The following is a 72,089-nucleotide window of genomic DNA, read 5'->3' on the forward strand; positions in this document are numbered from 1 at the left end:
CAAACCACATGTGTCACACTTGGTCACACTTTTGGCACATGGTTATATGGTAACCCTCATTGGCTCTTCTAGATCTAGGATGTTGATATGAGTCACATTTCTTATACCTTACTATGTGGCATGTTTCTATTAGCTCTTCTAAATCTAGGGCAATGACATTTTTAGAAGAAAAATTCAAAATTCAAATTGTAACTAGAGTTAGTAGTCTTAAGTACAAGTTAACCTAACCTAGGTTACATGTAACCATGATTAGCTTAACTTGCACTATAAGCTACCAAAATCTATAAATTGAATTCCTTCCCCCTTGGACACTTTTAGAGTGAATAAGAATTTGAGCTTCAAAATTCTCTCTTAAAAAGCTCTTTGCTCTCATCTTGGAGCATTTGTTAAGAAATTTCTCCTTCTAGCAAGTTTTTTTACCTCTTGCTTATTTTCCTAGAAGAGTGGCACATAATTCTATAGTTTCTTCCACCATTTTCATTTCAGCTTTGAAGCTTTGAGTTCCTGTAACGTAGTAGGTTAGGTGATTCAGTAGCCCAGAACGGGTCGTTCCCAAACTGGAACGGGCCGTTCCAAACTACTGAATTGGCCTAGAAATTGTAGTTGAGAACGGGCCGTTCTGGAGGGAGAACGGGCCGTTCCAAACCCCAAAACGGGCCGTTCCAGAGGGAGTACGGGCCATTCTGATTGGAGAACGGGCCGTTCTGGATGAGTCCCAGAACGGGCCGTTCTGATTTCAGAACGGGCCGTTCTGCATGTGATTTTTACACATGATGAAAGGGTGCAGAACGGGCCGTTCCGGATTCGGAACAGGCCGTTCTGGCCACTCCTGAACCTCTATAAATAGGTGTTGAGGGGGGGGGGGGAGAAAATGAAAACTTAGAGAGAAGTTTTAGAGAGAAGGACTCTGGGCCAGAAAAGCTTGCTTTTGAAAGATAAAGGTTCCCGGGTTGAGCTTCAGAAGGAAATTCCACTTCTTCTCAGCTCTTGGTAATGCTGAGCCAATCTTCAGGTAAGGGAAGTTAGATGGTAAAGTTGTTAGTTGTATGTGAGTTGAGAACTCATTTGGGTGCTTAGGTTGATTAGTATTGTTTGGGTATTTAAGTTGGTATGATTTATGGGCTGTAAATATGTAGTATGAGTTGTGTTATGCGAGGAAAATATTGTGTGTTGCTAATATATGATATTGTTGAAGCTAGTTGAAATTAAGTTGATAAAGTTGTTATATATATTATGTGTGGACATGTATATGTTGTGAAGTGCATGATGATAATATTTTTAAGTTGTTAGAAAAGAGTTGCATAGTTGTATAATTGAATAAGAAGTTGTATAATTACATGAAGATGCATGTTGAGTATAGAGTTGTATGTTGCTATAAAGTTGTATGTGGTGTCATGTGTTGAAAATATATTATTTTATGATGATTAAGTTGTAAATTATGAGTTGAGTTAATAAGCTGTTGAGTTGATTGTGTTGTTTAAAGTTGAAATGAGATGTTGTCTGGTATGTTGTTAAACAATTTGTGATGAGTTGTTGTGCTGATAAATTATGTTGTTCAAGTTGAATGTTGATTTAGATGATGAGTTGAAAAGTTGTATGTTGTTTAAGTTGTTAAGTTGATTAAGTTGTGATGATAAGTTGTTGATCACTAGGACTAGAGGAGATGTTTTCGAAGTTGCTCATCTCATTGTGCAGATTGAGATAGTTGTGGTGCTCTGAGAGCCCAATTTGTTGAAAACCCTCCTTGGGAAGTTGTCCCTTGGAGTGGACGTTGTGTTGTTCTCTTCTAGGACTTATTTGATCCCGTGTGTGGGCAAGGTCAAGGCACACGTGTATAAAGCGACCACGGTATAGGGGCCAGGCCGAGCTATACTGATTACAAGCGGCCAGATGTTGAGATACATAGTACTAAGGTGATAAGTTGAAAGTTTTTTTAAAGTTGAAAGTTGTTTTAAAGTTGAATCCCTTAGTACTGTGTGGGCGACATGGAAATAGTCGATCCATGTCATGGTTGAATGACCAACTTGAGTAAGGTATCTAGTTAGAGATGTAGTCTTTGACTAGGTACTGGAGGGTGTGTGGTACTTGGAGGACAGTGGGTGGGCTAACTCCACATGTGGATTGGTGAGGCTAGCTAAGGCCGTGGTAGGCTCATACCCAAACCCTTCTGTCCTGACAGTAGTACTGGACCTCTGAGTCTAAGTGGCACACCTGAGAAATCGCCTATTATTGTCTATACCTGGTTCTCTTCGGAGTTCCTAACGTTGTACTATACCTGACCTGGTTGAGATAGGTCAAACGTTGGATTCGGTAGGGTTTATGCCACTTAGACTACTCAATCTCAGTTGTTGGAGATCTTCGAGTTGAAATGCGTGACGACGCATAAGTTGTTGATGAGTTGATTTGTTGTTGATAAAAGTTGTATCTATGTTGTTATGTTGTTAATCTGTGATTGTGTTGTATGTTGTGATTGTGTTGTATGTTGATTCTGTTGAGGATGATGATAGTGTTGTTATGTTGTAAATTGTTTTAAACATGTATTTGTTGAGAGGTGTTGATATAGCGTTGATATGTGGAATTAAGTTAAAATGATGTTAAGATGTGTAATATATGTGTTGTTTATCTTTTGTATCAAATGTGAAGATGATTATATAGTTGTGTTTCTTATTTGATAATTATGAGCTGTTTATTGTCTCTAGCTTACCCTTGCGTGTTTCCATGTGGTTTGGACTGCGATGATCATACGTTGGTATGGGAGCAGGGTAAGGATATGCTGGGAGATAGCTACTAGAGGCCACAAGAGGTGCCTGGAGAGAGATATTTTTTTGTAAGCTACCTTATAGTAGCATATTTTGTTGTATATAATTGATTGTCGTTGGTTGCTTGATTATCAACTTGTATTGTAAATATTTTATTATACTATTTTAGTATATATATTTTCAGTAGTGTGTAATGTTGTGCGAAGTGTGACGATCATGGCGAGTCGTTACAATTCCATGAATGAAGATTGGAGTATCAATGAAGCTAGTTGAGAAGATACACCATGCTTATACTCATTAACTTCATTAGGTTATTTCTTAAAATTAAGGGATTTGAAGACAAATCATTAAAGAACATTTCCTAGAGTGTGTGTAGCAGTTGGAAGAGCTCTCATAGCTTCAAGATCAAGTTTCTTAATTTCTTCATCCATTTTCTTGTGCTCCATGTATATGTGTAGCTAATTTCACCCTTGTTGAGGTTTGATGTAACCATACCTATTCTCATGTGAACATTCTAAGTTATTAATGCTAGTTATTATTAAGTATTATTACCCTTTTCTTTGCTTAATACTTGTTATGATTTTGTCTCTCTTAACTTGATTTTCTGGGTTTAAAACAATTGAAAAATACTTGTGAACCTTTGAATTGAAATAAAGCAATTAATAGTGTTTACCTTAAAGTAAATATTAGTTACTCATAAACTTTTGTTCTTATTGTTAGGTTCTTGGTTAAGTTATGTAAGGAATTGTTAACTTAGTCAAGAAGATTAGACTCATAAGAAATTAAGGTTTGATTATATTTGTGAGTTGAATGATAATTTCTGAATTACAATTGGAATAAAGTTTGTTTTTAAACATAAGAAGATGGTTTGCTGATGTTAAACCCCAACATATTTTATTATTATGTTAATATCATTTTATGCATTTCAAATGTTCATAGAAATACTAAAAAGATTAGTGATTTGCACTTTGTTTATGCACTTCCTTTATTTTCACAATCAATCAAAGTTTCCATTCCCGATAATTTAAGATTTAATTGCATTTTTGATCCCTCAAGTATTGTAATTGTGCAATTTTAATCTTTAAGATTTTAATTGGGCAATTTTAGTCTCTAAAGGATTGCAATTGTGCAATTTTAGTCTCTCCCATTAAAAATTTAATAATTTTAATATATATATATACAAAAATATGAATATATTAATTAGAAATATACATATCTTATCTAATATATTTATATTTTTGTAAAACTATATTAATATATACTAAGTTATATTTATTAAATTATTAATTTATCTATAAATATACAAAAATATTATTGATATTAATTTATTAGCAATATTAAAATATTAACAATATATAAATTTTATTTATTTAGTAATAATAAATATATATCATTTGTTACATTAACAAAAATTATAACATACGTTAACTTAAATAAACAAATAATTGCATAATTTTAAAATATTATATATATATATATTAAAATTTTAAAATTATTAAGTTTTTAATAGGAGAGATTAAAATCGCACAATTATGATATTTGAGGGACTAAAATTGTTCAATTAAAAATTTAAGGACTAAAATTGCACAATTACAATCTTTAGGGACTAAAATTACTTAATTAAAATCTTAAGGATCAAAATTGCACAATTACAATACTTGAGGGATCAAAAATGCAATTAACCATAATTTAATTTAGTATAATTAGTGATTTGTACCATGTATTGCAAAAGTCCCTTGAAGATGATACTTATACTCATCATTGAACTACTTGTACGAATTGATATACTTGTCAGAAATATAACAGTAAACTTGTGAAAGAAAACATCATATCATCAAATATAAAAGTAAATAACTTTAAGCAATATATACAACTTAAATGACAAGTTAGTTTTACATTATTAAAACATAATAACAACTTAAACAACTGAGCAACTAAACAATTGATGTGTCGTTACACATAATTTATGGAGATCTCTTACAACTTAGTGAGCAGTCTAATTATCTTGACCTTACCAAACCACAAACATTAGTATAAAACTAGAAACAACTTCTAGCATGGTGACCAAATTTGATTTCTCAAGTTTTCTCAACTTCTAGAAAAGTTTAGTACTATTGTCAAGAATAGAACAACTTAGGTATAACTCTATCACGACCTTAACATGCATAATTAAGCCTATATAGAATTAGTTTGTTTACTATCCTCTAACACTCGAGGATAACTTATACCAACAAATTATGTAAAAGATACACCATATATAAGTTCCACAAAATAGAGCTCTCGTTTGGCAATGGGTAGGCTTGCTAAGCAACCAAAGCTCTTTAGAGCTTGTTGTTGGGTGAGTTAATCTCGCTCAATGTGAAAAAACTCTTTGTGGCTTTCGACGTTGGTTATACTCTAGCTCGTTGGGTGGCCAAAAGCTCACTTTGACCTCAACTTAAGCAACTCTAAATAACTTAACTCTCAAGGATACTTTGACCCTTAGAATTCTAAAAACAACTATATAACATCATAGATAACAACATATATCATATTATCATGTAATAAAGCATTAAAACACGCAATGTTACACATGACCCTATGGATTAGGGGTGAAAAAACGGACCAATCCGTCCCACATTGACCCACCACGCCACCAACCCATGAAAAATGGGGTGGGTAAGGTAAGTTGGCCCATTTTCTGAAAGTGGACTAAAAATCTTGGTCAGTCCCACTCAAGAGCAAGTTGTCTCACTAAAACTAAACCACAACACAATTAATAATAGTCTTTCAATAATAGGACTATATCATAATATAAAGTCTACAAAGTTCACTAGGTAAACATAACTGAAACTATAATGTCATAAAATGATAAAAATACAAATCACTATTTCATCTTTTACTTCAAGAAAATTAGATGCACCTTTGAAAGAAGTCTCCTCCACTTTTTTTAAAAATGAGAACCTTTGGGGTTGAATTTGGGAACCCTAACCTCCACACACATACACACACTATAAGTTACAAAAAAAAATATTTAAAACTAAAATGGGCTCATGAACCAATCTAACCCACCCCACCATTTGGCCTGACAGGTTGGCAAGTTGACATGCCTACCTTGCCTTACCAATTTGTTGCCTAGCCCACTTTGCAACCCTTATCATGGATAACACTATCATTGCTCAAGAGATTTCTCATCATATGAACATGAAGAAAGGTAAAACATGTTATCTATTATACAAAATTGACTTTCTAAAACCTATATGATAAGGTTGATTGGGGCATCCTTAAGCTTACTTTGATCAGGTTTGGTTTCCCCATAAAATTATTGACTTGATTATGAGTTGCATAACCATTTATTCTCTCTTTCTCTCTCACTCACTCACTCAAATGAAATAGTGAAATCCTTGATGGTTTCTCCCTAATAAGGGCATTGAGGTAAGGGGATCCAATGTGTCCTTGCCTTGTCATTCTTTATATGAAGAAATTTGCATTTTTATTCAAAAAAAAAAGTTCAAGCTGATTAGTGGAAACTTATGTCTCTTTTTAGCTCGGGACCCCAAGTTTCTCATTTTTTTTTATTGTTTGTTATTCACTAAAGCCACTACATTAGGCTTCCTTATTAAGTCCTCAATATGTTTTGTAGAGTTTCTGGTTTCAAAATTAATCTTTGGAAATTTAGATTCTTTACATCCATGTTTCCAGGGATAAGATTGAGGCTTTTAAATCTATCTTGGAGTTTGGTCTCACAAGTCGTATTGATAAATATCTTGATTTCCCTATTTTAACTAACAGAGTTAAGAAAAGGGACTTCAACTTTTTATTGATAAAATTCAAGAAAGATTGATTGGGTGTAAAAGCAAATTACACAATATGGAAAAGCCATTTTAGCAAAATCAATGTTGGAAGTTGTTCCTGCATACACCATGCAAAACATTTGAATTTTTAAAGGAGTATGTGATAATATTGATGCTCATTTTATATCCTTCCTTTGGAGATCTCCTTTGTTGGGTTGATTGGTAATGGTAACTAAACCAAAATCTTTAGGGGAATTAGGTTTGAGAAAAGCTTGGGATATCAATGTCTCTTTTTTGAGTTTGCATGTTCGGTCTCTTATGCATAATGAGGACAAACTTTAGGTTTGGCTTCTTGATGACAAATAACTTATGGCTTAAATATTCTTCACATGCACGCATTTTGGGGAGGTTCCTACACTTGGAATTCTATAATGAAAGCAAAAGATGTCCTTGAAGGTGGCTTCATTTATAGTACCAGTCACGGGGATGTTTCCTTTTGGTATGATAGGTGGATTCTTAAGGTCCTATTTGTCATGAGCTTCCTTTGTCAATTACCTAGTCGTGGATTTGAAGGTGAAAAATGTTTTTGTTAATGGAACTTGGTAGGTATTATTAGCTTCCATTATTTCTCATCAATTACATCAACTTTTGCAACATTTGTTTCTAAATGAGAATGTTGAGGGTGTTATGGCTTGGGGGCCTTCTAATGGTCGTGGTTACGATGCTAAATATGCGTCACAATGTCTTTCCATTGATGAGTCTACTCAAAATACCTGTTACAACTCCTACAATTGGTTGTGTGGTCTTTGAATATTTCAAAAAATATAAAATTCTTCTTTTGGCTCATTCTATTTGGAAGCATTCTTACTAATGACTTTCTTTATTTTCATCATTTTTCCTTCGACCCTTCTTATTACAGGTATGGTGTTCCTTAAGAAAAATTTCTTCATCTACTAAGAGATTATCTTTTTTCCTCCCAAATTTGGGACAAAAGGAGCTTTTCATCTATGTCGAATTTCATTCAAGATGATTTTAGGAAGTGAATCAAATTGTTTTCAATCGCAAAGGATGGTGCTATGTTTGCGACAATTAGTTGGAGTCTTTGAAAGTCAAGAAAAACATCAATTTTTTAGGACAACAAATGGACATTCTAGTTTACCAACAACTAGATCTATAAGCTTCATCAAGATATCATAAAAACTTTGGTTTCTTCTTCAGCTACTTGACAAAGTATTCACATCAAATGGCTCTTTCTCCCACAAGGGTTTGTCAAAATCAACATGGATAAGATCTCCTTCAAGAGTCTAGGAAATTTAGGCTTTGGAGTAGTTTTATAAGATGATTGTGGCTAGTGGATCAAAGTCTTTTCAAGAACTAGTGGCTATGCTATAAACATTTATGTTAAGTTGTATGCTATTTACCAAGGTTTAAAGAAAAATTAGGACCTTGGTTATAGGAACATCATTTGCAAAACTGACTCCATTTCTTTGATCTACCTCATCAATAATGCAATGCTTGTTTTTCATCTTCACCATTCTTTTCTTAGTTGTATCAAAGAATTGACTACTAGGGAATGGAACATTTCTTTTAGGCACGCATACAAAAAAGTCAAACAATGTGTAGATTGACTTGTAACACATGGAGCTTCATCAATTACTTTTTATCAAGTTTGAGACTCTTAAAACAAGATTTATTAAAATAAAATTAACACTTAATTATGTATACTTATTATGATAAAAAAGATTAACTTAATTATGGCGTATAACCTTAAATTAAAAGACAACAAACGGGTTTCATTATGGACAATTTCATTTTATTCTAATTTAACAAATCCAAATTTCAAATAATGAAACATACTAAAATTATATTACATTCCATCCTTTTTTTTGTTTAATAGGTATAATTTTTTCTCACTGGGTTAGTACAAAGGTAAAGTGATACCTCAAGTCGTGACTCTTTGCCCAAGTTAAGAATCGAACCCTAATCCTTGGTTAATGAGCACAAATGTCAAACAATTTGAATTAATACCTTTTGGTTATATTTCTTCATTTGTCATCACTTTCCATCAATCCAAATATCACCTTTAAGGTTAAGAAGTCATATGAAATTTTTTTCTTGAGAAAATAAATTGAAAAAGAAAAATGTAAACTAGAAATAATGGAGTTAAGGTGAATGTTGTGATGGACTATTAGTGCATATGGTATACGATAGACCTACTTAATATATTAGATATATTATGTTTTATTTAATTATTTTTTCTTGTATGTAGGTAATTTTTAAAAAATGTGAATTGACATGAATGCCTTTAATAAATAACATAAGAAATAAAAAATATATTATTAATTGTAAAACAAGTATTAACCATATGAGAACATAACATGTTGTTGTAGGTTTTTGGGAGATAAAAAATGAGAATGAAGATCATAAATGTTGCTCACTACAACCCTTTTATTTATTTTAAAAGTGTAAAAGGCATTTCTCACATAATCTATCTACCAAGTAGTTGGAGTGACCTTCCCCTCCATTGCTTTGATCAAATCATCAAAATAGCTTTCATGCACCATGGAATTTTTCTCTGCAAGGAAAACCAAATCTTAGGTCTAAGAATTGTGATATCCCTTTCTTGATTAACTTCTTCAAAGTGTTAACATTAGTGAGTACCGAATCGTATGGAAGATGTAAGGACATTGTCCTACAAGAGTGTGCAAATACCAGTTTGTATTTGCCCCTTTATGGCCTCTAATGCCCATCAAACTCTTTCTATTTGATTATGTACTAATCAAAGATAAACTAATTGACATAATTATTATGTCTAACACCGACGACACTTACCAAAACTACAACAAAGACATTAAAAAGTAAGTGTCAAACAATCTATTTTTCCCTTTCATTCAGCAACAAACTCTCGTGTACTCTTAGGTTTCCATCATATTTTATATCTTTCTTATTTCACTTCATACATCTAATACAACATCTGTTTTGCCACAATGTAATTATTTTAAAAAATTGGGTCAAAATTATTTAACCTCAAAATAAAAAATTAAAAAACTGATTTAAAATGTTGTAATTTGTAAACACTAAGCAATCATCTCGATCCTTGAATATTTTTAATATAAATCTAAGAACATCTTTAATGGGGACTACTTATAAGCAACCCCCACGTCACTGCTACATAGCTCTAGTCTACTTTATGGGTTACTTAAATTTTAGTAAAAAACAATTTTGCTAAAATTTAAATAACCTATAAAATAAACTAGAGTTAATATGACAATGATGTGACACAAAAATTGCTTATAAACAACCCCACCGGAGATGCTCTAATTGATATTATTAGCTTAACCACAATAAATCATGTGATGCAATGGTTGAAGCCAACAAAAAGCAACACAGACACAATCCAAAGTCCACCCAGTGGAAATGGGAAATAGATTCCCTGACTTTGGAGGGGGAAAGTTAGGGTAACTTTACACATTTAAACCATTGGATTTGTAATAGTAAATCAGATTGTGACACGTGTACATTTAAGTTAAAATATATTTTATACACGTGTCACAATCTGATCTATTATTACAAATCCAACGATCGAGATGTTTTAAGTTGATATGTCAAAGTCAGAATCCGTGGAAATGCCACTGCTATAACCCTTTACATTCTCGTTATTAAGAAAGTCATCCCTTCCCTTTTGAATTGGGATCACTCTCTCTCGTTTCGATTCATCGCTGCTCCACCATGGCAACACACGTAGCAGCAGCAACAACATTTCTGCTGCTTCTTCTTCTCCCTTTCTCCACCTCCGTCTCTCATTCTCACCGATCCGCCGCCGTCCACCTCTTCGCTCCTGCCTCCGCAAGGTCCACACAAAACCCTAATTAAACTCCCTCGCATTGCGATCCCTCACATTACGTTGTTTTTTCGCTGATTCCATTTAATTTTCTAAAAAACTTAAAAACGCCGCGTTTGGTTCTGATCCCAGGGTGAAAGGATTATTAGATTTATGTCGCTTTCTTCAGATTTTTATGCGTTCTGCGTAGCTTAAGTCAACTATTTGTCGCTCTTTGATCTGTTATCAGTTTAGAAGACGCGTACGAGGCGCTTAGAGTTTTTGAGATTCTTGGAATCGAAGAGAAGACTCATTCGAGCACCGCCACGTGTGAGAAAGTGTTGGAGAATCTAGGCTCGTCTTCCCCGCTCAAGGATTTGTTCTACGCCTTGAAAGTTAACAAAATATTAAAATGCAATGTTAACGGGGAGGGTTTCGAGGTACTTTTGTAATTGTGTTTTGTGTGGTCATTATCATCACCATCATTTGGTTGCAGTTTGAGTGTGACTGCTAATGAAATTTCTATCGGTGAGCTGAAAATTAATGCTAGTATTTATTTTATTATTATTTTTAATTTTGTATAGGATATTGCTTCAAGACTTAAAGCCAATGTGCATGATGCAAGTATTTTGCTTGACATATACTACTCAATTGGAGGTTTGGTTCTTATGAAGGTAATTCTCTAGCAGCTACTTTGCACGGCTTTTTTTTTTTTTTTTTAATTTTTTATTAGAGTCGTTTCGTTAGGGAATATTGGTTCGTTGATGAAGTTTATTCCTATTCATTCAATCTGTATGGTTTTTGAATATGCCTAATTTTCTAATGTTATTTTTCTTTAAATAGTGGACGTGAAACTTTTTTTTTTTTTTTTTTTTTTAATTTGTGACTTGTGGGTTGTAAATGTGGTATTTTATTGTTGTAACAAGAAAAAAATGATATTATATTGTGTTATGGTTCTTACCTACTTTTGAATGCTCCTTCTTCCTTGTACACAGGATCAGGATTCTAATGTTGATGTGCTTCTTGCTGATGTTGATGGGGTTTTTCAATCAATCAAGGTCTGTTCTGTTGTGTTCTCTATTAAATAAGATGGGAACTAGGTTTACTTCTTGGTAACTATTATTGTGGCCTCATCTGTTGTAGATGATAGGGGCTTCAGTATGAGAACCTCACTCTACTTATTAGTTCCCCCTGGCCTGTAACCCACATCAAATTAATGTTGTTGCAATTGCAATTCAAACTGAGATTTGCACATTTATTTTTTGTCCTTCATTGTTGGCAGGCTCTCAGTCAAAGTGATGGAAGATGGCGGTATAGTTCTGATAATCCAGAGTCCAGTACCTATGCTGCTGGTAATAATTTGCATGGAAATTTATTTTTCAGAATCACATGCAGTTCGTGTATCTTATGTCGAATGGGTTCATGCATCACGTGTTAAAATTCATTTAGTATTTACGGAAATTAGTATTTAGGAAGTGGTACTTATTTACCCTTACCCTTGGAATTAGTTCCCATTTCGCATAATGGAAGGACTGAATAAGAAACTGCCTTCATTATCTAGATTCTCTCGAAAATATTCTCTTCTTCATTTAGAAACTGTCTTAAATTTTCCCCTAAATCTAATACTTAAATTTCTCTCTTGTATGCCATTATGCTCAATATTTTTTTTGCTGAAGCTAGTTTCATGATATTCTTCGGAATATTGCAATAGCTGCATTTTATCTTTATCCATGCTAACAATTTAATCTCATCATATACTTCACAGGATTAGCACTTGAAGCTCTTGCTGGAGTAATCTCACTAGCATCTTCTGAAATTGATCAGTCTAAGGTAAAGTTCTGGATCCTTATATTGGTTGCCTGTTTTTTTAAAAGTTTGTAATAATATTCATACATTGTCCAGAAATTCATGCGTATGAAATTATTTGCATCATAATTCATAAATAGTTAGTATGTTATGGGACATATCATGAAACTGAAGTTAAACTTGCTAGTGTTGCTGCCTGCAATTAGCTGAATATCTATTTAAGCCTTTGTTATATGTTATTTTCTAGCTTTTGATGAATCTTGCTGACATAATTTGTCTCGGCACTTCTATCAGTATCTTATACTAGCTCCATATTGGCAGGTCAATATAGTGAAAAATGACATAGTAAAGCTTTTTGATGGCATTGAGAAATATGGTATCTGTAGCTTTGCTTTTACCTTATTCAAAATGATTGCTGTTAAATGTTTATTTTTAAATTTAGAACTCCCTAGCATGGGTTTTGCAGCCCTTGTGTCTGTTCATAGCATTTGTTCTTTGGTAAGTGGTAGATTCTAAATTTATCCTTATGTTTCATGTTTCATCAAACTTATCCCTATTTGTTCATAGCTCCATTCTTTATTCCTTATACTTCATCATATGGGACTTATGTGAACCTATTGTCATTTTTCAGACGATGAAACCTTTTATTTTGATGAGAAATTTGTTGGTGGAAATGAGCAACGTGGTTTTCTATCGACAACTTCTTCAGTTGTTAGAGGGGTTACTGCATTTGCTGCTGTAACTTCTGGAAAAATAAATGTATGTGGAATGTAAGGACATACTATTTAATTTTTTTCAATCTATTCATTTAATGTTAATGTTTTGGCTTTGCATTTTCCAGCTTCCAGAGGATAAAATATTGGGTTTGGCAAAATTTTTCCTGGGCGTTGGAATCCCAGGAGATGCCAAGGACTTCTTTAACCAAGTTGAGTCGTTAGCTTTTCTAGAGAGCAACAGGCAAGTGCTTTTCTAAGAACAATCTTATTTTAAATTGCAGCTTTATGGAGATATTTCCTTTTTTTTTTTGCCTGTTTCTTTGCTGATTACTTGACCTCATGATGTCCAGTGATAATATGTAATGTGGATTTCTTATTGTGGTGTAGGATTTCCATTCCATTGATATTGTCACTCCCTGAAACAGTTTATTCATTGACCAAGAAAGGCCAGCTTAAGGTATGTAAATGTAACTAAGTTAATGTGTCTAGAATCCTTATTTTGTTAGTCATAAATTTTTAATTAGTTTTTCGTAGAATTTGGGACATAATGAATTGTTGGTGGGGGTAATCCAAATGCCTATCATGTCATTTGACATTTTTGTCTGACAAAAGGAAAGTATGAAATAGTTGGTGAATGATGACCTAGTAGCTATTTGGCTGTAGACTTGTAGTCCATTTTGAGTCTCAGCTATCCTGTAAGTTATAGTTCTCTCCGCAATTCCTGCCATAATCTTCTTGTTGATGGTCTTAATCTCTGAAAAATTTACAAAAGCTGTTCACAGTTCTGAGATTAGGCATCTTTTGTCTTGATAGGACAGTACTTTTGCTATTATTAGCCCATGAATTTTCAAAAGTTTCTTTAAAGTGATTAACATGCTCTTGCATTCTGGTTGCATTATTCCCTATTTGTTGCTGCTTGTTTCTTCTGCATGCATTTCTACATTAATGTCTGCAGCAGAATCTGCTTCACTCAACCATACAACTTTACTTTCTGTTGTGGCCTCGTTGTTGTATTAGATTTGTGATTGTGTAATACTTTAACATTTTTACTCTACTTTTCATTACTGTTGGGAATATCTGACAAATTTCTATTACAAAATTAATTAGGTTAAGGTGAATACAGTGCTTGGTTCAGCTGTACCACCTTTAACTGTTAAGGTTGTCCGTGCTTTTAGTACTGGTGCAAAAGATTCTGCTATTATTGACAGCAAGGTGAGTGATGAGTCAATTATTTCTTCTGAGGGGTGAGGCTTTGGGAATATTTTTCCCCCTCTGATGCAATCATTTAGTTTCCTGTGTTTCTTTCTTATCTCTGGCACCTTCTATTTTGCATGACACAGGAACTCCAGTATGACCAAGAAAGTGGATTTCATTTCTTGGATGCTTTTCCAAAGAATGTGGATGTGGGAACATATGTGTTTGTTTTTGAGGTATTCCTGTTTGTTTAATTTAGTTATTTATTTTAAATTAAGTTACATCAAGGTATATTTGTATCTTTGTATATTGATAACATTTTACCCTATTTTTTAGATTGTGCTTCATGATTGTGGCAGTGAAAATGTTTATGCAACCGGAGGCCAAATTCATGTACCAATTTTTGTCACTGGAATTATTGAAGTCGGCAATGCAGAAATATCAGTTCTAAACAGTAATATTGGAAGTGCTGAAACCCAGAAAAAGTATGTTTCTATTTTTGTTTAATATCTTATTTGTAAGTTTCTTTGGTGATATTTAGGATACTTTTGTTTTGTGATCAGTATGTCAGTTGATTGTCATTCTATCGTGTTTGAAGTCTTAACTGAAATATGATTCATATTTCTGCTGCATTTCTACTTGTAACTCTTGTATGCTTTTGATTTATTTATTTATTTTTAATTTTCGACTTTCATTTATGCTTTACCTATCCAGGCTAGATTTGGCTGGAAATGACGTTGTTTCACTCTCAGCTAATCACCTACAGAAGTTGAAGTTGTCTTTCCAATTGACAACACCTCATGGTCAGGTTTTTAAGCCTCATCAGGTTTGCAGTTGCCTCTGCCCTCCTAGACCTTTCAAATGAATGTTATTTAAATGCTGTTTATTGAGGTTTTTGTTTTTCTGCAGGCATTTATCAAGTTGAGACATGAGACAAAGGTTGAACACGTCTTTGTGGTTGGAAATACTGGCAAGAAGTTTGAGATAATTCTTGTTAAGTATCTCTTATAATATTATTTCATTGTCTGGGTTTTTTGAGGTCTTTCCCTGAGTACTTGTTCAGTTTGTTACATTATATTATAAATAGCTATTATACTGTTGAATTCACATAATTAATCTCTATGGTATGTATATTTTCCGATATAAAGGAAGATTAAGAGATGAGCATTATCAAATGAAAAATTATTTACTGATTATACCATATTGCAACTTTAATCACTGGTAAGGAACAGCAAGATTCTTTTTATCTTTTAACTTGGAATTATTGACCTGCTTTAACACTGCTTTTGAGCTTGGCTGTAATACAATTGCTTATCATTTTTTGTTTTTCTTTTATATCAGGGAATACTATAACATTATTTTGATTCACATTTTCCTCCTATGGTTCTCTCTCTCTCTCTTGCTTTGCTTACATTGTTATTTTGACTTGTAGGATTTTCTTGGCCTGGTGGAGAAACTGTTTTATCTCTCGGGTAGATATGACATTGAGCTTACTGTTGGTGATGCTATGATGGTATTGCGCACTACCTCCCCATTATTAATTTCCCCTCTTCCCCCCTTCTCTCCCTATAGTCTACTGTGAATCTGAGTGAAAATACTGCGTTTCAGGAGAACTCTTTCTTACAGCTACTTGGCCATGTTGAATTAGATCTTCCAGAAGCACCTGAGAAAGCAGCCCACCCTCCACCACCTCCTGTTGACCCTTACTCAAGATATGGGCCCAAAGCAGAGATTACCCATATATTCAGGGCTCCTGAAAAGAGACCAGACCAAAAACTCTCTCTTGCTTTCTTGGGTTTAATCCTTTTGCCATTCATTGGCTTTTTGGTTGGGGTAAGTTTCATTATAATTCCCTCTAGAGAGTGGCACAAATCTACTTGTTCCTATTTAAGAGAAAAGGCACTGGAGATAATGAGAAAAATAAGTGAAATGGAAACAGAAAATGTGATGTGGTTATCTAGACATTTTACTTATTTTTATGGTAAATATGCTTTTATGATAGTAATCTGTATTAGTTTAGTCAACGATCACTTGAATGTGCAAAAGATGTATTTTTTGGAAATTGGGTGATATCAACTGAATAATTAGGACAAAACACTATTGGATAATATGAGTTGGATAATGGAGACCCAAATTGAGTGGTCTATCTCTCACTTTACCTCTGGAACTCTTTCTGATTGAGATATGTCCCTGATTTGGGAAATGGAGATGGTTTACGAAGGGAAAAGGGTCTTTACCTGCTTGGAACACTAAAAAATAGCATTTCAAATTTAGAGCAGTGTTTGCTTGAGTCATGACTTATCGAGGATAATTTTTTGTAAAAATTTATCATGCAAGATATGTCAGACGCTGCTTAAAACTAGACACTGCTTAAAACTTTCAAGACTTGCATAGTATCTATGAAATTAGGCTTCTATGGTGTCCTGGTCTGATCACTTAAGGTTGCTGACATTCAAGTTATTGTCAGTCTAGAGGCTTGGACTACATGTGCTAATAATATATGAGTTAATCATCTATACATTGTCGGTGTAAAAATTTTTTACACTGGCAACCAATTATATCTTTTAATTGTGCCATGTCATTGTTAAAAGTAAATGTATTTATAGTGACATGGCACAATTAAAAGATATAATTGGTTGCCAGTGTAAAAGAACTTTACACTGACAGTGTATAGGTAATTAACTCATAATATATAAGTATATTTACCTTGCTTCATATGTATTGAAAGATGGAGGGATTGTTTTGCCACTTGCATTCAGTGTTGGCACAGCAATGTTGTGTAGCTGCTTTATTTTCCTTTGACTTGGTCTTATCTTCCTTTATGTAGTCAATGGTTTTTATTTTCTCTTGTCATTCGCAGTTATTGCGTTTGGGGGTGAACCTAAAGAATTTCCCTGGTTCAACGGTCCCTGCTACATTTGCGATCCTTTTCCATGTTGGTATTGGCGCAGTTTTGTTACTTTATGTACTCTTCTGGTTGAAGGTATGTTCACTCATGTGGTGGTTTATTGATGCATGTTGAGTAAAAGTAATTTATTATTAATCAGAAGCGTTATCTCCCCCTGATAACATGCTTAACTGGCAGAGCTGGTGATGTTGATCCATAGCTGTTTTTGTTGGGTCACTGTTCATTTTCATTCCATTTATCTTCTGGCACGGCAATATTATCAGTTTGTTCCAACTTATTCCTCTGAAATATTAATCTCAATTTCGTTCGTGTGCAGCTGGACCTGTTCACTACACTCAAAACATTTGGTCTTTTGGGAGCTTTTCTGATGTTTGTGGGGCACAGAATCCTCTCTCATATCGCTTTGACATCAGCCAAGTTGAAATCTGCTTGAGTGTAACAACAAATAAATTTTATATTTTTAAAGAGACGGCGAGAATTTTAGTTTTTCCTTTAAAGGAATGGTACTAATCCAATTTTGTAGGACCGTTGTTGAATTATCTAATAACAAATTTAGAGAGCTCAATTGTGTATCCTTTAGAGAAGAAAATTCAATTATATCGGAAGAGAAAAGATTTAACTTAATCTGGGCTGATCCTGATGAACGTCAATGACAAATCGGTTATTTTAGCATATGCTACCTCCCCTTGGCGTTAGGGTAAGCTGCTAGTGTTTTTGGAGACTTTACGGTTCGTAATCCCCATCATGTCTAGCTCCCTACTTACCTTTTTCCGCATACACATTACATTTTGAAAAATGCTCCTTAAAGCGAGTTTGTTTCCAAAGTAAATTAGTAAAGGTGTATCGTATCTATTTTTAAATTTTAACGAGTAAAGGTCACAGTATGCTTGAAATTAAATCAAGGATTGATAAACTATAGTACTAGTGTGAATTTGATTTCCTTAATTTTAACTATTCACATTCAGTATATGAAGTTTATCAATTAAATTTCGCATCTCAAAATTTCATTTAATAATAGAATGCAAGAGGAGTGGTGTAGTATTGATTTGTAAAAATCTATAAAGGAAAAAGTATATAAAATAACTAAATTAAGAGCGACTCCCATTACATTGTTTACATTTTTCTTTTTTTGTTTATTTTATATATTTTCTCTTTGTTAATTTATACAAAATAATGTGTTACACATTTGTTGTTTCTATTAATTGTCAAATGAAAATTTGAAGAAACTTGATTTATTCCATGTGTACAAAGATAATAAGCATTGAACTTAAGTTTTAGTGTATCTATTTCAACTTCTCAATGCTAAGTTGACCATATATTGTTTTTGAAAATTGTTATTGGTATCAACTATTCAATAATTTTGTTGATGATTAATTTTAGTCAAAAAAATTTGTCTTATCACGTTTAATGAGATCTTTTCTTTTAATGTATTTTCAATTTATAAAATTTGAATTCAAGGTCTTATTTAAAAGGATTGAGTGCGATACTACATGAGTCAATTTTGATAAGCAAATTTCATTGGTTAAAGTAAGAAATATAATTTGAATTGTGAAATTAAGAGTATTAAATGTGAATAATTAAAACTAAATAATAATATTACAAATTATATAAATAAAAGTGTAAATAAGTCTCTAAAATATTGACTAGGTAAAGATACTCCCATATTGTGTTTGGGCCAAGTTGGTGCATGAGCATCTGATATAGGATGTGAACAGTTTTTCAATGTTCATGAAATACTATGTTTTAGATCAACAAACTATTGAGCAAAAAAAAAAAAGTTGATCAACAAACTAAAATGGATACTAAGTTAGCTATAGAAGTATGTGTAGATGTAATTATAGCTAAAAATAGAATAGAAAGAGGGGATTTTATTAATTTGTTTTTACCTTAATTACATTCTTCTCTTACCCCATTATAGAGATACATTTGTCCTTAAAATAAGTAACTATGAAAATAAGCATAAATAAAGGAAATAATGAAAGATTATAAAATAATATCAAATTTTCTAAGATATTCTTATTTACGGTACTTTCCATCAAATTGCTAAATAATGGACGTGAGCCGTACCAATAAGACCATTGTCCAACTTCTCTTTGAAGTATCTGTCTATTTCAATATGTTTGGTCTTGTCACGTTGGACTGGATCATAAGTAATGTTGATGACTGACTTGTCACAAAACAACTTCATAGATAACTTTATTTTATTTCTTAAGTTATCAAAAATAATCTTCATCCATAGCCCTTCACATAGACCTATGCCAAGGCTTGGAGTTTAGCATTTACATTAGATCGAGCAACTACATTCTGTTTCTTACTCCTTTAAGTCACCAAATTCCCTTCCCAATAACATGCAATATCTAGAACTAAATCTCCTATGTATGACTGGCCCTGCATAATTTGCCTTAGTATATATCTCCATATACATGATGTCTCCTCTTTTGAATAGTAATCATTTCCCTGAACTTGACTTCAAGTATTGTAGGATCCTGTCAATAGGGTCGGTCCAACATATTTTGAGATCTAAAGCAAATTTTGAAGTTAGGCCTTTTAAAGATGAGAGTGGCAAAAAAATCAACAGTCACCCATAAAAAAGGAATTTTCAGCAAAAAAATATAATACTAGGATCAAACCTCAGTCCTTACAATGCTAGGCTTAGACAATGACCAACAAACCAAAATTAATACTAATACAATTAATTCATTAAATTTTATAAGTAAAAAAAAATTTTGGGGGCCTAAAGCTAGGGCTTCAACAACCTTATGCTTGGGTCGGCCCTGCCAGTCAGCTGCCTGCATATGCCTTTCTTAAGAGTCATGCATGAACTGATTAACTACACTCACAACATAAACAATGTTTGGTCTAGTGCGTGATAGGTAAATTAGTTTCCCAACCAATTTTTTATATTGATACTTTTCCATTGGTGAACTTTTTTCACTTCCAATTTTGTGATTTTGTTCAACTTGAACTCTTAAGATCCTACATCTCAATTTTCTTGTTTCATTAAAAAGATCAAGAAAATATTTGCTTTGAGAGATAAATATGCCCTTATTGGAATAAGCAACTTCAATTCCCAAGAAATACTCCATCTTCCCTAAGTCTTTCATCTCAAACTGTGTTGCCAACTTCTTCTTCAAGGTCAATTTTTCTTCTTCATCATCACTTATAATGATCATGTCATCTACATATACTAAAAGTATTGTAAGATTGGCATTAGGAGAGTGTTTTATGAACAAAGTATGATCCCCTTGGCCCTATTTGTATCACAAAGAAATCGTTGTCTAGGTATATCTCCCAAACCATTCTCATGGAGACTACTTGGGTCCATACAAGGCCTTTTTTAATCTACATACTTTATTTTCTTCATTTGAAGCTCCAAATCCTAGGGGAATTTTTATGCAAATTTCTTCTTCTAAATCTTCATGTCGAAAGGCATTTTTTACATCAAACTATTGTAAGTCCTAACCAAAATGAGTTATAAGAGAAAGTATAACCCATATTGTATTCATCTTTGCAATCGATATAAAGGTCTCCTCATAATCTATCCCAGAGTCTGTCTGTACTCCTTTGCTACCAATCTTACCTTGTATATGTCTACTGTCCCATCAACTTTATGCTTCCTTATGGATATCATTCTACACCCTACAATTTTCTTGTCTTTGGGTTTGTGTATAATATCCCATGTCGAGTTCTTTTTTAATGCCTTCATTTCTTCTTTTATGGCTAGAATCCAATGCTCTTCTATCATAGCCTCCTTGACTAAAGTTGGGATATCTATTGAATCAATGGCAACAATGAAACTTTGATGTTGAGTAGACAAATGATCAATACAAACATACTGTAAAATAGGATCTTTAACACAAGATCTTTTTCATTTCCTCAAAGCAATAGGAATATCATCATTAACATTTACTTCCTCAAAATTACCATCAAGATCTCTCACCTCCGAGTCAGACGATTCCTCTTATTCTAGGACTAAGGTGGGTTTTTCTTCCTTTGATATTTTATGTCAAAGAATTTATCTTCCTCATCTTCTTTATTTTGGACATCCTATAGAGACAAAAATGGTAATAACTTTAACAAAGACTCGTATTCAAATCCTAAAATTTTTTCCCTTGAAATTAAGGACAGACAAAGAAGGACTCATTTTCATGGAAAGTTACATCATAGAAATAAAGAATTTACAACTCTAAGGATGATAACATTTGTACCCCCATTTTATTTAACAGATAACCAACAAACACATTTGATTGCTCTCAGATCTAATTTACCTCGATGAGAATAATGTGAATGGGCAAAAGCAACATAGCCAAAAACATGACAAGGTAAACTTGACATCAAATGAGAAGAAGGAACCAATGACTGTAGCAATTTAATAGGGCTAGCACCATTAAGGACTCAAGCGGGTAACCTATTTATAAGATAGGTGGAGGTTAGGACAATTTCTCCCAAAAAGTGTAGGGAATAGACATTTGAAGAGTAAGGTTCTGACAACTTCTAGGAGATGACAATTTTTCCTTTCTGCAACCTCGTTTTGTTGGGGGGTATTAATACAAGAAAGTTTATGAACAATACTATTATCAATGATAAATTTAAATAAATCATGATTCACATGCTCAATACTAAATTTAGATAAATCAAATTCATTTTATGGACTTGCCAAACTAATTTTTAACAAGATGGGTGAAATTGACAAATATTTGACCAATCTTAGATTTATTTTTCATAAGGTATGTCCATGTTACCCATGTATACTCATCAATAATCATCACAAACCATTTAGCACCTGAGATAGATTTCACAATAGATCCCCACACATAAGAGTATATTAAATCAAAAGGGAAAGAACTCTTATTACCACTAATTGGAAAAGAGAAACGATGGTGTTTATACAGTTGACAAACACCACAATTTAATGATTCAACAAGAACTTTTGTGAACAAATATGGAAACAAAGATTTAATAAGACTAAACGGAAGATGTCTGTGTCTCTTATGTTGAAGCCATATTTGAGAAGTGACCCAAATATCAGTCTTCGTATGGTCTCTTGAGGTTGATTCCATGTTTTAGTCATCATTTCCTTTTTGCTCTAAGAAGTATAACTCACCTTGTTCTTTAACAATTAAAATCATCTTCCTCGTGGTCAGGTCCTAAAAGGAACAATGAGAGTAAAAAAATGTTGCTAAACAATTCAAGTCTATAGTGAGCTTTTATATAGAAATAAGACTGTTAGCTAATTTTAGGACATGTAAGATATTATGTAAGAAAATAGAGGGGTCAAGTTGAATGATGTCAAAGCCAATAATGGGCACATTATCTCCATTAGCAACCATAATGAATTGTTTGACATTTGTTTTGGAATATGATGCAAAGAGTGAAGTAAAAGGGGTCATGTGATATGTTGCTCCAGAATCAAGAATCCAAATTCGCTACGAAACAAAGCCAAAAGTATTGAAAGAACTCTTACCCTTCATGATATACATGAGCTAAAAGGCTTACTCATAGATTCAATCATCACTCTTAGACAATCAATCTCTTCCTTGCATGCTTTAATATCCTATTTCGACTAAGATTAGTTTGATGGATTTGTCTCCTCATGTTCTGAAGTTATATGCTTGATCCATTTTTGTATAGCTCCTTTGTTTCCGATGCGTTCAAGAACTTTGTCTCTTCCATGAAGCTTGAAGCATGTCTCTTTAGAATGTCCTAGCCTTTTACAATATTGACATTATTCATGACTCCTTTTTGTGAAAAGCTTTCCTCTAAAAGTTGACTCTTTGTAGAATTGTATATTGGATTTAGATCATCTAGAAATTTGAAAATTCTCCCTCTCTTTATAATCTCTACATGGGTTGTGGCATTAGCCTTACACATCTTCAAGCTTTGATATTGGTCCAACTCAATCCACAATCCATTAAGGATCCCTTGGTACTTTGAGACCGACAGAGTTCCTTATGTTGTAATAAAAAATTTGTTTTGAATGTCATAACAAGTAGCAAAATCATTCTTTAAAGAGATTGATTTACATAGATCATTCCACATATCCTTTGCATTAAGGTAAAACATGTAGTTCCGACTGATCTACGAAACCATAGAATATCCCATCCAAGTCATGATAAGAGAGTCTTCATTATCCCACACTTGAAATTGAGTCATCCAAAGCTAGACTCCTTCCCTTGATATGGCTTAATTTTGATTGAACTTTAAGAATTCTTCGAATTTATTAAGTCCACTGGAGATAGTTTTGACCATCAAGTCTATATGATCCCAGCACATTGGATAAGTCATTAGGTCCTAGGGGTTTTTTTCCATTGGCCATGGATGAACAAAGTAAAATAAACTATAAGAAAGACAAAGAACTCAAATCTGCGTTAAATAGGAAGGATCTGGATAACACCACCCCTTGGATGATCATATATGAATGGTGTAGTGTCTGGGAATATTTCCTGCTATGCGACTCATGGCTTTGTATTCATCAATAATGGATACTCCTTTTTCACTTGTACCGGAAGGACCCTCTCGGCCACGTGGATCGGCACGTCATGTCCTATCAGATATTGACGCGGCTCAAGCGTCACCTCGGCCCGACCACGTGGATCGGCCACGTGGACCGACACGTAACACGACGCAGCCTAGATACAACTTCGGCTCGACAAGGAGTTCAAAGTTGTACTCCACCCCTATCGGCTCGGCCTGAAGCCGAGAGAAAACGTTTCGGTCGTTTTGTATCGGCTCGGCCAAAAGTCAACATTGAGTAACTAGAATAACGATCATGATTAACAAGGGACAAAGCACAATTAAGGCATAACCTGCCGATTAACATCGTATTACCTAATTTGGTAAATGTCAGAGTAGGCCCACCACGCTCAGGCCCATGTCAGGTGTTATAAATAGGTCGCTTGTAGCGAGGTATGTCACTGTTCATTTTATTACCCTAGAAAATCGTGCATATCCTGACTTGAGCGTTGGAGTGCCTTTTGCAGGTACCTCCCTCCTCCTCCGAAGAGTGCATTAGAAGATCTCGTTCGGCCCTTCCCCACAGAAGATTGAGTGTACCCTCTAACAACCAATGTCCAGAAGTTTGTTTGGAAAAGTCTGGTTACCTGTTTCGGCATCCCGTATGCCATCGTTTCGGACAATGGCCTCCAATTCACTGACAAGAAGTTCAATACCTTCCTTGAAAATCTTGGTATTCGGCATCGATTCACATCCGTCGAGCATCCCCAGTCAAACGGGCAGGCCGAAGCAGCAAACAAAGTCATACTGACTGAGCTCAAAAAGCGTCTTGGTGCGGCGAAAGGTGCATGGGCCGAAGAGTTACCGAAAGTCCTTTGGGCGTATCGATGTACACCACAATCAACAACAAAGGAGACACCCTTTCGCCTGACATACGGCGCAGACGCCATGATCTCGGTTGAAGTAGGAGAACCATCATTCCGACGAAAGCACTTCCATGAGGAGTCTAACAATGTTTCGCTCCTAGCCGAGCTTGATGTCCTCGATGAAACACGAGAAAAAGCACAGATTGTGGTCGAGGCATGCAAACAACGCATGACCCGACGTTTCAATTCAAACATTAAGCCGAGAACATTTCACGAAGGCGATCTTGTATGGAGAGCAACCGGGTCGGCCAGACGCAACTCTTCAGAATGAAAGCTCTCAGCCAATTGGGATGGCCCTTTCCGGATACGGCATGCCCTCAACAATGGAGCGTACAAGTTAGAAGAACTGTCCGGCAAGGTCGTTCCTCGGACATGGAATTCTACTCATTTGAAGACATATTACAGTTGAATCAACCTCATGTATTTACATTTCAACTATGTGTAATGATGCACTTTTTTCCTTGAACCAGTCTTTTCTCCTCTTAAAAAAATCGTGAAAAGAGGTTTTGGCCGGCAAGGTTTTTAATGAGGCATCCAATCAATAACAAGACAATTCAATTATCTTTGACTTGCTTTACATTTTTGCAATAAATTTCTTACAAGTCTTCCCTCACGAGATGTCTCTCGGCCAAGGATGTGGCTTACGTTAAAATTTCTTACAAGTCTTCCCTCCCGAGACGTCTCTCGGCCAAGGATGTGGCTTACGTTAAAATTCTTGCAAGTCTTCCCTCCCGAGACGTCTCTCGGCCAAGGATGTGGCTTACGTTAAATTTCTTGCAAGTCTTCCCTCCCGAGATGTCTCTCGGCTAAGGATGTGGCTTACGTTAAAATTTCTTACAAGTCTTCCCTCCCGAGATGTCTCTCGGCCAAGGATGTGGCTTACGTTAAAATTTCTTACAAGTCTTCCCTCCCGAGACGTCTCTCGGCCAAGGATGTGGCTTACGTTAAAATTCTTGCAAGTCTTCCCTCCCGAGACGTCTCTCGGCCAAGGATGTGGCTTACGTTAAAATTCTTGCAAGTCTTCCCTCCCGAGATGTCTCTCGGCTAAGGATGTGGCTTACGTTAAAATTTCTTACAAGTCTTCCCTCCCGAGACGTCTCTCGGCCAAGGATGTGGCTTACGTTAAAATTTCTTGCAAGTCTTCCCTTTCGAGATATCTCTCGGCTAAGGATGCGGCTTTAATTATTTAACAAATTTGTCCCTCTCGAGACGTCTCTCGGTCAAAGGAGGTGACTCGACAATTGGTTATATTAATGATTAGTTTAAAACACAATACATGGTGGAAAACAAAGTAGACAGCATTGAAAAGCAAAAGGGCTCTAACGGCCCCGAATAACAGAATTAAAAAGGGCTCAAATGGCCCGAAGTCCGAATTAAAAAGGGTACTACCGACCCCAGCATACAAAGTTCATTAAAACAGCCCTAAGCCTGCGCCTCGGGCTCCCTTTCAGTCACCGGTTCCTCCTCGGCCACTTCTTCCTGCACACGGCCATCGCTAAGAGGTTCGGCCGCGGGGCGAACAGGAACTTCAGTATCCGGCTGCTCGTTCGGCGGAATCTGAGTCAGATTGACATATTTTCCCCGATGGAAATCCATTGTCATGTCAAATTGAAAGTCTGACGGAAGATTTCTGAAATATCGAGCTTGCCGAGCCGCTTGGGAGAAGCCGGCTTCATGCTGAGAGAAAACCTTGTTTCTGGCCCTCTCCCTGTACGCGCCGAACTCTCTCTTCTCGGTCTCCAGCTCCTTCAACAGCGTGGCCGACTTCTCAGCCTCGACCTTCAACCGATGCTCTAACTGTTGAACCTTCAGAGTAAGATTGTCATTTTGGCGGCTCCTTCGGTCCAGCTCGGCCTCACATTTTTTCCCGTGACCTTGCGCCTCCGATAAAGCTGCCAAGGTCTCCTGCACGGATTTTTCAGATTCGGCCAGCTGTCGGCGCAGTGCGTCAGCCTCGGCGTTCAGCTGCATCATGATACTCTGAGCCAAGGCCAGAGACCGAGCCTGCAACTCGCAGAAAAAGGTCCACTTATGGGACGCTGTCATTTGTCCCAGAATCGACTGTCCCATTTCCGAAGTCAAATCTTGACTCAGGTAATCTTGAGCACTGGCGTTCGAGGCCAAGAAGCTCGGACTCACAAGCCCTTGGGGAGCCACCAATACAGGCAACCTTTGTTGTTTCCGCCTGCGTGCCTCGGCCTCAGCCTCGGCTTTTCTCTTGGCAGCCTTCGCCCTCTGAGCGTCCTGGTTGCTCTTCAGTTGCGACTGTGACCGAGTCGTCTCGCGAGCCGGAGTCTGATTGTCTCCTTGAGGAGCCAGCGCTGTTACAGTTCGGCCTTGGATCAAAGCGCGAATATCCAAATCATCAGCGTAGTTCGCCATGATACCTGCACAAACACTAGTCAAAATCAATGCTAACGCAGGAATTCAAACGAAAGACAGATGCTATACCAATTAAATCGTCCAGAGGTTGTGTAGATTTATGTAGCCGAACAAGATCTCGGCACGGCAGCGGCCGCGGTAACTTCTCTAGCATGGCCAAGTTATCTTTCTCCTCAGCGAACATCTTGGACCTCGAAACAACGTCGTATTTCCTCGGCGCCCGAGTCCAGTACAGAGGAAAAAGCGCTTCTCCCGCGTCATTAAAAAAGTACTTCTTGCCGTGGCGCGGCCGAATCATCACCTTGAAAAACCCAACTTTAAATCCCTTGTAAGAAGCTGTGAAGGGTTGAAGCAAACAATGTTCTGTCCGGACCAACGACAGCCATTTTGCCTTCTTTGTTGGCCGAGAACAATAAAAGTATAAGAACAGGTGAGGTGTTGGCTCCATGCCAAGTGCCAGGCACAGCTGCCGAAACCCTTGCATCGCGGCCCAGCTGTTCGGATGCAATAACGTTGGCGCGACGTTGAGAAGACGAAGCACACCCATAAAAAATTTATCAAAAGGAAGGGTCACCCCTAAATCTCGGAATAGATAGTCATATACGAAAAAGAAGTCATATTCACATTCCCCTCGGCCAAGAAACACGAAATCCGATTCCCACGACTCGTCGTTCCGGCACGGCTTAAAGAAAAAGCCAGATGGAACTTCATCATCCGGAAGAGTAACAAAGTTTTCCGAATCGAACAGTAATGTAATCGACTCCCTATCGGTGTATCGAGAAAAGACACTACCAATTTCCCCATGCACCCACCTATAGCCGGGAACTTCTATAGGACCAAACCGCCGAGTGGATGAACCGGCTCGGCGAGTATCCGGTGACCTGCAACCATCTCAAGAGACGATGCTTCCTCCACACTTCGGGACTGCTCAGGCTCCTCAATAATCTCTACACTAGCCGATTTTTGCGTGGCCGAGTCCGAAGCCCCTTGCTGGGCCGATTCATGTGAACCCGAGTCGGTAGAATCAGCTCGCTCTTGATAAGACTCGTGCGAACCCGCGTCGACAGAACTAGCACTATTACCCCCAGTAGAGCCAGCTTCTGAAACCCTATCCTCTACATCTATATTAAAGCCAGCCATTAAAACGTACCTTAGACGGTCGCCTCGAACGATAGCAAGCACTCGAACAACCTTTACGTCGGCTCAGAGCAATCACTCTTTACAGTCAAGTAAGCGCGTTAGGGCTTGGTCCCCACCACTTCTATTTATAGTGTTCTCAAAAGCACAAACGGTAACTGCTAAATCCCCAGGAACCGTTAGATTAATTTGATCCAACGAACCACAACTTGCAACCTTCGAAATCCTAATCATTATTACCCAACGGTTACCAACCCAACGGTTATAACCTTTCACATTCCCACGATTTATACTTAACGGTTAAGACCTTTCACGTTCCTCAAGGTACATTAATACTCAGCAGTCATGCGCGTCCACGTCACATCAAATGCCACAACTGAAAAGACAAATCTACCCTTTGCGTCATTACATTCCTTAAGGCTGGGGGGCTTGTGTACCGGAAGGACCCTCTCGGCCACGTGGATCGGCACGTCATGTCCTATCAAATATTGATGCGGCTCAAGCGTCACCTCGGCCCGACCACGTGGATCGGCCACGTGGACCGACACGTAACACGACGCAGCCTAGATACCACTTCGGCTCGACAAGGAGTTCAAAGCTGTACTCCACCCCTATCGGCTTGGCCTGAAGCCGAGAGAAAACGTTTCGGTCGTTTTGTATCGGCTCGGCCAAAAGTCAACATTGAGTAACTAGAATAACGATCATGGTTAACAAGGGACAAAGCACAATTAAGGCATAACCTGCCGATTAACATCGTATTACCTAATTTGGTAAATGTCAGAGTAGGCCCACCACGCTCAGGCCCATGTCAGGTGTTATAAATAGGTCGCTTGTAGCGAGGTATGTCACTGTTCATTTTATTACCCTAGAAAATCGTGCATATCCTGACTTGAGCGTTGGAGTGTCTTTTGCAGGTACCTCCCTCCTCCTCCGAAGAGTGCATTAGAAGATCTCGTTCGGCCCTTCCCCACAGAAGATTGAGTGTACCCTCTAACAAGTACATGACTCATTGTTGACTATAATAACATCGACATCATTGACAACAATAACTCCAAAGGCAATGGAGAAGGTTCTGATTTTAAGATAGCAGAAATAAAACTCCCAAGATTGAGAGCTTTGATATTAAGTAGCAAAAGAAGATTTTATTAATTTGTTTCACCCTAATTACATTCTTCTCTTACCCTATTATAGAGATATATTTATCCCTAAAATAGATAATTACAAAAATAAAGGAAATAATGAAAGATTGTAAAATAATATCAAATCTATTAATATATTCTTATTTACAACAAATAGTTTGGGCGCTCCTGTTCATGCAAAGCGTTATTCTCAAGTGATTATAGCTTATCTCATTTGAACCAAGTTATGGCAGGTCTCAAAACCAGTTAAATGTATCAATAGTAAAAGCACATCAAAGTAAAAGCAATTTTTATTCTTTTTGTTATTATTATTTTTTTGGTCTTGTCTTTTGTGGGGTTGGGAGATGTGGGAAGTGGCGCAGAATCGTGTATACTTGAAATAAGACAAATTAGAAAAATTTCATCGGCAGTCTCCCAAAGCAGTAGCAAAATGAAAAATAAATAAATAAATAAAACTTCAGTATCCTGTAATATGTTCAAATTAATTTAAAAAACAAAACATTTCCTCAAATTCATCTAATTATCTTAACCACAATAACAGGGTAACTGTGTCCAAAATTAAATAAATTCAACTAAGATGATTTATGATTTGGGATGATCTTCCACTGTCACTTCTACCTATAGTGTAGAGAATATGATGAATAACATGTAAAAGAGCACCGACAGCAACTGATAAGAGCTATAAGATCAATGTTCCACAACGGTGTATGCTGAGATTTTATACTTGCAAGTGAATATAAAGAATGTCATTATTCTGAGACCCGGATGCTCTCACTTGTCAGCCAAATCTTTTTCTGAATTATCAACACTGTATTATCATCATCATTGCCTCGATCTGAATCTTGGTCTACATTAGATATGGCCACTTGAACCCAGTGCAGTGCTGGCAAGAACTTCTTTATAGACAACACCACTGATCGCTTATCATGGACAATGATGAAGCCTTTTGGCCTCAGGATTCTGTCCATCTCAATCAATAAATCCTCTGGACTGCATTCTCTCTCAATGATATCAGAAAATATAGTCCACGCATGGAGCAAGTCATAAGTTCGTGGGTAGGTTGAAAATGCTTCACACCTGTCACATTGATGCCAAAACAAGGTCACAAGAAGGTAATAATGTGACAATGAAAAGGATGTGGCTTAATTATAACATTAGTGCTTTCAATGAGGTTATCTTGCATTTTAGAGAGAATAACATCAAAGGGTCTGTTTGGGTAAATTTTTCTATAAGTACTTATAGAATGAAAAAATAGGAAAGAAAAATGAAATATGCTTTCTCTATAAGCTAAAATTAGTTTATACATAAACTAATTTGTTGAAACTCTCATATAGCTTTTCAAAAAATTACAAATAAAATTATGTATAAACTAGTCTTAACTTTATGAAGAAGTTTATTTCATTTTTCCTTTATATCTTTTTCCTTCCACGAGTATTTTTAGAGAAGTTTATCCAAACAGACTTAAAGTTTTATCTCACTAGGTGACACCAGTTACATGGATCACCATGAATCCATTCAGCTTAGTTAAAGACAGAAGTTTTAGAGTATTAACTATTAAACAAACTGAAGAAACAAGTTAAATAGGCATTGCTGTTAATATAACCTACAGAAGGTCTTTCCTTTTGTAAAGAGCCGTACCAGTTATGAACTGTTCCTAATAGCCCTCTGTCATAGATGATCTTGAGAGTGTTGGGTCCATTTTCTGGCACCACATTCATAACCCAAACATCTTTGTCCTTCAAAGCAGCTGCAAATGAACCCAAATTTGCCTTCATGTCCATCACATTCCGAATTGTGTCGGGCTTAATTTTATTCCCTAGCATGTTCCAGTAATTAGCAACTTCTTTTTGCCAATATTCCTGCACAAAATTAGTTGTCACATACCAGGTAATCAGACATCTGACTATGAAGATATCATGCTTTAGATTCTAATTTCAAGAATAGTGATTTCTTTCGAGCTTATTTTGCACCCAATTTCATCTCCAGGATGATGAGGGAAATCACAATAATAAGAATTATTCATATGGTGTCACATTTAGATTTTCTTCCTTTGGACACTTGGACAGCAATAGAGGCTCTTAGTTCATATCAAATATAAATAAGCAAGAAATATGATCTCAGTTATCTTTGTTTATATATACCTTCAGTTGGCTAAGGTGGAGTTTCCACTTTCTAGCAGGTCCTTTCCCCACCCCATCCTGTATTTTCTCTCATTTTTCTTCTCTTTTTACTGTTATGGAAAGGTATGTTGCTACTTCTTTCATATGTTTATAAGAATTTATTATTGAAGACATTAAAAGTGTAAACAGGATATATTTTAAATTACCATGTCTGTTTCAAACATTGCAGTAGAATAGTTAAAGTCAGCAAGACGAGGAGGTGGAGTAGTCAATCGAGCTGGCCAAGGAGCCAAACCACTTCCTTTTATCCTGTGCATCTCTGTATAGACCAACAAAATATATGGTTATTGACTTTACAACTTCTAATAGAAGAGTCATGAAATAATACCAGGAATTGCCAATGGAACAGAACAAAATCATGCCACTATAATATATGTAAAAATGCAGTGGTGCATTATATTAAAGGCCTAGGACACATTCTTATTATCCATTTATCTCATGGTCTTGAGGTTAAAAAAAAATAAAACAGACTAAATGGGGAATATATCACTCACGATCAGAGTAACGTGTGATGCAAGCTTGCATTTTAACTTTCCAAACAGCATCAGGATCATCATCGGGGCTGCAAAGCGGAGGCTGAGTATCAGGCTCTCTTTTAAGGTAACAGTCATTTGTAAGAGGCTTGACCCATATGACAGTCTGGTTCTTTTTAGCAGCTATTTTCCAACACATCCGTTCTACAAGAGCATTCATTTCTCTCCATATTCTGCGATCCTCTTCATCCTGAGCATAAGCTTCAGGAGATGAGTAGGCAAAGTAGCCTCCTGGCCTGAGTATCCTATCTAGCTCAAGAAGAAGTATGCCATCTCTTTGAAGCCAATCAATTCTACAACGAGAACAATGAGCAAGTTCAAAAGATCTACTAGGGTAAGGGAGTCTTAGTGTCCCCAAGACACCAAGATATGCTGGAATTCCTCTTTCTAAAGCAAACTGTATTTGGTTTTCATGAACATCATTTGGTGCTAGTGACATTGCTATTACATTAGAAGAAAGAAGATATCCTCCAAAGCTTGCGACACCACAGCCAACATCAAAAACATTGCGAAGTCTCCCTCCATTGTTTATATTATTGTCTGGAAAGTTGAGCATCTGTAATATCAATCATAAATATATAGTTATGGCTTTTTCAAGTTATGTAAGAGTTTTATTTTTTCGGTTATTATCTTAGTGCCAACCCAAATAAGAGTAACTAGCTTACATTGGCAACTGATGCAATATATTTGTCAGCACCGTAGTGAAAGTGGGTTCCTCCACCAGGAAAAACTATCTTTTCACCTTTTACAACCATCCATCTCTGGTCAGATTTCTCAGTTGCAAGATGGGTATGAGGTATATTTGCCCTCCATACCTGATCTCTGCTTTTGGGCCACTTGATTGGAATCTATTATCATCAAGAACAGCATAAGACACTCAAAGCTGTAAGCACAGAAAATTTTCAAATTTATTTAACTTTCGTAGTTCCATCTAAAAGGAAATGCCTGAAGAAAAGAGAGACACCTTGTACCCTGGAGGAGGGGGAATCAAACAATTGTAACGCCTCTCGGGCATTGGGCAGTGTCGCTCATAGTGCTCCATCAAAGTCAGATCAAGCTTCAATCTTGTCTGGTATATGAAATTTCTGTCTAGACATGGAATTAGCTCCGAGTGACGATCATCACAGACCTTAACAAATTGAATACACAAGAGTGAAATACATTGAATGCTCCATACTAGACCCTAATATTCAAGGAATTTGAAAGGGTAAATGTAAAAGTGTTGAGACTAAGATAACCCACTGGAATGGTCTTCGGTATAGCACTCTCATCTCCAAATTGTAAAGATTTGCTACCATGCTCAATAGAAGATGAACCACTTTCCCTAGAATTCAGATAAAATAAAGCACCAACAATCACTAAAACTAACACAGTTGCGACCAACCGCTTTCTCGGTTTCCCATCTGCTCTTCCTCTGGCCATTCTCGTCACTGCAAAAGAATCACATTCCACCATGGTTTCAACTTCAACTGGCAGACCAAGAGTAGATAATATACATGGCAAAACAACTATTCAATTTGAATCAAATTACCATATCCCATAACTTTCTCACCTCACAACGATTCAAGGGTACCAACTCAATGACCCGTGTTCCACAAATCACCTAGTTGACGCAGCTCAGAACCACGAAAAAATAAATGCACACAAAGTTCAAATTCAAACCAATGAAACAGCACCCACTGGCACCATAAAAACTGAAAATTTGACCAAAATAGACATACCCAAAAGAAAACATCACTATTGCACTGAATTACACTCCCTCAGAAAGAAAACATCACTATTGGATCAAAGTACACATACTCCAAACTCAATTTTTTAAATTCTAGGCAGAATTTTAAATCAAACATAAAAAACAGCAACAAATTAGAGCCCCAATAATGATAACAAGGGGCTAATACGCACAAACAGTAGATATGCACATGCATATGAATCACCGACATGACAGTTGGCAACTCTCACTGACCCATTTCATGAAAAGAGTAGAGTCTGGGGTGGCAGATGCAGAGTGAGAAAAAAGTTAGCATTTTGCGGCAATTCAGAAAATGGGCATGGATCTCATCTGAGTGAGGAGGGAAAACAAAACGAAACACACAAAAGTAACGATTTTGTACCTCAGACTCCGCCCATCTTCACTTCAGACTCAAGGTTGCGTCAAAGTGGGGTATTGCATTTCTAACATTAACAAACAAACAAGGCTATATCTTATTGTCGTTAATGTTTTTTTATTATGAAAAACTTTTTCTTTTTAATTATTATTTTCTTAAGTGATACTCAATGACACATTCGAGAGATGGCGAGAGTGAAAGAGATCCAATCCCAAGCCTTTGCCTGTGCAGATGTTTACGCCTTTACCGTGTTATTTATTACTTTAATTTAACACATTATATTATTGTTCATTGTTCCATAAAGAGAATGGGAGTGGTGAAGCTACTCAAAAATAAAAATAAAAATAAAAATGGGAGTAGTGAAGGATGAACATGCAAAGGATGAGTTTATCCCAATTTTTTTTTTTTTTTTTGGGTTTATTTGACGGAAGAGTTTATCCCTAGTTAAATTAGTGTAATCTATATTATTTGTGTTTTTTAATTTAGTTAAAAAATATGTAATTAACCTTTATAATTTGAAAATTCTCTTTAAAACATGACAAAGTGTTTTGTGATATTTGAACAACAATGTGTATGATTATAAGAAGTTTAGTTTAATAGATTTTACATTTAAATTTTGTATTTTATATAAGATATGATAGCTTATGAATACAAAATCATTTTTACATCATCAAAATGAGAAAATAAAAAAAAGGAAATTTTTTTTGACAAGTCATATAATATAAAATAGTAAAGGTTGCTTATAATTTTATTATTAGAATAAAAATCTAGTAAATTATTTAAATGTGATGAGGTAATGTGAGACTTAATAAAGTAAATTAAGATACATAATTAAACAACTTTTATTATAATTTTTTTAGATTTCAAATTCCAATATCTCCTTTTATATGTAAATATAAATATGTATTTTTCTCTCTCTTAATTATAAGAAATATAAGTGAACTTTAAAATGTATTAATTACTAAATTCTTCTTATATTATTTATTTATGGTGAATTTCAACACTTATTAAACTCTTGTACAAAGAGATGTATTTATTATCCATTAACAATACATGTTACACTATACTCATTGATAAAAAAAAATATTCTTTAGATTAGATATAGTGTCATTATATGTATAATTACTACTTAAATTAGATGTAAATGTATTCATGAATTGATAAGATATTTTCACTTTGGTCCATGTAAGAAAAATATTTTTAAAAAAGAATCTTAAATTATCATTTTATCTTTCATGTAGTCTAAAAAAATGTTTATTAGTTAACTTCATTGTAATTACTTATGTAATATATTAAGTGCCAACTTCATTACTTCACTAGTCTTTTAACATAATTGTTATGTCATGGAATCAAAGGAAAAGTAAAAAAGCTTATTTTCTCTTCACATTTTTTTTCATTGTTTCTTCACATATAAGAGGCGCATATAAATTATCTACAAACACTTTCTTTTATAGTTTTTGTCGCAATTAGATATTTTGCACCTATACAATCTTTGTACTTCACCAAGAAAGTTCCTAGATGATAAGAGATATTAGGCTATGGTCATTTAGTGAATAACTATCCTTGATATTGGACTCACATGTTGCTTATATGAGCTAGCTAATGTGAGCTAGAAAGTAATTGAAACACCGTCCTTAAGCTATAATGTTGGCTTAAAAGGGTTAACCATTAAATCAATTAATAGATTATAATCAAATCATACATAACATCAAAGTTAATAAAATTATATTTTCAATATTTTTTAAAATATAAAATTAATTAATCTAATGTTTGAATTATATAATATTAATAACACATATCAAATTTCATATAATTAAGACTTTTTTTTATATATCATCTAATAATAAATATTTTTTAAATATTATATTATAAGTTAAATAAAATAATTTGATAAATTTTAAATAATTTAATGATTATGCCACATAATTCAACGATAAAAATAGTAAGTTATCAAACCTCACATAAAGTGATTCTTAAAATAAATTTTTTTATTGATAAGAATTATAATTACGTGGCAACTTTGAATGCTCAAACCTAACACCTTCTTAACACTACTCAATTAGGAGCGTGGTAGGAACTAGAAAATTGGAATTGGAAGTTGCGATTTGCAAGCACATGCTATGGAGAACATTCCAGAATCTTCATCCAAAGGGACGAAACGACGACGAGATGAAGATTCGGATGGCGGAAACAGCTCCTCACTCGGTACGCAACGCAACGCTCTCCTATTTCATTCTCATTCTCTTTTTAATCCAATCTGCACCGCAATTTTCAGAGGACGATCTTATATTCACCGACACGCTCGTTGCGCTTCGAATCATGCGAGCTCAGTTCCCCCCTATTCACAAGGTTACCTCTTAATTTTAATTTTATTGCATTATCTGCCATGATTTTAGTTATTCAATTCGGTTAGGTGCTTGTTTCCAGGGTTCGGTTGAGCCTTTTATACTAAAGTCGCAATTGTATAGCAGTGTCAAGGACAGAACGCAAGTCGACAGGGAATTAGAGGTCTGTTTCCCAATTTTTAATTTTTATGTTGTAATCGTCTCTTATGTTATTGCTTACTCAAGTTCTCCGGTTATCATGGATTTAAGGTCTTTCTCCCTGAGCACCAAGGTGGAGAAAAAAAAAATGAAGTAAATTTTTTCATAAACTTATATAAGTTAAAAAAAACACATTTTTGATGAGGATAATATGAAAAAACTTTTATAAATTAGCGTACCTTATGAATAAGTTAATTTTAGTTTTTAGAAAGTAAAAATTTTATTTTTTCTTCTTATTTTCTTCTCTTGTAAGTGTTTATGGAAACATGCTCTTTAAGTGATAATAATGATTAATTTATCTGTGATGCAGTCTCTAAGGAGGGACAAAGTGCTGCGGCTTTTCAAATTAAATACTGGACAAGATGATCATGCCATAATGTTTTTGGATGATTACCTAAACCAGGTTGGTTTCATATTCGAGAACCCCCCACGCCGCCCACAGAGAGAGAGAGAGAGAGAGAGAGAGGGAGGGTTTAGGGAGAGGAGGGAGGGAGGGTATGGATTTTATCAACCCAGTAATTGAATTATAATATTTTTTTTAATCTTAGAGCATCTCCAATATGAGTTGTTTATGGGGTTTTTAATATTAGGAACTATTTCTTATGTAGTTTTACCATTGGGCTATTTGTTTGTCGGGTGGCATCAATTGTCCCGTGACGGAGACTTAGTGGATTAAGTCACAGTTGACACGTGATGCTTGGGTTGTTACAGTTAAGTAGAATGAGTTGCATCCTAACTAACAACTATAGTTTTTGACCTAGTGGTAAACACTCAATACAACAATTGGTATAAAAGCTAAGGTCGCATGGTCGATTCCCATTGGGAGCAATTGCTAAGGGAGATATTGTTTGTCGTAGAAAGAGTTGCGACCTGACTAACAGTTATAGCTTTTGACATAGTGTTAAGCATTCCATTTAGCACTATTAGAGCAACTGATATGATAGTGCTTATTTAAGATCTGTTGTAGCTGCTTATATAAGCAACCATTCTTAACAATTCTTAATAATTGTAAGACAATTGTATAATCCATTTTATGGTCTTATGGATTGTACCATTGGAGAGAACTTGTCGAGGTTCTTAAATCCCAAAATCCCATGTAGCATTGTAGGGTACACCAAAAGTGAATTAAGCAAAACACCGTTGTTCTTTCATTGGAGATGCTCTTAATTAAATACTGTAGATGCTTATTTTAATTTATTTGAAAAGTATATATGGTGTTAATATTATATAAAGTATTAAATATTTTAGGTGCTGATCTAAGATTTTAATCATAAGTATCAAAACTTCAAATCTAACAGTAGGTTTTGGTATAAACTATCGAATGAAATGTTATTCAACCAAGTAACTGTGGTTTTAACTTACATTGCTGTAAACTGCTTCCTCTTTGTATAAAATGTGCATGTATGCGTGCACTTCCAAGTCTTGGAGATGTTTTGTTGGGCCATAATATCAAATTGTTCATTATAATGTGAGAGTTTTCCTCATTTTGAAATTTTGTTTTCTTTCCTTTAAAAAAAAGAATTAAATATCTTTGGTGCTTTTTTGTACCAATGGGTATCTTCTGACCAATGTCATGTTTGATTGTTGTTGTTGATGAACTGTTGCGTTGATCTTATTTAACTATTGATGCATAGATAGATCATGTTGTGAAAAGAATGGAAGGGAAGAAAGGAGGGGAATGTGAAGTTTTTGGGTGGTTCAAGATTCATGTTCTAGACTCAAAGCTGGAAACTGGCATTGAACATCAGGAGCTTGTGAGTGAGATTCTCAAATCAGCTTATACTGTTTAAGCCTTTCCACTTCTGCTCATTTAACTGTACTGATCAAAGATTATTATAGTCTGGCAAAATGCCCTGATTTTAGGAGAGTGTGAATGCACCATATGGGAATCTGGCATATCCACACTATAGTGAACTGATATCAAAACATTTTGTTCCATTTTACCATCTTTAATATTAAAGTTTGATACTTTGAAACCAAATAGGCTGGTCAATATTTATATTATCCTAGGATATTTACTAAATGGGTTTCTGTTCTGAGGATGGTTCTTCTGATGCAGTGCTCACTCTTGTCACTTGGGGGAAAGGTGAAGGACAGTCACATCTCCCTTCTAATTAATGCTGGCATCCTTGTGAGTAAATTGGAGTATAAAGCATTGTTCAATTTGTTTATGTTCAAGCACTTTTGTGGTTATAACTGTCATAAATTGTTTATGTTTATAAGCAGAATATGAGCTCTTTTAGTGACAAGATAAAGAGTCAATTAGAGTCTTTTGATATTTTTGTGAATTATAACTGATGTCTTTTCTTATACTTTGAGAAAGTCTAAAATATGGGTGCATGAACTTTTTCTAAATTTCATTTTGGATTTGATTGAGGTTTTAAGAGCCTGAGCCTCGGTGCAAAGGTGAGGTCGCTGCTTGTAACATGTAGGTCACAAGGTCAAATCCTAGAAAGAGAAGTACTAGCAATACATTCTCTAACACATTCTTTTGAACAAACTCTTTTGAATACACTCTTTTCTATTAGCTGAAATCTAGTGAAAATTACAAAATTATGCTGGTCCTACTTTATATTTAATGAATTTTATGATTTGTAGTTTTCAATAAATTTAAACTAATAATAGAGAGTGTATTGCCACTTCTCATTCTAGAAATTGACTCCTAACTTATCCCGAGATGACACTAGGTGCTGGTGGGGAGCCTTGTGCACTGAGTTGCCATGATTTACAATTGGGGTCCGGGTTTCTAATCATACAAGCCTTTGGAACAAGCTTCTGGTTAATGGTTAAACTTCATACTGTTATTGTCAACTTGGGTAATAAGAGCAACATCTAATAGATTAAATTTTCTGAAAAGTGTGAAGCAACTGTTATCTTGTAAACTTTTCCACTACTTTTGCCTAATATTACATTTATTTAATTATTTCATGTTCCTTTCATAAGGAAAAGAAGAGGATTGCACCCTTGTGCCCACTTCTTGGTTACATGTTTGATCTTATTTTACATTCATAAATCCTAACCATTTTTCTACATGAATTTGTTGATTTGGTTTGATATCTTTGAAAATCCTATAAACACTTTGAAAATCCTAAAAAATATATTCTGTGTTTTCCATTATCAATGTTAAGCATTTGTAGCCTAATTGAGAATCTTGTAGCCTTTCTTTATCTTATCTCAAGCCTTAAAATCTTACAAGATATAACAGAATATCACTTTCATTAAACCTATTAAGCATATCCTGCTAATGTCGATTATATGCAACTTGAGTTTACATCTATGATGAATCTTTTTCAACACTAATTTCCCTATTATATGAATGCACTTTATGTAATTCTTGTTTAGTTTTATGTTAATTATCTCCGCTATATATATATATATATATATATATATATATATATATATATATATATATATATATATATATATATATATATATATATTATCTACAATGCTTGTATGAATTGGGTGTATTTTGGGTAAACAGCATAAATTGACTCTTATTCAATAAGAGCTTATCACATGAGAGCATAAGTTATAAGCACTTAATGTAATACGCTTATTTTGATAAAATTTATCATTAAGCTTATTAAAATAAGCTAAAAAGAGCTTATGGAGAAAGGTTGAGTCCTTTGCTTAGAGTTGTAACATGTGTTTGATGTGTTTATTTTTTCTTTCCTTTTTTTATGCATGTTTAATTTGATTGATTCATTAAGATTTTCAAATTTGTTTTAATTGGCCTTAATTTTATGTCCATAATTATAGCATAGGTTTTATGACCTAGGCTGTATAAACGGACCCTTGTTTTACACTGGAAATTAAGAAATAATATATCAGTCCTTTTCCTCATATTTCAAGTATAAGCATAAAGAGTTTCCATTTTCATGTTATATGCTTATATAATTACATAAACTTTACAAAACTTATTCTGAATGCCCCTTATATATACAATTTTTTGGTTGAGTATTTATGTTTAATAACTGTGGTACACACTTTTCAGACTAGGCAACTTATTGATCCAAACAAGTATTGGTTTGCAATTCCAAATATTGGCTCACTTCTTAAGGGTCTTGTTCAGGTACGAACATTTATGGTTTACCATGTCGCTGTGTCTAGAGGTTGAAATATTGTTTAATCTATATATGTTCATGTGCAACTTTAGTATGTAGGTAACTGCGTTAAGTATTTGATTTTGAACATTTGCTTTGTGTTTTGTGGGGAAGGCTTGCATTTGGCTTGGCAAGTTGGTATGGATACCAATTGTGACACCCTCTACCCCAACATATATATATATAATAATAAAAAGAGATATCTTATTGGATAAAAAAAATATTTAAAAATTGAAACGACAATTCCAATAACATGCGAGTAGAGAATTCACATTCATGTACTTAATCCAAATAGCAAATAAAATTACAAAGAATAAAAATTGAATTTTCCAAAATATATACTTTAGTAAAACATAAACAAATCATATTCTAATTCTATTTATGTCTTGATGTCACATGTCCTATCAGAGCAAAATCCCACATAGAAACCTAAGCTCCATCGTCCACATCCTCAGCCTTACGCTGATGATCACCTGTATAATAGTCAAAGTAAAACAACACGAGCAAAGGGAGTGAGAAACATCTCACTCTGGCTCACAGTGTAGAAATACACACCGGATAGCTAAACACAAACAAGACAGATATAGCATAAATATGTTAATAACAATATTTCATCTCATTCATCCAAGACATAAACCATCATTTTATCATATAACATTGAAAATGCACATGTATGGACACAGACTACATATTATCATGCATGTGGCGCCAGTAAAACATCACATGGCATATTGTCGCTAGCAATATACGAAGAGTAGTCTAGGAGTACATGCCGGGTCACACCCTCTGCGCACTCTCACTAGAAGGATATACTACCAGAGTCTCGTTGGGATAGCTAAGCCGCGCAAGATACATCCCATGCACACAATGGGTGAGACTGGGACTTCCAAACCGAGCTATCCCCAAGGACTAATCCCCAAAGCTTTTACACTAGGGGGCCTTCTCTGGCGGTGTATTCCATATCGTACCCTTAAAACACTTATGCAAATGATGCATGTCAATCAAGACTCTATACATTCTCATATCACATTATCATTTCTCATGGTCATTTCACATCACATTTCGTCATCACATTTCATCATCATATTTCATTATCACATTTCATATCTCATATCTCAATCACATTTCACATTATCTCATCATATTCACAAAGCCTCCACAGAGCACTTTAATTTATATCAAAACTTGTTTATTTATAAAATTAATTACATATTTTAACATCTCATCAAACAAGGAATATAACATAACAATCAGAAATCAAAACAGAAAATATTCATATTTTGCCTATTTGTCATAGGGTTTCCCGCAGGAACCCATAGAGCACTCTAAACCATATCAAAACATATTTATTCTCAAAATTAATCATACTTACACATTACATTCAACAAGGAATACAATAGAGCAATCAGATAGCAAAACAGAAAACATTCATATTTTGCTATTTTGCCTGTTTCTCATAGGGTTTTCCATGGAACCCATAGAGATCTCAAATCATACAATTAATTGTATATAAGAAAAATAATAAGCAAAACAGATACAATTGGGAGAAACCCCTCATACATGAGCATACAAAAACAAATACATCAAACACAGGATTGGGGTCAATCTCACTACCCAACATATATTCCCACACCCAAAGCAAGATTTTTCACTCTCCCCTTACCTCGATAAGCAGGAGCCGAATCTTGTTGGTCGCCCCCTCTAGGTTCCCCTTTGTCTTCAGAGAGAAAGGAGGAAAAAGATTAGAAAATGAAAAAAAAATGAGTTTTAGAGAGTGCAAAACGCTCTATTTGTAGGCATCAGGCTGCGGCCAGAACGGCCCGTTCCGAATCCGGAACGGCCCGTTCTGGGCACATAGAACATGTACAAAAGCCTCTCCCAGAACGGCCCGTTCTAAAACTAGAACAGCCCGTTCCAAGGTGGAACAGCCCGTTCTGAGTCAATACCATGTTCTTTAAAACCACATCTGGAACGGCCCGTTCCCAAAGTGGAACGCCCGTTCTGGGTTGAAATTTTACCCATGCAAGCTCGAGTTGGAACGGCCCGTTCCCAAAGTGGAACGGCCCGTTCCGGGGTTATGAAAATCTAGAATTACCAGTTAATAAATAAATAAATAAATAACATATATATATATATATATATATATCAAATTAAAATAAAATATCAATACAATTTAAAACATGATTTTCTTCAAATAATAATTATAACAAAATATCATAATTAATAATATTATACAAAATAATTTTCATAAATAATTATTATTAAAAACCTTTAAAAATTCAATCAAACCCATTTAATTAATCAAAACAATTGTAAGGAAATAATCTTCATAAATACAAAATAAATAATAACTATTCATAATATTAATAGAAAAATTCGGGGTGTTACACCAATCATTAAGATAATGGCTTTGTATAACTTTTATGAACTTTTAAGTGCGGTGCTATATAATGTGATTTTTACAGCATAGTATGTACTAGGTTTACGATCAGATACTTGATTGGAAGACATATTTGCGTTAATTACATCATGATATTGGAAGAAGACATATTTGTATAAATTACATCATAACATTGCTAACTAAACCTTAGACATGTCTGGAGAGGATGTGGCCTCCCTTTCAGTGGATCACCCTTCCCACTAAGCCCAAATTTTCATTGTAACTCTTCAGGTAACTGAGACTCTATACATTGGGAAGGTTATCTGGTAAATGACTAAGCATAGATTACATCATAATGGGGATGTCTTTTAGGTTGAACTGGATCTGCTAAGTTGAAGTTTATTGACCGAGATATTTATTCTAGAGTGGCTGGGGAATAATTTGTGGTTTTTTTTTTTGGGGGGGGGGGGGGGGGGGGATATGATTTGGGTAGTCATTAGGAAATAATTTTGAGACAATAATGAAATTGGTTTTACTTTTGTTGCTCAGGGAAGAAAGGAAGTTATCTCACTTCTCAGCCGTCGTAGATATAACGAGATGATGATGGCCTCTTTGGAAAAGAAGCGTCTTCGAATGTCTTCACTTGATATGAGATTTCATCTTCGTGATTTGATTGGTTCTGGTTATCTCAGAACTGATCAGACTCCAACTGGTTTAATCATTAGAGTCTCAAAAGATTAGAGATCCAGGAAGTCCTAGATGTTTGCATTTCTTTGTAATACAAACACGCTTGAAATGTCCTTTTGCTGCTGATTTCAAGAAGAGGTGCTTTGAATGTGTAATGGTTTATATCACTTCAAATGGTTGTCTTCTTTGTGAAATGACAACCTGTTATATCTTGGTTGATCAAGAAAACAAGCTTCGGACATTTGGCACCACTTTCACAACATATCAACGTGTAACAATTGAAATTGATGTAAGTCTGCTGTTCTGTTTGTCTTACATTGTACAATTATTTCTAATATATTCATCTAGGATCTCCCCCGCCGCCCTAACTTCAATTTCATGATTAACTGAAGTACTTATTATGTCCATCTACATTTCAGGGTACTCCTAGCTGGCCGAAATCATGTGACTAGGTTTTTGTGCTTTCATAACTTCTATTTAATGTAGTTCCATTGTTAATTTAATTGGTATGATTCATAGTTTGCACTAGTTTTTTTCAAAGGAAAAAACAAAAGAGACCCCCCTGTTTGTATTTTGTACGTGTCATTCTCAATGTAATTTATTTTTAAAATACCCATTTAATCAAATAAAATGCAGATAATGCTAGCTTGGCATAGATACTTGGTACAAATTAATTCTTGATTGTCAGTTTTGATACATTGTGTGATTCATGTTTATGAAAAAAAAATTATTAATTACAATTTTAACATTTGTAAAAGGTTCTAAAATGAACAATGTTCTCTCCCTTGAATGTAATATAAATTTTTTTTTTCTAATTTACTTTTATAAATTACTCAATTATCATTGTTAAAAATAAAACATTTATTGAGAGTGAAGCTATTTTATTATATTAAAATGTAATATATTTATTGTTATTTATAATCTATGTATAGAAATTCTAAACTATGTTTATTGTGAGATGGAGTGAACAGTGTGATACCGAGTAAAAGTGACATTCTCTTGTTTATTGTATTGAATTGGACTGTCCAAGTTCATTACTACAAATATATCGTCGGGTTTGCTGCGGAGTTTGAGTTTTCTGCATTCATTTTTCTATGTATTCACAAATTTATTACTTGGAATATTTTTTATGTATCAGGTTTTAAACACGTATTCAAAATCCGAGTCGTTAGATTTTTATCAAAAGGTTACAAATGTGTTGCCTGGAAAATTACTGCCTGGAATCTGGTTCCGTTTTGTGAATCGTGTTCCGCACCCTGGGCTCATTTCTTGTATCATGAATTCATGATTTTGTTGAGGAAGAAAAATAGATTACATATGAATGTTTACATGTATAGGAGTTCAATTAGCAAGTATATCAGCTATTATATGTTATAAAACCTATGTATAATAAATTCAATGATTATATATATGCATATATATATATATATATATATATATATATATATATATATATGTATATATTTAAAATTTTAATGAATTCAAGTATATCAGCTTTTATAGGACTGGCTAAGAATACGTTAAGAATTAAGCATTCTCATGAATATATTTTAAATTAAATCATTTTCATAAATACATACACGTGTTAATGAGAAGGTAAACTATCTCACTCTCAAAAGTAAAAAAGATGCTATTATATTAAAGCTAATAAAGTACATGCATGTACATTAGATATTAATTTTTATTTAATTAAATTTTAAAATATTAATTAAAAATAAAATTATTTGAAAAGTATACATAGTTAATTTTAATAAATAAGAAGGTATAAGTGATTTAAATTTAGTGGGAAATTTTAAAAAATACAAATATGACTTTAAAGTATAAATGATGAAAAATTGAGAGTAAAAAGGAAATATAAATATAAAAATGTATTAAATTGCCTATTTGAGAAAGTTGAGATTTGAAGGAAAAAATTTAACATAAAATATCTTAAAAAATTAGTTCATGATTTTTTTTTTTTGTAAAATTATATAAATAAATGTCAAATAATAATGAAGTTGCATTTGAAAATACAATACAAAAACTTACTTACATTCTAAAAAAATTACAATATACAAATAGATTGATAAATCAACCCCTATACCCTATATATTAAATATGAACCTTTATCTTGTGAGATAATATTTATGTATTTTAATTTTAAATATAATTTATATATTTAAATATAATATTTATTTATATATAATTTATTGTAAATTTTAATTATATGTAATGTGTATTGTAAAGGCTAAAATATTATTGTGTATTATGCTTGGTTTACATATTTAAAAAATATTGACTAATTTTAATTGTTATGCATAAATAATTGAGTAAAATGTAATTTTACTCTTTGAAAAATATTATGACTTTTTACTTTAATTTTTATAAAATATTTATTTTTAGTATTTATATTTAATAAAACAATATATTCATTCACTAAAAAGTAAAAAAAAAAAAAAAAAAAAAAAAACTAAAAACATGTATAATAAAAAACCTACAACTATATGATTTCTTTAATATAAAAAAAATAATAAATAATTTTTTAAGCCAAACTAAAACCTTTTTCGTCCCTGTGAAACTAAAACATATTCAAACCTAAATAATTACTTGCATCAGTTCTTATTTGTAAGTTTTGTTGATTATTATTGTGACAGCAATCATCCTGTCATTGAAGTCACAATTGTAAGTAATTAGAATCCAAAGTGTTCAATTTTTATTGGTCAAGGTGTCATGTGGATAAAGGTGAAGGTACAATTAATTAAAGTGCTTTGAACCAGTCTATCCAATCATCGCAGGATTTGTATCTTCAATAGTTACTTCTCTTTTGCAGTAAAGGGACCAACAAACAAAATAAATGAGTTTCATAATTTTCAATTTTGTCGGTTTACTTTTAGTTTGTTTTTCTCTCAAGATTGCTTTTATGCGATAATAATAATAATAATAATAATAATAATAATAATAATAATAATAATAATAATAATAATAATAATAGTTTGCAGTTTTCCTTAGCTCAATAGTAAACATATTAAACAAAATGATTTGGATGAACATTTATATGTGGAAAAGATATACTCTAAAATATTTGTAATGTGCAATTTTCTTTTTTTAATATTTCCTCTAAGAAATTACTCAACGATGAATGAAATCTAAGAAGCAAAGGGAAGTATATATATAAGCTCTAAAATGTTTTAACTATAGTGTCATATATATATATATATATATAAAAGTTAGAACAATTTAAAGATATGGTTGGTGATTTGTCTGTGTAGCTACAATTATCATCTTTTCTGTGTTAAAGTTAATATTAGATATCGTGTTCTTGGAAGAAAGTGTCAAATTCGGCTTAGTTACAAAAATAAAAATGTTGGCGTTTTATTTTCCAAGTCTCTGATGCGACGTTATGTCCTTTTACTCGGGGGTAGGAAACTTGTAGAAACATTATTGCTTTGGTTATTTAATAAAATGATATATTTCATCGTCATGGCTGAAATGAAACATAAACAATGAAATAAAAATGGAAGATGAAAGGGAACATTTGATCATGATATTTAACACACAAGAGGAATATTCCTCTATATACGAAGATTTTCAAAATTATTTTAATTTTTGAATATCAAGCAAGCTCGTAATTTATGTATTTATGAATCAAACTAGTTCTTTTCTTTGAAAATATTGTTAGAATGCGTCACCACGAATTAGAATGTTGATTCTCTTTGTATTCAACTAATTAATGTGGCTGATTACATATTCAAGTCTACAACATTCTATTGCATGCATATTCGAATATTCCTAAGTCCTAACTTGGTGCTTCGATCTAACTTTTTCATTATATTCCTAAGTCTAAAACATTCTACTTCTGTTGCATTTAATATTTTGTGCTTATCTAGTATATAATGCAGCTATGCTCTCTCACATCTTTATCGTTGTTGGATGCATTCAAATAGATACATAGGAGGAGTTGATCCATGAGATAAAAAAAAACATATATATATTTAATGAAGATAATTGGTATAAACTAAGCTTGGACCCATTATTGATTCTATTGAACATTCCAATATTGTTGAGTTGACACATAACTTTACGTGAAAGTTAAGTATACGCAGCCAGTTTGGACCATTAACTGTATCATATTAAAAAACAGTGATAAACAATATAAAAATAACGTTTTTACATATATTTTTTTTTTAAGTTCAAGATCATAATTCATCCAATTTCTTAAAATTGATAATTAATGATTAATCTACATTTTTTGAGATGTGATTTTTATTTGTTAAACATTATTTTAATATTAAAAAATTGATTTAAAAATATTAGATGGATCTTCTATATCATAGAATAATGTTTACGATACTTTTATATAAATATATAAACTGGGACACGTACCCATGTATTGATATTATTTATTTGCTTCATCATCTGTGGACAACTTGTTTGTGTTCAGGATATATATAGCATGCATGCCTTCCCTCATCGATCTGACACACTAATTTGGTTATGAAAATGTCCAAACTTTTCTTCTGGGTTTAGATTTTCGATATTACGTAGTAGATAACAATTTGAAGTTTTGTATTATGTGATCCAAATGAATGCATTGAAGACGGGACCAAATTACACCATTCATATATGATCATCCAATGCATGCATTTGTTAAGCTACACAAAAAATGGACAGGACCAAATCACACCATTCATGTGTCAATATCTTCATTTTGTTTTATAGTTTCATGTAGAGTTTATATTTATAGTTATTTTTTTTCTTTTACATGATATAGTTATTTAGAGAAGGTTATGTTAATTTTTTCAATCAAAATAATTTTGGACCAACTTTCAAAATAATTGCATAATTAAAGAACCAAAGGTTATTTTGAGATTAATCAAAAAGAATGATAATTACATTTTAATTAGAATTAAATATGTCTAGTACTTGTAAAATAAATAAGTTTTAATTTTTTTTTACAAATTGTTTTTATTTTATTTTTCAATCTCTAAAATTTTGAATTATTCCATTTAGTTCATATTATTATGCGGTCATATTAACCACTTATGTATTTATTAGAAGGTCAAGTGATTACTCTAAATAGTATCCACGATTTGTTGTGATGTTATGTTAGTGTGTGACGCATCTAATTTATTTTTTTATAAATCTTTAAAATAAATATTATTTAGAAAGAATGATCATTAAGGTCAAAAAAAGTTACTTTATATTTTAAAGAGATAAAAAAATATTTTACAGTGTCTATTTTACAAAATTTAAAAAAATAATTCTAAATTTTGGAGAAATGAAAAAACAGATTTTTTTTTAAATAACCAAAATTAAAACCCAATATTAAAAACTTATTTAATTTTATGTTTTATTATATAAAGTTAAAATACAAATGATTGGATTATGGCAAAATTTGTGTTTTATTCTAACTTGTTTTTTCTTTCTTTTTTTAATAATTTGGATTGATTTTTTAATAAAATAAATTATCTAAACGATAATTTTATTTTATTATTTTCCTTTTTGGTCATCTTTATCTAAATGATAAAGTATCTAAAAAAAATCTCAAGAAGTAGTGTAACGATTTTTCTACATAAGAGACAATATATATATATATATATATATATATAGGAGGAACAGTTTTTTTTAATATACATATAACAAATTATAAAATTATACATTTTATATGAAAATATTTTTACCTCCATTAATATAAGAATCAATTACTTAATTCATCAAGATTAAGAAAAATGGTTAATTTAGTTTATAATAATAAATTTATTCTATTTATATTTTTTTCTAAAATTACTCTTATACTATATCTCTTTCCTAATACTCATATATTTTTGAACTAATTAGATTGCATACCTTATACTATTCATCTTTCTCCTAACTAATTAGAGTGCACTCTCTTTAAAGAATTCATAATTAATACATTTTATCAAATTAAGAGAATATACTTTAATTAAAAGTATTTTAATTTAAAATTAATTAATATGTGAAACAATATGAATTTGATCTTATATAAAAATTTCTAACTCGCAATAGCCAAAACAAAAGAAAATTTGTTATGTAAGCGAAGAATTGTGATACATATATAATTTAAGATTAAATATCTTTTTAGTTTCTCAAATTAAATTTTTTTCTTCTAATTTTTATAATTTCAAAAAAATATTATTTTATATTCAAATTTTATTAGAAAATTTATCAAATAATATCATATAAAATTTATTTATTAATATTTTTATTAGTGAAAACATCATATTAAATCTATCTATATAACTATTTTAATCTCTTACTTTCAAAAAAAATATTATTAATGACTTAAAAAATTAAAACAAAATTTTTGAAAGCTTAAAATATTAATAATAATAATTTTAATTTTGAAAATAAAAAATATCTTAAATTTAAGAGATTAAAAATATATTTAAATCTATAATTTATTATTATTTTGGATTTGTCTCCCTCGCAAGAAGTCTAAGAAAAGCAAAAAGTTGCATAGTATCCGTGGGAGCAATTATTCAACATTTTAAAATTGTTTTTCACAATGAGGATAGATACTTACATTAATTATACTGTTGGAATATTGCCGACAATATATATATAAGATCGCGATTCAGCAGCCAAAAATTTTATGAACGATCCTCATACTCATACCTAATCACTTTTCCTTTTTGGCTACAATAATAGTTACGAGATTTGGACTTATCAGTTCATGTAAATTACCCTTAAGACTACAAGTACAATTGTTAAACCTGTTATGGGATAATTTAAAGTAGGTTCAATGAAGAATCGTATTATTGGTTTACATACATAAATTTAAATGTTTATGTCATCATTGTAAGATAAAAGGCCCAGAGTATAATATTGTTATTACTCGTGGTCAACTCTTAATTATTAAATAGGTGTGTATGCACTTTTTTATTCTAGGTTTAATGAGGTGTTTTCATAGTATTAGTTGTGACTTTGTTTTCTTTCTTTGGAAAAGTTTGACTTTAATTTTGGATAGATGGTATAATGTCATTCCTCGTCATAATTTTTCTTTTTTTAAATACTACTAAAAAATATTTTTAACATTAAGATTTTACAACGATTTTTTAATATTAGTACGGGTATTATATGTCAATTATTATCTTAGAAAAACTGTTTCAGAATGTTAATCTCTTTACAATTTTTAAAATTATTGATAACTTTTTCACATTAGTTGTACAAAGAAATCAGTCTAGAAAAATCCTTTTGAACACAATCAATGTGAAATGCTAACACATTCTAAACTTTTTAAACTATTGAAAAAAAAAATTAATTAGTTTAAACTATATAAGAATAAATCTGTATAATTAATATAAAATATTTGTGCCTTTTTAATATTGTGCTCATATTTTTATTCACTCATTTTAAAATATAATTAGGAGGTATAATTATACTTCCAATTACAACATCATATTTACAGTGGATTTCGAATCCTAATCTTTATTTAAAAAATATAAATATCAAATCATTTATAATAACAATATTTTTTATTTCACTCTAATATTCAAATAATCATTTTTATATATCTCTCTTGTAATGCTTTCAAATCCTAATTGACCTTGTTATCTCTGTCTTGTAAGTGGTGTGTGAGAGTAATATTTGATGGGTGATGAAGGAATCATATGATATATATAATAGTGAATAGTGGTTGGAGGCGCGTGAGAATAATGTTCGAAACACTATCATTAAGGAATATTTTACTTCCATAATCACAACAAAGAGCACATGAATATTCTCTTTTCTGGGTACATGCACGAATCATGTGAGAAAAAATTATTTACACTAAATTTTATTTGATCCATTAAGAATGTCGACCCCTTCTCGCTAGTTAGTAGATCTTCTTGTCTCTTATTTGTTCCATGTTTATGTTAATATTGTAAGCTCTCCACTTAAGTTACATTTATCCATTTATGTTAAAGTTTTCTTTCAGATCACAGGATGGAAGCTTTAACAAAGATTAATGAATATTTTCAAAAGATTTATTGATAATAGACACGTGGAATAACAAAAGAGAGACGAGAAGGTATATATTCAAATTTACGGATAAAATTTACTTAATGAAGTATTATATATGTTGTTTTTAATTTTTTTTTAAGAATTTATAAATTTAATTTATGTATTAAGAAATTTTAATTTAACAGTTCAAACAATGATATTTAATATAAAATATGAGTAATTGAATAAAATAAGTCAATCAAGATTTATTTATAAAGTGGGATGGAAGGAACCCACTTACTCTAAATATAAGTTTTGGTAAACTTATTTCACTTTATAACTTATATTTTACATTAAATATCAATGATCCAACTGTTGAATTAAACATTCTTAATGTATATATCAAGTTTACAAGTTTTTTTTTTTTAAAGGGAAAATCATATGATACTTTGTTTTATAAATTCAAATCATATAAAATATTTATATAATTATCTATTTATTTGAATTAATGAGACAAGGTATCAAATAATTTTCAAATTTAAAAAAAAATTTAGAGTTGATTTATACATTAAAAAAAATTAGTTTAAAAGTTGAATCATAAAATTTTATGTAAAACATAAGTTTCAGTAGAATAAGTTTTCATACAGATACTTATTATTAGAGTAAGTGAATTTTTCCTTATATATATATAAACCTATTTAGTTAAATTTTTTTATAGATTCTAGGTAATTCAAACAATATGTTAGACAAAAAGATTGATATATGTAAATAAAATAAAATATTTATTGTTATTATTATGTTAAATTTGTTATAATATATTAAAATTATATATTTTATTTATCTTTTTAAATATTAAGCATGCCAACTTACATAAAGAGTGAAACTTATAAATTTATTAAAAAATAATTGTCTTATTACAAAATGTGTTTTTAAATAAGTTATCATCATGAATATTGGATTAAACCTTTAATAAAAATATTTATATTTTATCAAAAAAATTTAACTTAATTCTTATAAATTCTAGCATTTATATTTTCACTTTTATCTTTATGTCCATTAAATTATTGTAAAGTAAGTCTTTAAACAATATTAAAAATTAAATTGACCAAAACTTTGTGTAGGTCACGTCAAACTATTAAAAACAGCTTATGACATCATGTAAAAAATCACCCTTAATTAAGTCAAGTATTTTATGATATAAGTAACACACAAGCTTAATATCATTTAACCTATTTTTATTCTTAGTTATAGACAAATAAAGTTAAGAATGAAGCAAACTAAATCTAAAATAGTTCGAAACTTGATTCAATAATTACTTCGTTGGATTTGGTTCATTAGTTAAATGAGGTGAGCTTGAGTTAATAAACGACCTTAATAAATATATGCGTCAAACTTGAATTATGTATAGTTCAACTTGCTTCGTTTATGATTTAGCTTGTTATATAAATATATAATTTATATAATTAAAAATATCTATTTATAAAAATTTTAAATTAATTTATATATTCAAACATATTATTTAGTTGTATATATAATTTTTTTATATATAAATTTTAGTTATATATTGTATTATAAATATTTAACATATGTAATGCATAAGTTAAAATACTAATAATATAAGAACTATGCACCTTTTAATTTCATGACTATGGATTAAATTTTTTATTATTATTTTATACAAGGTGAAATAGTTTTTATTTACGTAAATTTAGTTGTATATATATACTTTGTAGTCTTGTTATGCTAACGTAATAATTCTTAAATAAATAAATAAATAATCATTTTATCTTAAATATATTAACAACTTAAGTTTTGAAATGTATAAGATTCAAAAAAATTGACTATTAATTCAAAATTTGAGTTAATGAACTAAACCGAGTAATTCATGAGTTTTTTCTTTTGGTTAAGATTGTTCATCACTTCGAACCAAATTTAGTTCAAACTACAAAAAATAATTATGTCTAACTCGAGTCAAGCTTTAATGTGAGATCCGTGAACCTTCTTTTCCCCCTTCTCTTCCTTTTCCTTGCCTAACCCTCGTTCCCTACTCACTCTCTCTTTTTCCTTCCTTGCTGACTCTAGGTAGTGGGGAAAACAATCTGGATTGCTAGTTATTGTTCAGAGCCTCCTTTCTTCCCCTTCGGTTATTCAAGTTCATTCCTTCTTCACTTTCGTTCTCCTATTCTCGGAAACTCGGAAAACTTTGCTCAAGGTAAGGAAAGTTAGTATAGTTGGGCTTTTTGAATAAGAATCATTGTTGTTTGTTTTTCAGTTGTTGAGATGGATGATAGATGTTGATCTTGTGAGAAATTTCTGAAAATCTGAAATTTTGAGTTTTGGGGGACTTGGGCAAAATCTTGGCTTTTTGATGAATTTGATGTTGCATGTTGAAAAAGATGGTGTTTTTGGACTCTAGAATGAAAAAGTAGTCTTTGGAACCGATTGCATGTGAAATTTGCTGATTATTTTGCAGATTGTGGAAGAAATTTCGAAATATGTGGTTTGCCGATGAATTCGCGCTGGGCGCAGTTCTTCGCGCCGGGCGCGTGGTCATCAGAGGATGGCATTTAGGCAGGCCGCTAGGCGCAGGGATGTGTGCGCTGGGCGAACTTGGCAATGTTAACCTCTGGATGACCCACGCCGGGGAGAAACAAGCCGCGCCAGGCGCGATATCAGTAGCAGACTGACATTGGGGTTTTCTGGTTTGGCGCTAAGCGCGATTTTAGCTGCGCTGGGCACGGAGACTCCTGGAGGTCTCTGCCATGGGAGGCACCGGGCGTAATTCAAATTGCGCCAGGCACGAGGCCAAGGGAGGTCTCTGCCTTCCCCACGCTGGGCGCAAGTTTGGGTGCGCCGGGCGCGAAAGACTACTGGGAGTCTTTGGCTGGGTCTCGCCGGGCGCGGGTATGCTTGCGCCGAGCGAGCCGACCCTCTGGTGCTTTCTGATTGTATGGCGCTGGGCGCAGCTGAGAGCGCGCCGAGCGTGTCAGTGAGGTTGTGTTATGCACTGTGCGAATATTGATTTATGCTAAGTTGATTTGAAATAGGTGAATACAAAGTAGATAATAATGTTGATGATGTTGAGATATATTAGTCGTATATAGTTGTGAAATGATGTGAATTAATCTGTTAAGCTGAACAGTTGTGTTGTACTGTGTGTTGATATTGGATGTGTAGGCCGAATGGCTGTGTGGGCCAAAAGGCTGAGGTGTGTAGGCCAAATGACTGTGTGGGCCAAAAGGCTGAGGTGTGTAGGCCGAATGGTTGTGTGGGCCAAAAGGCTGAGGTGTTGTAGGAGATCTCCGAGGTGATATGCGTGACGATGCATTTTGTGTATTGGTAAATCTGTGTGAAAATAACTGACTGGATGTCTATTGATGAATCGTTGATGATCATAATTGTTATTTACTGTTTAAATTTCCATAGGCTGATTTTTTTTATATACTAGCTTACCCTTGCTATTTTCCATGTGGTTTGGACTGCAATGATCATACCATGTATGGGAGCAGAACAGGGATAGGTTGGTGACTGTTAGTGAAGCTGCAGTTGGACTGTTGGAGCTGATCCTCTTGGGATAGGTGTCTTTTGTTGTTTAGCTACTTGGTGTAGCATTTGATAGATATATCTTTTTGTACACTTTAACTCTAGTCAGACTGGAACTTTGTATATCTATATATTCTAGACCCTATATATATATACTTGTTCTATCTGCCTGGTGTTTCTAGTGTACTGTGCCGCTTGTGGCGATCAGTCGGGTCATTACATTTAAAGCTGAAATTATCGCGTCAAACTAAATTAAATTGAATCAAACATATTTCAACTCAATTCATTTCCAATCAAATTACCGAATTGAGTTGAACTAAACTAAATCGAACATGGTTCAACTCAATTCATTTTCAGTCTTATAGATGGAACAGTATAAAAATAAATAAAACTAATTATTATAACAAATGTAGAAAGTTCTCCCACCCTTCATCATTTTTTATGCCTTAAGTTGTGTCTTTTGCTCTAATTTTCCTTTTTTTATGTTATACACATTTCAAGTACTTCCTCTAAACTCATATATAAACAAAATACCTAAATTCACATATATTAAGAAAATTAATTTATTTATTCTATTTTTATTTTCCTAGACTATCCTTAATAATGTTTATTAGAAACAATAATCACATTTAATTTAAGAGAGTGTTTTTGAAATGATAGCATTAAATAAGGGGTCAAGTTACTTAGAATTTATATTTAAATTCAAATGTTTTATGTACTTATTTTGCTTATATATGTAACGTAGTTAGTAGACTAGAACGGGACGTTCCCAAATTGGAACGGACCGTTCCAAACTACTAAAATAAGGGTGATTTAGTAGCCCAGAACGGGCCGTTCCCAAACTGAAACGGGCCACTCTAAACTACTAAATAGGCCTATAAATCCTAGTTGAGAACGGGTCGTTCCAAACATGGTCGTTATGGATTAAAATGCAACCCCAGAACGGGCCGTTCTGGTTTGAGAACGAGCCGTTATGGATATGAATTTTACACATGTCGTTTGAGTCCAGAACGGGTCATTCTGGATTCGAAACGGGCCGTTTTGGCCACTCCATATTTCTATAAATAGGCCACATGCATGCAGTTGAGGAGAAAAGAAAAAGGGAATTTAGAGAGAAGTTTTAGAGAGGACTCTGGGTCTGTGAACTCCTTTCTCTCCCGAATTTCTCTGTATGATTCTTCTTCTCCTCTATATCATTAATGTCTTCTGTCTTTTCTTGAAATTCAGACTAGAAAGCTTGTTTTTGGAGGATTGAAGTTTCGGGTTGAGCTTTGGAAAAAAATTTTACTTCTTCTCCGTTCTTGGCTATTCTAAGCCAATCTTCAAGTAAGGGAAGTTAGAATGTTTGTTGTTTAGGTTGCATGTGAGTTTAGAAACTCAATTGATGGATGAATGTTGAGAATCCATGCTGGATTGGAGAAATTGTTCATTTTGGGGTTTTTGGGACAATTGAAGTTTTGATGATTTTGATGCATCGGATTTAGGGATGGCAAAAATACCCGCACCCGCTGTGGGTAAAATACGTTACGGATAATAAATGGATAGACTAATTGGGTACCCACAGATAATGGGAACGAATAATTCTTTACCCGTTTATAAACGGGGCAGGGGCGGGTATGATGATATCCATACCCGCGGGTATCCGTTGAATAATATTTCTTAAATATCCTAATTATCCTTGTACCACATAACCCTAAAATTACACTCTCTCTTCTTATTTTCTTACAAAAGTGAGGTTGATGAAGTTACCAACATGTGTTAAGCATGTTATAGAATTATGTTGGATGTAATTTGACTAATTTTCTAGCTTTGATTGAACCAATAAATTTTGATGTATTTTAAGTTGTTTACTTTCGTTTGAAATTATGATATTGAATTATTGTAGCTTTGTGATAAGATTTTAACTTACTTGTGAGATTGATGTATTTTAAATTATTGATTATCTTGCATTTTTATTATTATTTCAACAAAATTAACGTTAAATACAAGTTCAAAATTAACATTAATTTTTATTTTTTAATATTTCAATGACATTAAATATAAACTTAAAATTATTTGTAATATAATTTTTTTAATTTCTTAAAAAATTTATAAATATCCATGGATATCCACGGATATCCGTGGGTATTCAAGAAATTCATGGATACTCGCTTAATGGATACCCGCGCGGATATGGAGTGGGTGCGGGGCCAATTTTCATCTAGCAGGGCGGGGGCGGGTTTACTATTACCCGCCCCCATGGGGCCCCATTGCCATCCCTAATCAGATGAGTGCATGTTGATTTTGAACTTATTTTTGAGTTGTATGGAGCCCGTGCTTTGTGTTTTTGTGTTGCATGTGGCTGGATTTGCTGGTTTGGATGAGTTTTTGAACTCTCTGACTGGGATTAGGTCGGGCGCTGGTTGAGCGCACCGGGCGTGGAAGAGCTTAGGGCTCTCGGGTTGGATGTTAGGCCGGGCGTGATTTGGTTGCGCCGGGCGTGAGTGGGTTTGATGTTTTTGGATTGAAATTGATGCTCATGCATGTTTAAAGTTGAAGTTTTAGATCATGTATGTATGATATATGATGTATGGTGATGTGTGATTCATATGTATGCTTGGTAATGATATATATGAATGTTTAAATATGATATGGCATGAGTATATGTTCATATGAGTATGATTATTGATCATGATGGTGGGTAGACCATGTATGATGTATGATGCATTATTGCATGTGATGCCTTATGGCATTAGTATGATTATTGATCATGATGGTGGATAGACCATGTATGATGTTTGATGCATAATTGCATGTGATGCCTTATGGCATGAGTCTAGCCTAGGACTTAAGGAGAGGGAAAATGTTTTTGAATTGGAAGAGCTCACATAGAGTCGATCTCTTGAGAGTGGTGCTTGGATAGGCCACTAATATATGAGAGTGGTGCTTAGGTAGGCCACTGATATATGAGAGTGGTGCTCAGGTAGGCCATTGGTTTTGGGTGAGAGTGGTGCTTAGGTAGGCCACTAGGTTGGGTGAGTCTCCTCTAAGTCCTTAGCTAGTATTGGAGCTGTAACGACTCGCCGTGGCCGTCACACTACGAAACAACACTACACACTACTGGAAAATATATATATATATATTAGAATAATATAATAAAATATTTACAACACAAGTTGCTAATCAAGCAATCAACAACAACTAGTTATATATAACCAAAATATGCTACTATAAGGTAGCCTACAAAAAAAAAATATTCATCTCCAGGCACCTTTTGTGGCCTCTAGCAGCTATCTCCCAGCCTATCCCTGCCCTGCTCCCATACAACGTATGATCATCGCAGTCCAAACCACATGGAAACATGTAAGGGTAAGCTAGAGACAACAAACAACTCATAATTTACAACTCAATCATCATAAAATAATATCTTTTCAACACATGGCACAACATACAACTTTATAGCAACATACAACTCTTCTCTAACAACTTAATAACATAGTCTACTAATAACATCTATATAAATCACACACATCTACACACTTCACATCATGCTTCTCACAACTCATAATATTATCATCATGCACTTCACAACTTTCAACTATATCATCTCATCATATTTCACAACATAAACATGTCCACACATAACATATAGCAACTTTATCAACTTAATTTCAACATGCTTCAACAATATCATATATCAACACACAACTTGTAAACAACTTCACTATACTCAACATGCATCTCTTCATTTCACTTTCTACTCATCGTACATCTCAATGTAATTATACAACTCCATATGAGTTCCTAAACTCACATACAACCAAATAACATACAATCTAGCTTCCCTTACCTGAAGATTGGCTCAGAATAGCTAAGAACTTGAGAACAAGTAGAATTTCCTTTTCGAAGCTCAACCTAGAACTTCAATCCACCCAAAGCAAGCTTCCTAGTCCAGAGTCCTTCTCTCTAAAACTTCTCTCTAAAAACCTCTCCTTCTCCTCAGTTGCACAATCTCTATTTATATATAGAAGTCTGAAGTGGCCATAACGGCCCGTTTCAAATTCGGAACGGTCAGTTCTGGGCTCATTCATCATGTGTAAAATTCACATGCAGAACGGCCTGTTCTGGCACGTCTAGAACGACCCGTTCTAAAACTGGAACGGCCCGTTCTGGAGTTGAATTTAACTCACAATGACCATTTTGGAACGGCCCGTTCCAGTCCAAGATTCATAGGCCTATTTAGTAGTTTGGAACGGTCCGTTCTAGTTTGGGAACGACCTGTTCCGGGCTACTAAATCACCCATGGCCTTCTAAAATACTTACTACGTTACAGGAGCGGAGTATGAGGTTGAGCGGAGTATGCCAAGGTCGTGGTAAGCTTGTACCCAACTATGCTATACCTGACGGTGGATCCGGACTTTCAATTGTGTAAGTGACATCATCCGAGTAAACCTAAGTGAGGATTTTTATCCTATTTAGCTATGAGCAAGCGGGCGCATTGGGAGTGAAAACAATTGGGATGATTTCAGTAGGATTGGGATGTCACTTACACTGCTCTACTGTTAGGGAGATCTCCTAGGTGTATGCGTGACGACGCATTAGATGATTGATATGCATTGATATCTGTCATGAGTTGCATGTATTGCATGATTGTTATGATGATGAAGTGTATGGTGTTTGACTTCATGTTTGATGAATGGATGATTGATTGAGACGGAAGTTCCTTTGCAACTTGATTTGGAAGCATGTGTAGTATAGATTTTATTCTGTACTTGTAAGATTGCTTTTTGAACTCTAACTTACCCTTCCGTTTCCATGTGGATAAACTGCGATGATCATATTTTTTATAGGAGCAGATCAGGGCTAGCTTGGAGTTGAGGTTCGCTTCCGGACGAGGAGTTTTGTCCTAGTGTTAGAGTTACCTGCTGGGGTAACTGTTGTTGTGCTTGGCCGGCACTAGAGAATATTATTTTGGATGACTATACATATATATAATATTATAATTTGTATTTAGAAAACTTAGTTATTATTATATTTTATATACCCTGTATGTATGAGTTGTCACATTTAATATTTTTTTTAGTCTACTTATAGTAGTGCGATTCCACTAAGTGTGAGGACCATGGCAGGTCGTTACAATATATGAGTTCAAAAGAAGTACTAGGTGCTATTTCTAGTTCTAATTATAAGTAATAAATTGAATTTTATTTCATCCTAATCATAAATAATAATTATTAATTTTTAAAGTTACTCATCAATAAACTTAAAAACATTGCTAAAACCATCAATTCATGATACACTTTAAATTTATTTACTACTTAAAAAACACAAATTATAAATAGAATGTAAGTTTTTTATTCTACTTTTTTTAATTAAAGGTTAAATTATACTTTTGGTCTATCTATTTTTATTAATCTAAAATTTTGATTCTTCTACTTTAAAATAAAGATATTTATTCTAACTATTTTTAAAAATATAAAATTTTAATTTTATCATCAATTTAATATATCTCTTGATTGTTAAATTTTAACATTATTTAATGACTTGTAACCACTTAATTGATAAGATATTTAGTGATGTGACATATTGAGATAAAAAATAAAAATAATATATCATTTTTTTTATATTTTAACGAGTAATTGATTTTAATTTTATTAATAAATTTTATTTGCATATTTTTTGAAATTATTTTTACTCCAAATATCATATTACTTAAATTTGATAAATATTAAAACTTAATAAATATTATATTTTAATTTTTTAGAAGGACCAAAATTTTATATTTTAAAAATAGAAAGATTAAATACTTATTTTAAAATAAATTAATTAAAATTATAAATTAATAAAAATAGAGAAATTAAAAATATAATTTAATCTTAATTAAAATAACTACATCCGAACAATAAACTATAACTAATAAAAAAAATTATATTGCTGTTATTTTAAAAACTTATTGAGATATCATTTTTATTAAAAGCAAGATAAATAGTAATTTGAATCTTACAAATAATAAACATTAATCTATATATACTTATCATTATATATGGACAAAAATTGAAATAATCATATGTACGGAGAACACTTTATTGTTTGAAGTATATTAGAGGGATGCATGTTCTGTATTAATTGTGCACCCACATTCTACACATTTTTTCTTTGTGGAAATCACTACATCATAATTATCCAGTGATGGTTATGATTCCAATATTGAGTTTCAAATCAACCTTGTATAATTACTACTTGCAAAACAATAATGGGAATGGAAAGCGATAATTTGAGAAGTTATATACGAAAATATGTGATTGATTAAAAGTGATGACTAATTAAATGCTATGGTTTCTCTAACAGTAAATGTGTACACATACCTTCCGTCTCATAATAAATAGTATTATATTTAAAATAATAATAAATTTAAACTAGGTGTCGTATGACATCCCATTTTTAATATATAAGATCTAGATATTTAATTTATTAAGACTAGTATAAAAAAATATTTTGTATCTCTTAATTATTTTTTTAAAAATAAAAATAAATAAATAATGATAAAGTAAATAGTGAGTAGTTATGAAAGATTATGAAGAACTTACTAAAATAATGAAGTGGATAATTATTCAAAATATCTAATTAAAAGTAGAAATTAAAATCGTGAGGGATATCCCTTTATATATTGATATAAATTTAAAAAGTTGTTAATTTAGTTGATGATAATAAGTTTATTTTATTTTTATATATTTTTTTTCTAAAATTATTCTTACACTATTTTCCTCTCTTAATTAATACTCATGTATTTCTTAACTAATTAGAGTGTGTCTTATACTTCTCTCTCTCGTATAATTAATAATGTTTCCTCCTCTAACCAATTAGAATATATTTCATTTATTTTCTATTAAAAGCAAAAAGAAAAACATTTCTAATTTTTAAATATAAACAAATTTAACTATTTTTAGATGATTTAGTGATATTTTCTCTAAAATATCTCTCATTTAATGCATGACCTTTTAATTACATTATTTTTTTTTACATTTATAAGAAGAATAATTTATGAACAATTTTATGAGAATAACAAAATTTAATATAATTAATTTTCTTAATATGCTTAAAATTAGTTATTTTTTTTATTATAATAGAGAATAGATGGAACATGTCTTTTAAACAGTTAATGTATCATATCAAATTAAGAGAACATGTTCTAATTAAAAAGATTTTAATCTAAAATCAATTAATATATCAAACATTATAATTTGAATCTTATAAGGAACAAAAAATTATTTTAAGTTGGATCTCATAAATAAAATATATAATATTAACTTTTCAATATTATATTAATTATTATGCTCATCATTGTAAGATCTTTTTAACTAAATTACATACTTTAAGAAAATTAATTAGTTTAGTTAAGGGTATTAAATTTTTCAATAGTTTTGAGCTCTTTTTTCAAAATTAACATTCTCTCTTTAGCTTAATTATTCCTTACCTAATTAATTAATATTTGAAAGAGAGATATTTACGTGTCTATATATCTTTTTAATCCTTTTCAAAGAGAATTTTTTTAATTAATTTTAAATATTTATTCTCTTTTATTTAAAATAATTATTTATTCAATAAAATATTTTTTTTAAAAAATATGATCAATACAACTGTAAATTAGGATATGATTTTATAAAAAAGGACAAATAAAAAAAGTGGAAAAATCTTAAATATAAACACCGATGTAATATTTTTTTTTTCATTTATGTCTATGATAACATTCTTAAGGAAATAATTAGAGTTACATCATTTTTAATAAAAAAATTAATTATAAATTTAATTTTATAAAATTACTTATTCATTTATTTGTTTATTATTTTTTTGGTATAAAACAATCTAAATTAAACGATACTTATTATAAAATAAAATAAAAACACATATTATTGTGAAAAAGGAAGAATTACCACACCCACACATCACAATTCCAATTGTTGTTCCAAGTGAATCCTCATATAAATGATTGCATTTTGAGAGTATTAATGGTACTCTCCCAAAGAGTTTAAACAATTTATGCTTCTTATTTGTTAATATACATTCCATGGCTCTGAATCTATATAATATACATTCTGCTATGATAGGGCCTAGCTAGGGCTAAATTGCATGACCTGTCAATCTCAGCTCTGTGTATAGTCCCTAACTTTAGGGCCACGATTCCCAATTATATCTCTCTGATAGCTACCCACTTCCTTTCCCTCTCTCTATTATTGAGCCTTCTGACGTTAATTTCTAAATTCATATATCACGTAATATATTATTATAACAGAAAAAAAAAAAAATATATATATATATATATATAAATTAAATACAAGAAAATTATACAAATGATTACTATTTTTATACATAATAGTAGAAAAAACATGCTTCTATTATTAGAAAATAAAAAAAAAATAAAAAGAATCTGTTTAAAACTAAATAGTAGAAGAGATAATAACCGAGCATTTTTTAATATGTAAATTGAATGGAAAAAAGTAGTTTAAAAGCTGTTAAAAAGATAAAATAATTTAAAAATTTGTATATACAAAATATCGCTTTTATATTTTCAATTAGTACTAAAGTTTCATCTCAATAATCATATTATTGAAATTTTATCAAAAGCAAATTATTGTGGAAGGGCGTGTGTTGCTTCCATGAGAGCATTGCTTTTCAAGAGATTCATCAAAATACATGCAAGTAACAATTAAAAATTTGCTTTACGAGAGAAAAATAATAACTTTCACTACAAAAAAAAAAAAAAAAAAAATTACGTTACACACAAAATATGTTACTTATAAATATAAAATTTGTAAATATAAATCTATTTGACATATAATTATACATAATTTTAATATTAATTTTAAATAAAATTTATAACATATAATATGTCACTATAATTTATATATATATAATAATAATATATTAATATATATTATATTTATATTATAAATAAAAATAATTCTTAGTATGTATTGTATAAATATAAAATGTATATCACTTTATAACAAAATTTTTTTTAGTGATTAACATTTACGTGCAATCCATTTAGAAACAGAATGAGTCACCTCAATTATGTAGGTCCTAAATAATTTTGTCGCGTAGGCCTCTTTCCATTTCTATGAGAACTGGGTAGGGATGAAGGAGAAACAACAATAGACATGTTAGCTTCAGCTACTTGTCTTTAAAGTTAGGCATCAAATCCAATTCGAGCAAAGATGTCAGACTAGTTCGATTTGTCTTAGATCTACCATCTTTCTTTGAAAATTGTTGTCTTCAAAACTTATTTTTATTTAAATTGAGGTTAAAACTTAAAAGTATTTTTGAAAGTATTTTTAATAAAAAAATAAATAGTATTTTTAGAAGAAAAATCCTCAAAAACATTTTTAAATATATATCCAAATAGTAATATTTTTTTAGTAGAGATATTTTCAAAAATATTTTTAAACTTACATCCAAATAAATTTTAAATCGCTATTATCTTTAATAAGAGGTAGAATGTCATTGGACCTACCCCTTATATAGTAGTAGTTTTAGTTAAATGTAACTTTTGCCTTTATTGGTAGATATGATCACTAAACTTGTATTCTTAGCTCTCATTTGATTTTGACTCGATTTTGATGGAGAAATTTTACTTTGATCATGTACATGTTCGAGTATGAATTTTTTTCAACTTAAAAGATCGAATTCAGGTGGAGTTCAAATATGTAATTCTTTGCTCCGCTCCCGTATCACCCTATTACATTTTTTATAGGTATATATAATGTAAATATAACTATTAAAGTTAAAACTTTTATTCTAATAAATATTAAAAATATAATTAATTAATAATTAAATAGTTTAAATTATAACAAGAATTAAGTAACAAACTTAAAGTTATAAGTTTAATAAAAAATATAATTTAATTCTTTATTTTTCTATTTATAAATTCTTTCTTATTTATTATTTTATATATATTATTTATATTATAATATAATTATTAACTTATAACTTAATTTATTTAAAATATATAAATAAATTAAAATTCTAAAATAAAAATATGATAGATTACTTGAGTTTATCCAAACCCAATAAAAATTGATGGAAATAAGAATGAATTTTAAAAATATAATTCTGTCTCTTTAAAATGTAAATCCAAACTCAGTTTGACTTTTAAGAATACAAAAATGGAGAGAAGAAAATCCACTCCCAACCTATCTTGTTGTCATCTATAGCTATTGGTAGGGTTAACACAATTCATACAAGGAAGTGATGTGGAGGGACCTAAGATGCTCTTGGTTAAGACAGTTTTGAAGGTCAAGTTTCAAGCTTTAATCCGAATTCCTACTTTTGTTTCATAATTTTTTGTTCAAACAGTTCATAACCACCACGAGGCATGTGGAGTATATATTATTTGCTTGAATTTCCTTTACTTTTCTTCATTTCATATTAAAAATAAATAAAATAAGAAAACATATGCAACAAATCATTTACTAGTAAAATGAATATAAAAAATCAACTAACTAAAATTATCGAGTCATCCGTTGACACCAATGAGCAAAAGCATCCCAAGCATCTCCACTAATAGAAAAATGACATTTTATAATAAGAATTTAAGTATCTCCACTAATATAAAAAAAAAAAAAAAAAGACATTATAACAAGAATTTATATTAATTATATAAGAATCGATGTAGAATATGTTATAGTATTATATATATATATATATATATATATATATATATATATATATATTACTTTATTACATTAGTTATAATTGAATCGATGTAAAAAAAAACATTTTACATTAGTTACAAATTTAGTCAATTTACATCAATCAATTTAATGTATAATTAAAAAAAAAACATTTTACATTAGTTACAAATTTAGCCAATTTACATCAATCAATTTAATGTATAATTAATGTAAAAAGGTGCAGGGCTCCAAGGATATTTCAAGTTTGAGGTTAAAAGGGTGTAGGGCTCCAAGGATGGGCATAAGTTATTGAAGTTTGGGGAGTTACAAAGTTAGGTAGATGGTGGGATACTCTTCTACCTAAAAATAAATTATTTGACAAATCATTACACATAATGTAACACAATTAATACACCACAGTAAATATAAAGTCATCTACTATACAAGAATTCTCATGCAATAATTACTTGAATATTCATGTAACAAATATACGTATAAGGTGGAGAAAATTTAAAATATTTCCTGCTTATAAGAATAGAAAACATAAAGTCTATTATGAAGTTACATATATACCCTGGACAAATATACAATATATCTCAAAATATACAAGTGTTGAAAACATAAACTTTATTGTTGGTTAAGAGTCTATAGACAATCATACTACATTAGAGTAATATATACAAAACTGCTCATCTTCAGCATGACCATCCACTCTTACAAGCCAGCCATCCAAGCTAATCTTGCATTGCTCTTATATCAAGTATGATCATTGCAGTCCAATTACAAAGTAAAGAAAAGACAAGTTTGTGAAAGAATCAACATAGTACAACATTAAATCATCATTTACAACTTCCAATCATAACGTAAACAACTTTAAACACCTTATATAGATATTCCATAATAGAGGTTAGTAGTCTAAGTGACTTGACCTTACCAAACCACAACTACTTGACCTATCACAACCAAATCAAGCATCAATAACTTTAGGCCTCCCTAAGCACCTGGTAAATAACTTAGGATGATTTCTTAGGTTTTTCCACTTAAACTAAGAAAGTTTAGTACTATTGTTAGGGTAGAGCAATTTAAGTGTGAGCCTACCATAGGTATAACATGCATATCTAAGCCTCATATATAATTAGCTCGTTGACTACCCTAAAAAAACTACACACCTTTCTAGCAATTACTTAAGGATTTTACCCTTCAACTTCATACCTTATTTAGTTGGTCACTTTATACATGTATGCCTCGATGTGACCTTATACAATTTTACATTTGGTTGCTTTATATTAGTATGGCTCGACCTGACCCCCATATTGTTCCACACAAAACTTAGGAGGTAACTTAAAACAACTTCATATTCAAGATCCAACTTACTCATTGAAAGGTTATCAAGCATCCTCATCCATAAATCTTAAGCATTAAAACTAACAAATAACTAGTGGTTTGGGCTTTTAGAGTCAAACCTTAAACTTAACCCATTAGCACATAAGGTTATCAAGCATCCTCATCCATAAATCTTAAGCATTAAAACTAACAAATAACTAGTGGTTTGGGATTTTAGAGTCAAACCTTAAACTTAACCCATTAGCACATAGGATAAGAAGTAAATCTATACTCATGAGTAATACTCGAATTCACCTCGATTTTGACAAAAAATATCTAGTTTGATCAGATATGGATACAAGTAATACCTAATTCATTAAATTGACTACGGGGATGGGGATAGGTATATAATTACTCACCCCATACCTGTACCCGTTTTAAATTCTTATAAAATTAATATATTTTTTTAAAATTTACTTGACATTTATGTAATTCTTACTCTATTTTAAATTTATGTGTTTCATGTATACCTATACTACCCTTGCCTCTACCATTGTTGCTCTTCCTCTACCTGAATAGGAAGCACCAATGTTATCATTTTCTTTTGAAGATGTTCCTAAAACAATCTCAAAACTAAATTCGATGGTTAACACTCTAGTTTCAACACTCCAACAGTCCATCCTTCAACAATGTTGTTTTGATCGTAAATACCAGAAGTTACTTACCAAGCTTTATGTTGAAGTCAGCTCTGTTAACAATGTCAATTTTTCGCTTTGATTGTAAATAGTTCTTATTATTTCTGAGTTCTTTGATTCTCTATTTTTCAAACTTTAAACTTTATCGCTCCATCTTAGAGGAAGTTAATTATATGAAGTTTATGTATTATTCTCTAACAAGTACAATATGCTTTGACAGTTATGCTTTGATATACTCTAATAAAATATATGATTATATATGATATGATGAAATGCATGAATATATAGTCTGACTAATATATATTCCTTGTATAAGCTCTGACTATTTGAATGACTATATTAAAATAAATATATAGTCTATCTAAACATGTCAAGAATATTTTTTCTAAATAGGTATATATGCTCTAATAAGAAATATTCGTTTAAATAATTGAAATTGACTGAACTTGTTGCGCTTAAAAATTTCCTTTTTCAAAACGTGTTTGTCAGCATCAAAATGGGGGTTGGAACCTTTAGGTTTTAAGTTTTAATGATAAAAAACTTAGATTTTTTCAAGAGAAAAGTTTTTAAGATCACACTATAAAATGAATTATGATGAATGATTAGTTATATATTGACATTTGATGAACTACTTTGTTTGTAAGGCAAAATTAGTTAATATATATCGTTTATGATGTGTAATTAACCAAATCATATTTTTCTATGTTATTTCTTAACAAATTGAAAGGAATAAAAAAATTGAGTACTTGCACTGCAAAAAGGAACACAAACATACTTTGCGTAAAAGAAAGGACAAGTGAATCCATCGAAGCATGTGAAATCTTAGAAAAAGTCATTTAAAACTATCACACATACCAATTCTTTCTTGGTACCTTAAAGGTGATAAATAACTTCCTTAATCAAATAAGAAGTGACAATTTGGTAAAACGTATTTAATTTTGCAATTAATACACCAACAAACACTTCTCTCCATAAGGAATGAAGATGAAGATAGACAAAGTAAGACTGAGTGATAATCAAGAATTTGCAGTGATCACCTTTATGAAGCCAATTTGGATCCTCTCCTGTAATTTTCTCTCTCCAGCCCCTCTCCTGCAATATTAATAACCATTAGATATATCTAATGGCTCAAATTTAATCATTTAAGAAGTTACATTAATTATAAGATTAAATTTGGACCATTAGATATATCTAATGCCTATTAATGTTACAGGAGAGAGGTTGGAGAGAGAAAATTGCAGGAGGGGATCCAAATTCTTATGAAGCACTTATATAAATAAGCTTGATGATTCTAACAAAAAAGAGATAACGAGACAAAAAGAAAATTATTAATTATAAAAATTCCTATTCATTCTTTTTGTAAAAAGTCTTGTACTTTAATCAGTTGTATCACATCTTGATAGTTTGATGAAACAATAAAGTGATTTTTCAACTTTAACTTTGTGTTATTGCTTTGAGCCTGAAGATGCTTGACTGTAAAAGAATACTTGGTTATTAAAGCCTAGAAAGACTTTGTATTCAAAGAATATTTTGGTAGTTACTTGAAAAGGAAAATCAAAGAACACTTATGTTGAGTTAGAAGTACCTTGTGAAATAATATTTGTAACTTTGTAAAGGATATTGGAACGTGATCAGGTTAATCAAAAACTTGACATAGTCTAAATCGTTAACATGAACTAATATAAAAATATTGTGTTATATTTTCTTAACTCTTTGTTTCCACTTGTAAGATTTTAGATACTATATCATTGTTTTAAAAAAGTGTTCACTTTTTGATTGACACTATTCAACCTCACATTCTATCGTCTTTCTTTTCTTCACATGTGTCTTATGTCTCCTCCATATAGAACTTCATAGGGTGTCTTTCTAAATAGATCGAGCCTACAAAATGGACTACTCGATCCATTGTGGGTTGATCCAATGCAGGCCACGAGTTATAAAGTGTTGCGCAAAAGATAGTCCAAATTGAATTTGATTTTCTAAATTGATTCTCAAGCTCAACTTTGATAATGGAGTTTTTGGTACTTGACTATCAACAGCATCATTCCAAAATTAGAAATGTCCATTTTTTATCATGTGATATGTATATAACTCCTCTGCATATTATAATAATGAAACATGAAATATTGTTAATTATTCACCATCAAACTTGGTAGAAAAAAAATTAAAAACAAAGTTGGACAACATAATTTGATCAAATAATCACAGTTTACAAATTCTAACGTAAGTACTTTAATTTAACAATTTATGATGACATTTTTTTAACATATTTATTAGTATATAGTTTAATGGTATACTTTTTACAAATTACATGCACTAATCAATTAAGGATGTTTATAGATCGGATTTTCAGAAAAATTTAAATCGAACCGAATGGATTCATTTCATAAAGGTAAATTGGTTAAATGATCCATTTTTTATAAAGTGAATTGGTTTAGATTTTTAAAAATATGGATCGAATTTTTTAAAATTAGATTAGTATGACTATCTATTTTATACTCATATATGGATCAATTACTTTAAAAAAAACAACTAAACAAAATAGTGCACTTTTTTAAAACTTGAATGAGTAATTGAACTAGTTTTGTAAAGTGGATTGATTTGAATTTTTTCTCTAAATAAATCAAATTTTTTTATATAGATCGGATCGATTAATGATCAATTTGAATTTTTTACACCCCTATAACCAATAGTCACATACACAGAAAGTGTAAGTTTATAACTTTTGTTTCATTCTTCATAAATCAAATATGCAAAATCAACATTGTAAAATTTAGAGTGTAAAAGAATTTAATGGTTTCTAGTTAGATCACTTTACCATATAAAAATGAACAATTGAAAGTGAGAATCACACGCTCATAGGTCACAGTAAGCCTTGACTAGCTATAGTGCAATTCCAAAACAATATTGTAAAAGAAAAGAGACAAGGTTATGCGTATAATTTGTATGAGTAGGTTATGCATGTAGTTTAACTACTTTAAAGTCTAATTTGGTCTAATCTATTTAATAAGAAGGTTAAGTTTAAGCTTTTAAAAAAATCTATTTAATTAAAAATGTTGGATTTAGACTTATAAAAAAGTTTGTGATGTTGGATAAGATAATAAAAAATCAATTTACATATTACATTCTCTACAATATAATTAAATAAGTAAATTTATAATACCAAAACAACTAAATTATCAATATTTTTGACATTTTCACTACACTTAACATTTTACATTCCGTATTCGTATGAAATCAAAAATAAAAATTCTAGCAAATGTAACTTCGCTTTTTTTTCTTCTTCTTCATTTTCATGGTTGGTTATTGAAAATATAAGAAATATATAAAAAGTTACTTTTGATAAGATTCTCTTTCATTACGGTCTATGCATGGGTGTATGTTAGTGCATATAGGTATGCAATGAGTTGTACCTCTTACATTAATTTTTTTTTTCTTTTAAAATATAAATTTTAATGATAATGGAGTAAACTATTTTTTTTTTTAGACTTCTCACTCTTAGATTTTTGGTCTTTTTTTTTTAAGGGAGATTTTTGGTCTTTCTTTAGTACTTTTTAGCGATCAGTAAAATGTAAAAGGGTTAAACATCTTTTTCATCCTTAAAATATGTAAATGTTTATTTTTCTTCCTCCAGTTTTAAAACATCGACTTTTGGTCCTCCATTTTTCAAAATGTGTCAAAATTTACCCTCTTTTTTCTAACTTTGTTAACTTAATTTAATAATTATTCTAGTCAATAAAATTCATGTCATCATATATGTCTGCCTAGGATCCACATATGCTTAAGTGGTCTAAGGCTTGGTATTTTAAATCCCAAAAACATACACTCCATTGCTTTCCATGTTAGGAGTTTTATTCTCAAATGCTTCTCTTCATCTTTCCTTGTTGGTTTGATTCTTGTAGTATTACTATTCAACATTTCTTTGCTTGAAGCGATTAAGGAGAATGAGTTCACATATTTATAGGATAATCATTAAATTGGGTTGACAGTGTTAGTTAGGGAAGTAAATTTTGACATGTTTTTTAAAATGGAAGACCAAAAGTAGAAATTTTAAAAGAGTTAATCACCTGTACACTGTCAGTGTAATTTTTTTTTTACACTGACAACCCCTTATATTTTTTAATTGTGTCATGTCACTGTAAACACATTTACTTTTAACAGTGACATGACACAATTAAAAAATATAATTAGATGCCAGTATAAAAAAACTTTACATTGATAGTGTATAGGTGATTAACTTATTTTAAAATTGGGAGACGAAAAACGAACATTTACATATTTTGGAGGATGAAAATGATGTTTAACCCAATATAAAATATTAAATTTTTTAAAAAGAAATGGGTAGGTCTTGGTCCGACTAGAGTAGCCTGATCTAAACATGTTTATGATACAAGCTTTTATGGACTATA

The 72,089-nt window shown here is 32.0% G+C and overlaps 3 protein-coding genes across 6 annotated transcripts; 2 read left to right on the forward strand and 1 right to left on the reverse strand.

The window, feature by feature from the left end:
- Positions 1 to 10,166: 10,166 nt before the first annotated feature.
- Positions 10,167 to 17,600, forward strand: LOC109792854 (dolichyl-diphosphooligosaccharide--protein glycosyltransferase subunit 2). The gene is made up of 19 exons (XM_020352306.3): positions 10,167 to 10,383; positions 10,603 to 10,792; positions 10,937 to 11,026; positions 11,348 to 11,410; positions 11,635 to 11,704; positions 12,118 to 12,182; positions 12,480 to 12,534; positions 12,790 to 12,917; positions 13,000 to 13,115; positions 13,262 to 13,331; positions 13,982 to 14,086; positions 14,215 to 14,304; positions 14,405 to 14,553; positions 14,783 to 14,894; positions 14,978 to 15,061; positions 15,501 to 15,581; positions 15,677 to 15,901; positions 16,929 to 17,051; positions 17,293 to 17,600. Exons 1-19 carry the CDS (start codon positions 10,262 to 10,264, stop codon positions 17,407 to 17,409), a joined length of 2,055 nt encoding a protein of 684 aa, XP_020207895.2. The 5' UTR covers positions 10,167 to 10,261; the 3' UTR covers positions 17,410 to 17,600.
- Positions 17,601 to 29,436: 11,836 nt separating this feature from the next.
- LOC109794462 (putative methyltransferase PMT3) lies at positions 29,437 to 34,029 on the reverse strand. 4 transcript variants are annotated; one of them, XM_083059604.1, is made up of 9 exons: positions 33,838 to 34,029; positions 33,258 to 33,712; positions 32,969 to 33,156; positions 32,691 to 32,855; positions 32,392 to 32,574; positions 31,688 to 32,282; positions 31,340 to 31,452; positions 30,652 to 30,872; positions 29,437 to 30,090 (listed from the first exon to the last, which is right to left on the reverse strand). In XM_083059604.1, the coding sequence occupies exons 2-9, from the start codon at positions 33,265 to 33,267 to the stop codon at positions 29,763 to 29,765; spliced, it is 1,803 nt and encodes a 600-aa protein (XP_082915730.1). In that variant the 5' UTR covers positions 33,268 to 33,712; positions 33,838 to 34,029; the 3' UTR covers positions 29,437 to 29,762. The 4 variants fall into 4 exon arrangements, with proteins under 4 accessions (XP_082915730.1, XP_029125404.1, XP_082915731.1 ...); XM_029269571.2 differs by having other exon boundaries at positions 33,279 to 33,329; positions 33,838 to 34,028; XM_083059605.1 differs by lacking the exon at positions 33,258 to 33,712 and having other exon boundaries at positions 33,838 to 34,028.
- A 1,845-nt stretch (positions 34,030 to 35,874) lies between these two features.
- On the forward strand, positions 35,875 to 44,202 carry LOC109795206 (Serine/Threonine-kinase). The gene is made up of 9 exons (XM_020354645.3): positions 35,875 to 36,036; positions 36,107 to 36,180; positions 36,259 to 36,339; positions 36,685 to 36,777; positions 38,009 to 38,128; positions 38,434 to 38,505; positions 40,372 to 40,449; positions 43,410 to 43,836; positions 43,967 to 44,202. Exons 1-8 carry the CDS (start codon positions 35,952 to 35,954, stop codon positions 43,599 to 43,601), a joined length of 795 nt encoding a protein of 264 aa, XP_020210234.1. The 5' UTR covers positions 35,875 to 35,951; the 3' UTR covers positions 43,602 to 43,836; positions 43,967 to 44,202.
- The last annotated feature ends 27,887 nt before the right edge of the window (positions 44,203 to 72,089 follow it).

Source organism: Cajanus cajan, chromosome 7 (genome assembly GCF_000230855.2).
Source record: "Cajanus cajan strain Asha chromosome 7, NIPB_CcT2T_4, whole genome shotgun sequence".
Classification (NCBI taxonomy): domain Eukaryota; kingdom Viridiplantae; phylum Streptophyta; class Magnoliopsida; order Fabales; family Fabaceae; genus Cajanus; species Cajanus cajan.

What these genes read in the sequence shown, in the direction of transcription:
- LOC109792854 (XM_020352306.3), top strand. Translation starts at nt 10,262, where the DNA reads ATGGCAACACACGTAGCAGCAGCAACAACATTTCTGCTGCTTCTTCTT. An exon ending in TTCGCTCCTGCCTCCGCAAG is followed by an intron (nt 10,384 to 10,602) that starts GTCCACACAAAA and finishes ATCTGTTATCAG; the next exon opens with TTTAGAAGACGCGTACGAGG. An exon ending in TAACTTCTGGAAAAATAAAT is followed by an intron (nt 12,918 to 12,999) that starts GTATGTGGAATG and finishes TGCATTTTCCAG; the next exon opens with CTTCCAGAGGATAAAATATT.
- LOC109794462 (XM_083059604.1), bottom strand. An exon ending in CTATACCGAAGACCATTCCA is followed by an intron (nt 32,856 to 32,968) that starts GTGGGTTATCTT and finishes CAATTTGTTAAG; the next exon opens with GTCTGTGATGATCGTCACTC. An exon ending in TTAGGAACAGTTCATAACTG is followed by an intron (nt 30,091 to 30,651) that starts GTACGGCTCTTT and finishes TCAATGTGACAG; the next exon opens with GTGTGAAGCATTTTCAACCT.
- LOC109795206 (XM_020354645.3), top strand. Translation starts at nt 35,952, where the DNA reads ATGGAGAACATTCCAGAATCTTCATCCAAAGGGACGAAACGACGACGA. An exon ending in TAATTAATGCTGGCATCCTT is followed by an intron (nt 38,506 to 40,371) that starts GTGAGTAAATTG and finishes CACACTTTTCAG; the next exon opens with ACTAGGCAACTTATTGATCC. An exon ending in TTCTTAAGGGTCTTGTTCAG is followed by an intron (nt 40,450 to 43,409) that starts GTACGAACATTT and finishes TTTGTTGCTCAG; the next exon opens with GGAAGAAAGGAAGTTATCTC.